The following is a 70,642-nucleotide window of genomic DNA, read 5'->3' on the forward strand; positions in this document are numbered from 1 at the left end:
TTTCATTCCATACTTTTATTCTTTCTTGGGGGGGAGTAACTTACTGTGTAGCCCTGGCTGTCTGGAACTCATTTTGTAGACCAGGCTGGCCTTGAACTCAGAGATCCACCCAACTCTGCCTCCCAAATACTGGGATCAAAGGTGTGCACCACCACGCCTAGCTCACGTTCATCATTTCATAATGCTGTGGAATGTTTGCCCGGCCTCTTGGTAAATTATTGCTCAACGATGCTTCCACCTGAGGAATCAAAGTCTGTGAATCTCCCTGAATAAAAGTGTTTATTAGTTTTCTACCCATTGCTTAGTCATTTCCTGGAGAAATTTGAACGGTGGATCTGAGGCAGTCCACACTTCTTCCCTTAGGGATGTCGTAATTGTGATTCTGTTCTAGGTCACATACCACATAGTATAACAGATAATTTTATGCAGATGCCACAAACATTTCAAGATACCACTTCTCATTATGTCCGCTGTGGTGTTTCTAGAAAAGCTTAGCATCTGATTTAGTAGAGAAGATAGTGCTCACTTGGGAGATGGTACCTGTCAATCTCTCGGGGCCTGAAAAATTCCAACACAGAAGGGTGAATTTCCTCCCTCATTTTGACCAGGACACTTTCTCCTGGCTGGAACATCTCTTAAGGTTCTCTACCTTAAAACTTGGCAGTATTTCTGGAAAAGCTTAGCATTTGATTTAGTAGAGAAGACGCAACCATATTGAAGGGTAGAGGTTGCAGGGTCCCTAGCAGTCCTCAGCTGAACCAGTGTTGGACATTCAGTGGCCCAACCCTGGAAGGTCCCCTGGTAGGTGGAGACAGACAGATAGGCCATAGAGAGAGCTGGGGTATGGAGTTTATTTAGTGGGTATTGGGAATGGTCTAAGAGTAAGGGGTTATGAAGGAGAGAGGATATGGGGAGAGAGAGAAGGGGGTCAGAGAAAGAGGAAAGAGAAGGTAGAGAGAAGAGAGAGAAGAGAGAAGGGGGGAAGGGAGAGAGGCAGTATTTACCTCTTTAGAAGAGGGAGAGAAAGAGAGAGTGAGGAGCAGAGAAGGCATGAGGTTAGCTTGCCTTGGGAAGAAGTGGGGTGGGGAGTGGGGGAGTGGGGGAGGTTTGGGATAATTGGGGGTATGTGGAGCTTGTCTCTTAAAGGGACAGGGTACCCAGGTATCAGGCAAAGTTAGCAAAATAATAACATTCTGGCCAATGCTGGTGGTTGTAAAGCCACAGGCAAACAGCATTTTTGTGAATTCATATCCTAAAAGTTGGTTGCCAGATGGAGCACAAATAATAATAATCCAGAGATAGATATTGGGGCTCCAGCTGAAGATCAGAAAAGCAAAGCAGCCAGCTATTAGCTCTTAGCTCTACCTCAGAACGAAATGGGCATCCTGCCTCTGCCCTGTCCTCCTACATATTGGCACCCACATGGCCAGCTAAATCCACTTAAAGCCTGAGAGAGTTTGAAAAGGAATTCTAGACACAAAAACACAGAGTTTAACACAGTGTCTTGCTGTTTACTGGTGGCATGCCACAGCTCAGGAAAATGAGAGATTTTCCTGATTCAGCCATAGCAGGAAAAAAGCCCTGGCCATTTTAAAATGCCTGCTTTCTGGGCTGTGCTGCCAGCGCAATCTGGCTCTTGCGGGAGCACAACCTGGCTCTTGCGGGAGACAGAAAATTTGGATGGGGTTTTTGAGTAGACTGTTGCAGCATGCTTAATGGCATCATAGACCTGCTGTGTGACTAAAACTGGGACAATGTGCATGGCTTGCAGAGGCATTGAATGGACTTTCACCATGTTGGATGGTGCAGGGTTAGCACACAGTACCATATATATGGTAGTAATGGTGCAGCTTAAGTTTTAGACTGGGCGCACAAGCAGGAAGTACCATATGGCACAACCGAAGTTTTTAAGAAGCCCTTAGCATTTTAAAAAGCGCTCCTGGACATTAAAGAATTACAGATATGCAATAAAGACAAAACCAGATGAGTCATAGTGGTAGATAAATGTACGTAGGCTTGGGAGAGAGAAGAAAAAGAGTATAGAGAGTTGAAAAAGAAGTAAATCATTTTTTAAAAAATGTCTTTAAAGAAACAGAGTACAGACAGTCATATATCAAAAGGAGTAAAGAAAAATAAGTCTTGTAAAAATGGAAAATTCACAGAGAGTCTGGATTATGTATATTATTGTGTTTTCTTTGAATTTATGACTGTGAAGGAGCTAAGTACAGAGAGATATTTCATTGTATGGACTGCTAAGCTAAACCAGCGTGTATATTATAAAGGTCTCCTGACTTCCAAATTTGAGTCTAAGGATATGTTGTTTTGGAATAGAGATTCTTCTCTTGTTTCCACAGAGGATGAGAACCTGTGGAATCCTTGCAGACCAATATGGTTTCATGGGACAAGACCCCCTGAAAGATTGTTATGAACACCCTTACAAAGAAAATACTTCACCCAACTGCTGACTGAGATGAACTGAGCACACAGGATACACCATAAAAGACCTGATTAACAGCACTCCCAAACAGCAGAAAGTAGTATGGACAGAACTACACCCATATTCCCAAATATTGTTTATAATTGTTTGCTTACATTTAAAGGGGGATATGCTATAGAGATTTGCATTGGTATGTATCTTGCTTTTTTGATACAAATTTAAGGTTAATTGTGTTATATGTATATGTATTTCTGATCTTGATTAAGGTATTGTGTTTGTGTAGCTCATTTAAAAATATATAATTAAGAAATATAAGTTAATAGATAATCATCTATAATAGTCAAGTTTATAGTCATGTTAGTTAGATTTTCTAGATGTGTGGAGATATATTTCACTTAGATATTTTTCAGATCTTTCAGAGACCTTCAGAATATGGCATTTAAAATGTCTTAATAACTTAAGACTTTTCATGACAATGAGACACATCTGCTCCTGGCAGCACCAATTACTTCAAGAGGAAGATGGACATCGAAGAGTCTCCTTATGGAGTTGGTTAGCCATTTGGGCAAAAAACTGCTTTTGCCTGGATTGCTTAACTGGACATGCAGGACCTACTGAGAAATGACTGCTGAACTTGCCTAAACGTGAGGTGATCCTTTGGGGTTCCTGCTTCGTGAAACAGTCTGCTAGGTATGCAGAACACAGAAGAAAATGACTGATAGACTGACAATGTAGGCGGTTTGAAATTTTCTGCTTTGTGGAAAAGTCTGATAGACACTATGGGCCTGTAGGCTGAAGATGGATGCCCCAATGGTACAGTAAAACTTTCGGTGACTCTCCAGGCAGTGAGATGTCTCTGTCATTTCTAGAGTTTAGGAAGTTGCTTATAATGCACTTACTGTTTACTTAGGTAATATTATATCTTTCTGAAGTCTTTGATGGAGTTGAAGACTAGATAGATAGTTATAGTTTTCCTTAGTTATGATAAAAGATAAAGTAAATAGAAATATTGTAGTTCTTGCTTGATACCTATTTTGTGATATGTAAATTTACTATGTTAAAGTTATAGCCTTCCTTTTTTATTTAAACAGAAAAGGGGAAATGGTGCGGGAGGTCCTTCTGTCTATGTGTTGCTTATATTGATTAATGAATAAAGAAACTGCCTTGGCCTGTTGATAGGGCAGAGCTAAGGTAGGCAGGGAAAACTGGAATGAATGCTAGGAGAAAGAAGGAGGAGAGAGATGCCATGGATCTGCAGAGATAGACGTGCTGAAACTTTGCTGGTAGGCCACAACCTCATGGTGATATACAGATTAATAGAAATGCATTAAATTAAGATGTAAGAGTTAGGCACTAAGAAGTTAGAGCTAATGGTCCAATCAGGGATTTAATTACTACAGTTCCTGTGTGATTATTTCAGTTCTGGGCAGCCAGGATGAACAAGCAGCCTCCTCCTACAGAGACAGAGCTGCAACTTGCCTCCTCTGTCTTATATTCCTCACTAGTACTGGAATTAAAGGTGTGCACCACCACTCCCTGGCTTGTAAGACTACTCGTGTAGCTGCTGGGGTAAAAGCTGTGTGCCACCGTTGCCAGGTCTGTATGGCTGACTAGTGTGGCTGCTTTGCATTCTGATCTTCAGGCAAGCTTTATTTATTAAAGCACAAATAATGTACTACTATAGGTTATGAGCTGCCATCTGGGTGCTGAGAACAGAACACAGGTCTCTGCAAGATCAGTAAGTGCTCCTAACTGCTGAACAATCTCTCCAGATGAGGATTTCTTAGGAGTTGTAAAAGAAATGTTTATTCTGGGACTGGAGAGATATCTCAGCTGTTACAAGTGAAGAACCAAAGTTCTTCCATTTTGTCTCCTGCCTCCATCTTGTGTCTTGTGTAAGCTATTTCCTGTAAAATGTTCAGTCCTCAGAAATGGCTAGGGGCAAAAGTAACAGGGTAGCCATCTGGAAAGTACAAATAACCGCAGATTTCCCACACCCAAAGGTCAGGAGATAAGAAAACTTGACAAACAACAGGTGAAGTTCGAATATATAATTTCTGAAAAGTCCCTAGACCCAAGCCAATCAGGATTGAACCCGTCACCCCACACCCTGCTAATGTAACTTTTCTGGGGTTTGCCTTTAAATAATGCTCCCTAGAAGGGTGGAGTACCTCCTTTTGTTGTGTCAATTGCTTTGATGAGGTACCTGCCGGCTTCTGTTGTGCGCACAGTAAACCATGCGTTTGCATTTTGGTGAGTCAGTCTCCCTAGTGGGCTTTTGGGGTCCTCACAGACTGGTCATAACATCAAGAACTGGCTGCTCTGCTAGATGACATGGGTTAAATTCCCAGCATCCACAACTCTCTGTAGCTTCACTTCCAGGGGATCTGACACCCTCACATAGACAGACATACAGGCAAAAGACCAATGCACATAAAATAAAGTAAAGCAAATAAAATAAGAGAAATGTTTATTCCTTACAAACGGAAAATCTACTTCCCTTTTTCCTGAGATGAAGTCTGATGCTACAGGGGCTTCCCCAGGGCAAGTCTGCTCTAGGTTCTCCCATGTGCCCTCAGTGGCTGCCCTGCTCTACCTCTCACTGGCCAGCATTTCTATTCTCCAGCTGTGGCTTTTGAGCCGTTTGTGGTTCATAGGCTCATAGACTAGGTAGGGCCCTCTCACCAGGCAGTAACTACACTGGGGCTGGGTGGCTCTTTATGTGGGGCTGTGCTGTGCCTTGTGAGCCGTTCATCAGTTTTCCTATCATCCACCCACTAGGTAGCCCAGCACTTGCCAGCGGTGACTGTTCGGAGAGTCTTTGCGTTTTGTCAGATGTGTCAGGAACTGTGAACTGCCGCCTGTGTGCACCAGTGCTGTACTGGATGGAGATTCCCACTTTTAAAAACTGAAAAACAACTTCAAGTGCAACTCATGCGACTATATAATGGACCCTGCTAGATAAAACTTTTATTCATTTAGCTATCGGACTGCGTTCCAGATCACATGGGGAGCATATTCCCTGTACTGGCTGGTTTTGTGCATCAACTTGACATAAGCTAGAGTCATCAGTGGAAGGAGCCTCAGTTGAAGAAACGCCTCCGTAAGATCCAGCTGTAAGGCGCTTTCTCATTTAGTGATCAATGGGGGAGAGCACAGCCCATGACGGGCGGTGCCATCTCTGGGCTGGTGGTCCTGGGTTCTATAAGAAGTTAGACTGATCATGCTAGGATAAGCAAGCCAGTAAGCAGCACCCTCCATGGCCTCTGCATTAGATCCTGCTCCAGGTTTCAGCCCTGTTTGAGCTCCTGTCCTGACTTCCTTCAACGACGAACAGCAATGCTGATGCTTAAGTCCAATAAACCCTTTCCTCTTGCTTTTGGTCAGGGCATTTTATCGCAGCAATAGAAACCCTAACTAAGACATTCCTGTTCTTATTTCTATTTTAAAAATGACTTAATTTTTAAATTCTGGTTCTGTGTTTGTGTGTCTGTGTCTGCGAATGGGCATGCAACCACAAGTGTATTCAGAGGCCAGAAGAGGGCTTCAGATCCTCTGGAACAGCTGGTACAGGCAGACTAGAAGTAAGCTGCCTGATGGGTGCTGGGATGTTCATTCCAGTGGCATATTGTTGAACAGTGAGCCAGCTCACCAACTATCACCCTCCCCCTTTCTGAGACACAGTTTCTCGGTATACCAACCTTGACTGTCCTGGAACCCACTCTGTAGACTAGGCTGGCCTCGAACTCACATAGATCCTCCTGCCTCTGTGTCCTGAGTGTTGGGATTAAAGGCATTCATCCCCACTGCCCGGCTTGTCCCCTCTTTTAGAACTGCATTCTGACAGAGTTGACATGGATTCTCAATGTAGCTCTCATTGCTTTTTCTTGATGACTAAAAGTGTCAGATATCTGAAGAACACAGTTATGGTTTATTTGGAGCATTTCCATTTTTTTAATCTTTTTTAAAATTGATTTTATTGAACTATACATTTTTCTCTACTTCCCTCCCTTCCTCTCCCCTCCCCTTAAACCATTTCTCATGGTCCCCATGCTCCCAGTTTACTCAGGAGATCTTGTCTTTTTCTACTTCTCATGTAGATTAGATCCATGTATGTCTCTCTTAGTGTCTTTATTGTTGTCTAGGTTCTCTGGGATTGAGATTAGTGGGCTGGTTTTTCTTTGTTTTATGTTTGAAAACCACGTATGTGTGTACATATGATAATTGTCTTTCTGGGTCTGGGTTACCTCACTCAATATGATGTTTTCTAGCTCCATTCATTTGACTGAAAATTTCAAGTTGTTGTTATTTTTTTCTGCTGTGTAGTACTCTGTTGAGTAAATGTACCACATTATTTTTATCCATTCTTCAGTCAAGGGGAATTTAAGTTGTTTCCAGGTTCTGGCTATGACACACAATGCTGCTATGCACATAGTTGAGCACACGTCCTTATGGTACAATTAAGCATCCTTTGAATATATACCCAAAAGTGGTATTACTGGGTCTTGAGGAAGGTTGTTTCCTAATTTTCTGAGAAATCGCCACACTAATATCCAAAGGGGTTATACCAGCTTGCACTTCCACCAGCAATACAGAAGTGTTCCCTTTACCCCAAAACCTCTCCAGCATAAGTTGGCACCAGTGGTTTTGATCTTGACCATTCTTACAGGTATAAGATGGAATCTCAGAGTTGTTTTGATTTGTATTCTCTGATGGCTAAAGATGTTGAGCATTTCCTTAGGTGTCTTTCAGCCATTTTAGATTCCTCCATTGAGAGTTTTCGGTTTAGGTCTGTACCCCATTTTTTAAATTGGATTATTTGTTCTTTTGATGACCAATTTCTTGAGTTCTTTGTATATTTTGGAGACCAAACCTCTGCTTATGTGGGACTGGTGAAGATCTTTTCCTATTCTGTAGGCTGCCATTTTGTCTTGTTGACCGTGTCCTTTCCTTTACAGAAAGTTTTCAGTTTCAGGAGGTCCCATTTATTAATTGTTTCTCTCAGTGTCTGTGCTACTGGGGTTATATTTAGGAAATGGTCTCCTGTGCCAATGCGTTCAAGTGTATTTCCCACTTCCTCTTCTATAAGGTTCAGTGTGGCTGGCTTTATGTTAAGGTCTTTGATTCATTTAGACTTGAGTTTTGTGCATGGTGATAGATATGGGTCTATTTTCATTCTTCTACATGTTGATATCCAGTTATGCCAGCACCATTTGTTAAAATATGCTGTCTTTTTTCCATTGTATATTTTTAGCTTCTTTGTCAAAAATAAGGTGTTTGTAGGTGTGTGGATTCATATCTGGGTCTTCAATTTGATTCCATTGGTTCTTTTGTCTGTTTTTATGCCAATACCAGGCTATTTTCCGTACTGTAGCTCTGTAGTAGAGTTTGAAGTCAGGGATTGTGATGCCTCCAGAAGTTCTTTTATTTGTACAGGATTGTTTTGACTATCCTGGGTTTTTTGCTTTTCCATATGAAGTTGTGATGGAGGAGGGTTATCTGTCTATTGTGTTATTTTCATTGGTCAATAAAGAGACTGCCTTGGCCCCTTGATAGGACAGAAAATTAGGTAGGTGGAGTAAACAGAATAGAATGCTGGGAAGAGGGCAAAGAGGCAGATGCCATGGAGCCAGCCACCAGGTCAGACATGCTGAATCTTTTCCTGTAAGCCACTACCTCGTGGTTCTACCACGAGATTATTAGAAATGGGTTAATATCAAGATATGAGAGTTAGTCAGTAACTAACTCTCTAGAGATAATGGGCCAGGCAGGGTTTAAATAAATATAACTTGTGTGTTATTATTTCTGGGGCTAAGCTAGCTGTGCGGGAGCTGGGCAGGATGAAAAACAGGCCTGCCCGCAGCCCCTCACTACAAAGTTGAGTACTGTTCTTTCGAGGTCTGTGAAGAATTTTGCTGGGATTTTGCTGGGCATTGTATTGAATCTGTAGATTGCTTTTGGTAAGATTGCCATTTTTACTATTCTGGCTACCGAAGAGCATGGGAGATCTTTCCACTTTCTGATGTCTTCTTCAATTTCTTTCTTCAAAGATTTAAAGTTCTTGTCATACAAGTCTTCCACTTATTTGATAAGAGTTACTCCAAAATATTTTATGCTATTTAGCTATTGTGAAGGGTGATATTTCTCTGATTTCTTTCTCAGCTCATTTATCATCTGTGTAAAGGAGGGCTACTGATTTTTTTGAGTTAATCTTGTATCCTGCTACATTACTGAAAGTGTTTATGAGTCATAGAAGTTCCTTGGTAGAATTTTTGGGGTCGTTTATATAAACTATCATATCATCAGCAAATAGTGAGAGTTTTACTTCTTTTCCAATTTGATCTCATTTTGTTGTCTTATTGTTCTACTAGGACCTCAAGAACTATATTGAATAGATATGGAGAAAGTGGACAACTTTGTCTTGTTTCCGACTTCAGTGGGATCGCTAGAAGTTTCTCTCCATTTAGTTTGATGTTGGCTGTTAGCTTGCTGTATATTGCCTTAATTATGTTTAGATATGTTCCTTGTATCCATGCTTTCTCCAAGACCTCTCTTCAACATCAAGAAGGGATGTTGTATTTTGTCAAAAGCTTTTTCAGCATCTAATGAGATAGTCATGTGGTTTTTATTTTTCAGTTTGTTTATATGATGGATTACATTGACAGATTTTCGTATGTTGAACCATCCCTAAATCTTTGGGATGAAGCCAACTTGATCATGGTAGATGATGTTTCTGATGTGTTCTTGGATTTGATTTGCCAGTATTTTATTGAGTATTTTTGCATCAGTGTTCATGAGTGATATTGGTCTGTAATTGTAACTGCATAAAAAAAGTTTGGCAATGTTCCTTCTGTTTCAATTGTGTAGAACAACTTTAGGAGTATTGGTACTAGTTCTTCTTTAAAAATATTGTAGAATTCTGAACTGAAACCATCTAGTCCTGGGCTTTTTTTTGGGGGGGGGTGACTTTTGATGACTGTGTCTACTTCTTTAGCAGTCATAGGTCTATTTAATTTGCTTATCTAGATTTGATTTACTTTTGATGATATTTATCCAGAAAGTTGTCCATTTCCTTTAAGTTTTCCAATTTTGTTGAGTACAGGTTTTTGAAATATGACCTAGTGATTCTCTGGATTTCCTCTGTGTTATGTCCCCCTTTACATTTCTGATTTTGTTAATTTGGATATTCTCTCTCTGCCTTATAGTTAGTTTGGATAAAATTTTCTCTATTTTGTTGATTTTCTCCATGAACTAACTCTTTGTCTTATTGATTCTTTTTCTTGTTTTCTTTGTTTCTCTTTTGTTGATTCCAGCTCTCAATTTGATTATTTCCTGCCATCTAGTTCTCCTGGGTGAGTTTGCTAGCGTGGGATTTTCCAGCTTCTTTATGTAGGCATTTAGTGCTATTAACTTTCCTCTTAACACTACTTTCATTGTGTCCCATAAATTTGGGTATGTTATATGATCATTTTTCATTGATTTTAGGAAGTTTTTAATTTCTCCCTCTATTTCTTCCTTGACCATCGATGCTTCAGGTGAGCATGGTTTAATTTCCATGTGTTTGTGTGCTTTCTGGAATGAGTGTTGCTGTTGGATTCTAATTTCAAGCCATGGTGATCTGTTAAGATACATGGGATTATTCCAATTTTTTATCCGCTGAGGTTTATTTTGTTACCTACTATGTGATCAGTTTTTGAGAAGGTTCCATGAGGTGCTGAGAAGAAGGTATATTCTTTTATGTTTGGATGGAATGTTCTATAGATGTCTGTTAAGTCCATTTGAGTCATAACATCTGTAGTTCCCTTATTTCTCTGTTAATTTTTTGTCTGACTGACCTGTCCAGTGGCAAGAGTGGAGAGTTGAAGTCTCCATTATTAGTGTGTAGGGTTTAATGTGAGATTTAAGATTTAGAAGTATTTCTTTTACATATGGGGTGTCCTTGTATTCAGGACATAGATGTTCAGTTGAGATTTCCTCTTGATGGATTTCTAATATGAAATGTCCTTTTGTCTCTTTTGATTGATTTTAGTTTGAAGTCTATTTTGTTAGATATTAAGATAGCTACACCAGGTTGTTTCTTAGGTCCATTTGATTGGAAAATTTTTTCCCAACTTTTTACTCTGAGGCGATGTCTGTCTTTGAGGTTGAGGTGTGTTTCTTGTATCCAGCAGAAGGATGGATTCTGTTTTGCTATCCAATCTGTTATTTTGTGTGTTTTTCCCTTCTTTGGGATTTGTGTGTGAGATCATCAATTGTCTGTGTTTTTGTTGATGTAGCCAACTTCCTTCGGTTGGAGTTTTCCTTCTAGTACTTTGTGTAGGGTTGGGTTTAACGTATTAGTTAAATCTGGTTTTGTCATGGAATATCTGGTTTTGTACTTCTATGGTGATTAAAAATTATGCTGTATAGTAGTCTGGGCTGGCATCTGTGGTCTCTTAATGTCTGCATGATGCTTGACCAGGACCTCTGGCTTTCATTGTCTCCAATGAGAAGTCAGTAATAATTCTGATATGTCTGCCTTTATATGGTTACTTGACCTTTTTCCTTTGCAGTTCTTAATATTCTTTCTTTATTCTATATGTTTAGTGTTTTGATTATTATGTGGCGAGAGGACATTTTTTTAGATCCAGTCTGTTTGATGTTCTATAAGCTTCTTGTATCTTCATAGGTATATATTTCTTTAGATTGGAAAAGTTATCTTCTATGAATTTGCTAAATATATTTTCTTTGCTTTTGAGTTGAACTTCTTCTTCTTCCATACCTATTATTCTTTGGTTTGGTCTTGTTATGGTGTCTCATATTTTCTGGATATTTTGTGTTTTGTGTTAAGCTTTGGTTAGATTCAATGTTTTGACTGATGAGTCTATTTCCTCTGTTGTATCTTCAGTGCTTGAGATTCTCTCTTCCATCTTTTGTATTCTGCTGTTCATGCTTGCGTTTGTGGTTCCTGATCGTTTTCTCCTGATTTCTGTTTCTGTAAGTCCCTTGACCTGTGTTTTCTTTATTGTCTCTATATCAGTTTTCAAGTCTTGAATAGTTTTTTTTCATATGTTTGATTTCTTTTTCATGGTTTTCTATTTATTTATTTATTTACTTACTTATTTTGGTTTTTCAAGACAGGGTTTCTCTGTAGCTTTGAAGCCTGTTCTGGAACTAGCTCTTGGAGACCAGACTGTCTCGAACTCACAGAGATCCACCTGCCTCTGCCTCCCGAGTGCTGGGATTAAAAGCATGCATCACTGTTTCCTTTAAGGCATTTGTTTATGTCTTCCATTTCTTTGTTTGTCTTTTCCTCCATTTCTTTGAGGGAATTTTTCATTGCCTCGTTAAGGGTCTTCTCCTAAAGTTATTTTTTAGGCCATTTTCTTCTGCTTCATCTATATTTGGTTGTTCGAGTCTTGCTGTTGTGGGGTCGCTACTTTTTCCTGGTGTCGTGTTGCTCTTTGTGGTGTTGTGTGTCCTTACCTTTTCTACCCATCTTTTCTTCTGATTGGTGTAGTTGAGGCTGTCTGTGACTCTAGTGATCAATCTTCCAGGTGCCAGCGGATCCAAGGTTCAGATGCTTGCTCCTTGTGGTGCAGTCAGGGCCAAGGTTTCAGTCACCCCATTGGTTAATCCCTGTTCCTTGTGGTTTCTCAGCACTCCCAGGATTTGCTCTGCATTACCAGGGGTCATTTAGGCCTGCTCCCACAGAGATTGCTTGTGCTCTTTCTGCTGAGGTTGCTGCCTTGGGCATTCTCTGGTAGAGGTCCTGGCTCAGGCCTACTCCCTTGGTGGTTCCGGATTCAGGCCCGAACCCGCAGAAGGCCCAACTCACTCCTGGATCCACAGAGGTCCCAGATTCACATATGCACAGACCAATTCCTGAGGCTGATTGCCAATGTCCAGCAATCAGAAACCCCCCCTTTTGTTCTCCTAATTAACATGCCCATTAAAATATACAGCCGCATCCTAGCCCATTCTAACACAGACCTTCCATTTTTCTCTTCTTAAAATTATACCTGCAAGATCATTTGCTGCTGTTTTTCTACCAGAGTCAAAAAGCAGCCACCTTAACATTTTTTCCCTGCTTAATAAAGAATCTCGCTGTGAAAACAGGTGTTTGTGTGTGGTTTGTGCCTAATCTGGGGTCTGGGAGGGAGCCCCCGCTGTGTGGGAGTTCCCCTCTGTCTGAGGATAATGACATTGTGCTGCAGAAGAAATGGAAGCCAGAATCCTTAGAGAGCATCCCAGAGAAGATAATGCTCTGCAAACTCATGGTTTGCAGGGGATGAGGTAAAGGTGAGAGAGGTGAGGCTGACGAGGTTTCCAGGTTTACCAATTTTCAGCGCCTGCATCCTCAGCTTTTTGAAGAGGACCTGTGTAGATTTCCTCACTTATAAGATCTTTGAGCAGCACTGTGTATTTGAGTGCCTGGATACATTCCCAAACGTGAAGGACTTCATGCCCGTTTTGAAACAGTCTCTCACTGACCCTCCTTCATTTTGAATAGTCTTTCCCTTCCCCCTTTCGGCGATGCCTTCCTTGGAATGAAAATGGAGAATTGTAGGCTTTTATAGAAGGCTGGGCCTGTGTTCAAGTCTTACATCTACTAAAAGAAGTTGGTTATTACAGCAATCTATATAGGGGACAGAATTGCCAGTGTCACTGGATAGGTATGGAGGGTGAATGCAGTCTCCAGTGGGGTTGGGTCCTGCAGCAAATCACAGTCACTACATTCTGTTTCTTCTTTTTCCCTTATTTATACAGCGGACATCCCGAGGGCAAGATCCTTTCTCAGCCCCTTCTCATCACACTGATCCAGGCTGCTCACCCAGTGATTATGTGAGCAATCTGTACGCACTGTACAAACTGTCTGCACAGTGCAGAGGGACAGTGTGGGAGGCTGCAATTCCAGGCCTCTTGGGGACAGGCAGCCCAGGAGCTATGATCTATTCCTAGCGTATCTGGGCACTCAACTGGAAAGATGGCACACATCACAGCGTCTCTCTGTAGGGTCTTCATTAACAGGGCTGGCAACAATAGGATCGACACAATGACTATACATTCATCCACTAGGTGTCAAAGTTTAGAACTTCTGCATCAGGAGAATGACCAAGGCCACTCCGTTATCTCCATGCTGCTTCCCCATCCCTATCCTCATTAGGTCAGGGTTTGCTGAGGTACTGGGTGAGCTCTTTGCTCTCTTCCAAAGTACGCTGGCCTGTTCCTGGTGCCTTTGCTCTGCTTGGTCCCTCCTCCATGGTAATACAGGCAAGAGTGAGTAGAAATTTCTTTCTGAGAGAGTGAACTGAGAGAGCCAGGAGGGAAGATCCGAGCTCTCCCTTGTAGGCAGGGGTATAAACTGCTGCCTGTCCTGCTGTGTGAGGAGGAGGGAGGCCCTTAGCCTCTGTCCAGCGGTGTGAGGAGGAGGGAGGCCCTTAGCCTCTGTCCAGCGGTGTGAGGAGGAGGGAGGCCCTTAGCCTCTGTCCAGCGGGTGAGGAGGAGGGAGGCCCTTAGCCTCTGTCCAGTGGTGTGAGGAGGAGGGAGGCCTTTAATCTCTGTGTGTGCTGCTCACACACAGAAAGAGCAGCTGCTTCCTTCCTAGACCAGACTTTGCAAAAACAACCTTTGGAACCCAAATCAGGACTGGGAAAGCCAAGACCTGGAGCCGTATTTGTGGCCACCCTGCTGGCTCTGGCCCTTAGGGACAGCCTGATCCTTTTCCCCAGACCGGTTCCCCTCCTTTCCATTTCCCTTTCCTCCATGTTTTCTCCCCAGGCTTCCCTCAGCCTAGACGTTCATTTCCCTGCTCACTTGGGTTCTCTGTTTCTTCATCATTTTCACCTTCTATTTCTTGTCTATGTCCTGTAATGAGACAGCCCTCTGCTTGGAGGAATTTATCTGACTCCAGAACCCACAGTATGTCCTGAGAAACCAGACCTGCCTGTGTGCTGGCCCTGGTCCTCAGAGTGAGGAACTGAGCCCTGTGTGAGTCCCAGTCAAGCCTGAACCACATTTGTTCTGTGTCTGGCTTCATTGGCCGTGATTCCTAGGACTGACTGTTGGGGTGATTTTCACTTTCTTCTCCACAGGATGGGTTGGGTGATTGGATGCAGGGAATGTGGGCCATTTAAGATCATTGATGTCCCTCATCCATGTCCCTATGCTCCTCCATCTGGATTCTTACAGAAGAGGTTTCTTTCTTTAAATTGTTCTATTTTTGGTGTGACTGGCAGGGCTCATCACGTGATTGATGTGGAATATGAATGGGTCATCTCCAGAAAATTCTGTCCAGTCCATACAACCAGTGGAAGGGCTTAGAGCTCTGGACAGAAACACCTTACCCAGAGGCATCACAGCAGCATGGCCCTGCAATGGTGCTGGAGTCCGAGTCAGAGTTCCCTCAGCTCAGCAGGCTCATTAAGAGGCTGCAGCGGCCTGTGGAAGAGCACGGCTGGGGAGGGGCCGGACTAGGGTGCTGGGCTCCAGTGCCACAGCAGACGGTCAGAAAGCTGTGGGCAGTCTGCATCAAGTCACCCATGAAGGACTTGGGCACATTGCAGGAGCACGTCCTGAGCAGGTTCCTATGCCGGTGGCTGCGTCATAGATCCTGGACTTCGTCAGGCAGTGCCCATGACCTCCCTGGACCAGGCAGCACCTCTGGATGAGAGCCCTGGCGGGTGGTGTCTTCATACACACTGCCTGCTGCAATTAAAAACCAGCAAGCACAGGATTGCAGGAAGAAAGGAGGAATCAAAAGATAAAGGTCGTAAGATAAAAGTTGATAACAGTGAAATGTTGGTGAATCTGGTGGCCAACATTTGTTAAACTGTAACTAAGAGACAAAGGAGAAAGGTGGCAAAGGATGGAATGAGGTCAGCAGTGGCTCTGATAAGGTTAAGCGGGGAGAATAAAGTGACTGCACTGCACTACAGTGACCATGGCCTAGAATAGCGGCTGGCAAACGCTCCCCAGGTGGTGCCAGGACTTAGGCCTTGCAGGCCATGGCCTCTCCAGTGTAGCTCTTAACGCTGCAGTTAGAATGGAGAAGCAACAATAAAGCCTTGTCCATGGAGGTGCAAGTCTTCAATCCTGGTGCTTCAGAGACAGAGGCAGGAGGGTCTTGGTGAGGTTGAGTCAGCATGGTCTACTGCTGTGGGATAATGCTTTGTACTGGAAAGATTTGTCACCAGTATTGGTTTATAATAAGACACTGATTAGCCGGTAGATAGATAGGAAGAATAGATGGGGCAACTAGACTAGGAGAATTCTGGGGAGAGGAAAAGCAGTGACACAGTCCTTACCCAGAAGCAGAGGAAGCAAGATGAGAATGCCTTCCTGAGGAAAGGTACCAAGCCATATGACTAAACATAGATAGGAATTATGGGTTCATTTGACTTGTAAGAGGTATTAGGTACTTGTTGAATTATACAATTAAAATGTTCCAGAGAACAGTTAGGTAAGAGATGATAATAATCCTGGCTAGAAGCTTTTAGGTTATGGAAATCCACATATCTAAGGCATGAAGGTGACTAGACAGAGTGTTCTAAGATTATATTAATCTCACCTGAACAAAGAAGTAAGTATCTATAAAAGTCAAACGAGAGTCTGCAATGAGGCAAACACCTGCCTGCAAACTGAACAACTCGTTTCGCTGCCACCGAGAGGGCTCGCTCTGCTGCGGGAGAACTTGGAGTCTCCTGAAGCTCATTCTAGGTGTGATTTTAAATCCCTTCAGGAGAACATCATGCAGATGAAGAATTGGTGAGTCACAAATCTGACACAAGTTCCAATTATTGCACAAATTCACCAACTGTCCTCACCCATTGGATGTGAGCCACTCTTCAGGGAATACGCTAGAATCTTGCAGGTTAGTCACTGTTCTGTTAACTAATAGTAGTCATGGTTCCACAGGCTAAGTGACTGGATGCCCACTTTGGGGAAATGCCTCTGTAAGGCTTAAGTCATTTTTGGAGATGAGTTTCTGATAGTTTTTTTTTTTAAACAAATCTTTGCTAACTAGCAATACTATCCTTTGGTGCTGATGGGACAATCACTTTGGAGAACCGTGACATCCACCAGCACTGAACAATTTGGTAAAGAGGCAGGGGTAAGTCCTCCTCCTATAGCCATGACTTCCCTAGTCAAAGGCAACAGACTAGGTTTCCTTTTCCAGGCATGCTTTTCGTCTTGTCGAGCAGGCCTTCAGTCCAATGAGAACACTGTTGGTTACCATCAAGGTATGTATGCAACTACTGCACCCTAAGGGTTGCCATAAATGACGGTCGTGTTTTGGTTCACAGGCATCATACCTGAAGGCTACTGGTCATCTCCCTCCTTTGGTAGCTTACATGGGACCTTCTGCCACCATAAAAGGGAATCCTCAGGGAGGATTGGTTTTAATCAGATCCATCTGAGGGCCTCTGGGCCCTGTGTCTGACGTGCGTAGTATCTTCAGCAATAGGAGAGGGCAACCAATGCCAGTGTTATAGCCTGTAATGTTCTGACAGTCTCTTGGACAGCCCTGACCAGCAACTCAAAAAGAGGGTTGCTCATGACTGGTGCGAGTTTGTTCAGCGGCCTTTGGCTCTTGGAGGAGGCACTGTCAGCCCAGAGAAACTTCATTTGAGATCTGAGTGGGAGAAGCCACAGCTAGGAAAGTTTGCAAAAGGGGGTGAAGAAGAACCAGACCGGGTATGGATCCCTACAAACACTATGATATGGAGATCTCAAGACAAAGGGGGTCATCTGGATTGTCCAAGTAGAGCATGTACAAATGACTCCTAGTCAGAAGGACTGGATTCTTCTTATCAGAAACACTCATTTCTGGGGGAGACGTGCTGGGGCACATCTGAAACCAAATTGTACATGCTACAGTTCTATGCCTATCCAAAGAATGCTCATATAAATGGTATGAAAAGACACCTGAAATTATGAAAGCATGAAGAAATTTATTTCCCAGGGGCTCACAGAGAGGTGGGATTAATCAGGTTGGTCCCCATCCCTGGTGACCCAGACAGGAAACTCCAGAGGCATCAGGGACAGAGGGGACAGGATCCTGGTGACACATAGATATTATTGTGACATACTAATGGGGGGGCAGAGAGGATTGCAGCTTACTGCTGGATACTCCCCCCAGCCTGGGTCCTCACCTCTGAAACCTGTATGAAGCCCAAGTAGTGCTAGAGTACAGGCGATCCCAAGTCCCAAAAGGCTCCCTTTGAGCTCCACAGAGCCTCCTGCAGCTGCTTGTTGAGAGGCTCTCAGATGGCCTCAGGAAGTCCAACCCCTGCTTATCCAACCAGAGTCCCTGCAAACTCTGCCAGGTCGAGAGGCAGTCTATGGAGGCAGCAGGAAAAGCTGGCAGTGCAACCCAGGGCCAGGGTGGATCAGGCCTAACAGTGGTACCCAACATAGCCCAGCAGAGACCTCAGACATCAAGCATCTCTAGACTACTAGCACCCTAGGAAGCCCAGGCTGAGCTCTGAGGGAAGAGTTGCAACTCTCATGACATCACAACTGATAGGCAAGACAGTCTGTCAAGTGGGTGCAGACAGCCACACTAGAAGGGCACTTTGCTGAATAAAACTTAAGACCCAGGCTTTAAAGGGCTTGAAAGGGCCGAGACTGGGTGAAAGAAAAGAGGACCCAAGACATTCTGGGGTCAGCAAGGGGACAGAAAGAAGGAAATGCCAGGGCTACAGGAAGTTCAACTGTTGTCAGAGCCCTAAGTCCCTCATTCCCACCTCCTTTTTGGAGGATGAGCTGCTTGTTAGTTCCTGGCCACCTGGCTAGCTTAGACCCAAAATAATCACACGGAAACTGTATTAATTAAATCACTGCTTGGCTCATTAGCTCTACCTTCCTATTGGCTAACTCTTATATTAATTTATCCCATTTCTATTAATCTGTATATTGCTATGTGACAGTGGCTTACTGGCAAAGTTTCGGCATGTCTGACTCTGGCAGAGGCTCCCTGGCATCTCTTTGACTCCGCCCTTTTTTCTCCCAGCATTCACCGTAGCTTTTCCTACCTACCTAAGTTCTGCCTTGCTATAGGTCCAAAGCAGTTTCTTTATTTATTAATGATAATCACAGTACACAGAGGGGACTCCCACATCGCCTCCTGCCCTGTCAAGACCCTACTTGTTCCCCCACGTGGCCCATCTTGAATACAGAGGTCTTGAGATGAAGCGGCTACTCTTCATGTAGGCAGAGATGTTCTTCAGTCCCTGAGAGTTAGAAAAGAAAAAGAAAACCAAGATTTATGTTTGCTCAGGGCCAGAGAGGGCAATCAACTTCCTCTTCCTCATACTGTTAGTAATTTAGCACACATTTGGGATCAGCCTGGCTTCTGTCTCTCCAATGATGTACTCACTCCTGGCATTCCCTTCCTGCCCTCACTAAGAGGCCTTATCACCCCATCTATTCAGACATGCTCCTCTTGCACACATAAACTCCACATTTCCTGAATAGGAATCTGGACAGAAAGGGGCATGGCTGGCAGACAACCCCTATCTTATCCAGTGACTTGGTAAAACTGGGGTCAAAGGTTATAGATTATAGTAGACCAGAAAAGAAAAGCTAGGCTTGCCCTAATCATTCGCTAAGGAGAAAGCCAACTTATGCACCTGGTACTAAGCCTCAACCAATCCTGTCTCCAGTCCTGATAAAGGGGCCAGGCTCAATAACAGTTACATGTGCTACTGGCCCTCTAGCAAGAGAGCAAGCCTCCAGAAATCTCTAGAGTTCAGATGTCCGGAGCTGCCTATGATCAAGAGGCCAAGTTCACATTTAGCCTAAAGCTGCAGCCTTCAACTCTCCCCGGCCTCTTCCTTCTCAGAGTCACCCAGTTCAGACCAAATGATGAGAACTGGCTGAGAAATCACCTCACTTGGTAAGGAATGAGTTCCAGACTGAAAAGCCCATTGGACCTAGGACTCCAACCCCCAAATTCTAATACAGAAGATGGCGTGGATATCAAACAAGTAGTCTCCAGCGAAACAAGGATCCCCAGCACCCAGGTGGTAACACACACACACACACACACACACACACACACACACACACCTCCCTTTCTGTTTTGCCTGATATTATTTGATACACTTGGTCCCCAGGTGGGTCTAAGAACCACCTTTTCCTTTCTTACTGGGCATAACATATGCCTCACACAGAAATCAGGAAACAGAACAATTAGTATGTGGTGAATACTAACAAAAGGTGTATCTCACAAAAGGAACAGCTGGACACTCAATAGGAAAAAAATGAAAGGTGTGAGGGAGGAGAGCCCATGACACATACATCAGGATTAAATTCTCTAATAGGAGCCCCACAAGGTCTCAGCAAAGCATTCTGCAGACCAAGCAAAAGTATCCTTTACATCCTGGCACCTCTCATAACCCAGGCTGCAGTCGCCACCGGCTGCCCTGAGGAGCAGGAAGCCAACAGCAACCCCAGCCCAGTTCTACTGCTGCTGAAATCTTGAGCGGGTAAGGAATCCTCGAGAGTTTCACATTTCCTGATCTGAGCAGTGGGACAGACACCTTCCCCGACCCTGGAGGAACGCTGTACTGATGAACCTGATCAACAGACAGCAGGTGCTGAGCGCAGACTCTGGGAGGAAGCGAGCGCTGAACATGCTGCCTGCTCTTCTCTTCATCTCCAAGCCCAAGAAAACAGTAGGGAAAAGTTGACAGCCAAGAGGAAGGAGGATCAGGGCATCACCTCAAAGCGGGCCACGAAGTCCTTCAGGTTTGGGAATGCGTCCAGGCACTTGGGTTCAAATATACGGTGTATGTCCAGGATATCATAAGCAAGGAAATCCACAAAAGTTATCTGCAAAAGGCCAAGAACTAGGGGGCATGAAATTCTGTGCCCCCGAAAAAAATGACAACCCCCAACTTCTTCTCTTTTACCTTTTCACCGACAAACCATGTCTGCTTCCCCAGGAACTGTGAGAAGAGCTTCATCATCCCTGGGAGCTGCTCCAAGTATTCTCCCTTCAGTTTCTCCTGAAGCAGAAGCAGCTATCACCACAGAGTTCCCTGGCAGAGTGACCAGGTCAGCAGTACCATGCATGGTCCTACACGGCCAGCGGTGGGAAGCCATCTCCACTAAGAGGGAGTCCAGGCTTTGATTTCACATATCAACACTTATTTCCTAGATTGCATCATCACCCTTCAAATGCAACTGAAAAGCCAGAGAAGAAAAAGACTGTCCACAATGGGACATCCTCATTGCTGATGCCTAAACCCATGAGTGCCGGATCACTGGCAGGCACTAGGGCAGGCAACACCAAAAGCAAGAACTGAAAGTACTTGGAGAAGATGGGGGTTCCATATAATAGGTTCCAGAAAAATGAAATATACTTGAGTTTCCCCCATAAACTGAGAGGATTTGAGGCTGAAGGAAAGGAAAGAAAGACCTTCAGGCTCTTTCTGGGTCACCTATAGGAAAACACGCTGCCTCCCGTGGGTGTGAAGGAGGCACTTGGAGAGGCTGGGAAGGATTTCCTGAGTCCTCATCCTGGACTACCTTTTCTGATCCATTGAGTGTACTTGTATTTCATGGACAGCAATGATATGAACTACCTGGTGAGGGCCTAAGCAGAGGGCACAGGTGCAGAAAACTTGGGAAACATGACATCACTATCTAGGGTTTGGTTGTATCCTCCAGCTTGGCCTGAATGATGAGGAAGCCCATTCCCCCCCCCCTTTCTTTCTCTCTCTCTCTCCAAGCCCTGCCCAGAGTCTCTGAATTAAAAAAAAAAGGTGCAAAAAAGCCCAGTTCCATCCACATTTCTGGTGACTATTGCAGCTTCCTCTCCTGTTGCTGCCAGCAGCCCAAATCCCTGTCTAAGCATTCAGCTCTTGACCATTTTTTGGCACAAACCCAGCTAGTGGTGGATACATCATCACCCAGCACCTATAATCTATATAATCTCCTTGCTTTATTTTTGGCACATGACTCCTCTGACCTCAGTCGCTGGACTGGAGAACCCACCCAGGAGTTGCTTTGCTCAAACAAACCTATTCTAGGACTTTTTCAATTCAGCTTGATCTGGCTTACTGTGTTGGCAGGGAAACCTACCTGTGTTGGGGTACAGAAGACCTATTATTGAGGAAGTTATTGTCTGCTCTGGGAAGTCTGGACTAAGACATGTAGAGCCTAAGTAAGCATGTTCATTTGATAGTTCAGTGTTCTGAGGACTGCTGGTGATAACACAGAACACATCCTGGGGGGTAAGTGGCTAAGAAAATCAAAAGGTAAATAAGACCTGTGCCGGTGGGAATCTGAAAGAGCTGACTCCTGACCCTAACACTGCCTGGTCCAGCCCAGCATGGGAGCAGGATGAGACTCACAAAGTCTGGGCTGTAACAGATTCTAGCCAGCTCGTTGGAGACATCCGTAACCTGGTTCACCAAAATGTCCACACGAATCTTTTCTTCCTCTGTCTCTCCACCTGCAGTACACACAGCACAGACTCACCTTAGCATCTCACCCCAGTTCAGTCAAAGAGATTGTCCTCCATGCCCCACCCTGCAGCCAGCCCCACTCACACAGGTTGTGCTTGCGGGCAATGTAGCGCAGGATAGCGTTGCTCTGGGTGATCTTGTGGGGCCCGTCAATTAAGTAGGGCAGCTGGAAAGACAAGCAGGGATGGTCAGATGGGATATGAGGTCCCAGCCTCACTTCCCTGGGTTAGGACAGACATGTGGCCATGTGACCTGGCATTCAGCGTGGTTAGCATGGGAAGTCCTCCACGAATACACTGCACACTGAATGGAAGAGTTGGATCACAGCCCATCACAGACACACTGTGCAGCCACCAGGAACGGGAGGAGGAGAGCAAAACCATTGACTCCAAACTGCCTTGGAGAGGTGAGGAGATGAGGTGGGAATCCCAGACCCTCCTCAAACCTCCCCTTCCCTGCACCTACATTGGGAAAGTCCAGGCCCAGCTTGAACTTCTCACTCAGCCATTGGCTTCTATCATAGTCAGGAGCTGTGGTTGATAAGGTTACATAAAAAGAAATCAGCCTAGTGTCCAATATGCCTATTCCAGGGACCAACCCCCTAAAGCAGGAAATTGCAACCTCACACGCTGAATCTCACAACATAAGGTTCCAGGGATGAAGAGTGCTTGGGGCTATGGGCCTAAATCTCTAAAACTTACAAACGGTTCGGTCAAGTCTTCATGAGGAATGTGATTTAATTTTAACAGCAGTGGGGGGACCTCCAGGGTTCCGTATTGAAAGATCAAGCCCACCCTCTGGAGGTTTCTGGAAGAGGCAGATTCTAAGTCCACATGGAGGAGCCCTGTCATGTAATTAGGTCTGAAACGGGTTGATAAGCACCAATGGACAGGGGTAGGGAAGACGTTTGACCAGAAGAATGTCATTACCGCCACCCATGAGGTATCTCTTCTCCTCATAGCTTGAGTCTGTGTATTCCAGGAGCAGGCGAATAGCATGAGCCAGCTGCAGAGATAGGTCAGGAAATGGGCCCTGGGATTTCCATGTGACCTCACCTCCCGCCAAGTAAGTACACACAGGCGCACATAGCAGCAACCATGTGTGCAGGATTCTGAGCCAGACAAGCAAAGGAATTCCTCTAGGGCCCGCCCCCTCAACGCTTCCCTTGTGCTAGCCCCGCGATTCTTTTCACCGTCAGGTGGGCACTCACCCCACGGATGTCCCAGTAACCCAGTGTCATAGGCATGGTGCTGGTGCTGGTGCCAGGGATTGAGTCCACTCACTTCCGGGATGAGCACCTTTGACTTTACCCTCCTGCTCTATGATAGCTGGGCGGGGCTGGCGCCTGGTGTGGTCCTGCCCCTACAGATTTTGCCCTGCCACACACACCCAGTTCTAGGGTTTACTTATGGATGCAAAGTTAATGAGCTCCACCTTCAAGAGACCAGGAAGCATCTGGGATTTCGCCTGAAGTCCCACCCCCTTCCTCCCGCCCAGTGCGCAGAAGCAGAGCACTGGCTGAGCCGCTGACGTGGCCAGACAGCTCTGGCTGCTTGCCTTGCTGCCCTGGGTGTGTGGCACGGTCAGGCCACAAGGGAGTCCCCAATCCGGGAGTGTTGATTAGGCACCTCATTCCTGTTGTCAAACAAGGCAGACCCCCGCAGGTTGTGCTGAGGACAGTTGTCCAGATGTGATGTTTCTCCGCCTGGCAGAGAGCAGTCTCTGTTCAGAAGTACATGTGAATTCAAAGAGATTATTTCTATCACAAACCTCTGGTCTAAAAAAAAGTGGGAAAATGAAAATTTGAAGGTTCATTCATGGTCAGGATGTCTGCTTATATTACTCAAGGACTTAAAACGAGTCACGTGTCCCTCTGTTTTGTGACCACCCGATTATTCTTACAGACCTAACAGCTCCTGAAAAGTCGGAGGGTGCACAGGACCAGCGCGTGAGGAGCTCAGGGTTAGCTTCTAGCAATTGCAATCAAGAAAGTGATGCCTGAGAAGTCTATCGCTGCTGTTCATAGCAGGGTGTACTGTTCACAACACTGGTTTTTGAATGTGTACAGACTGTGTCTGGAGGGCAGGGGAAGTGGGCTCTCCTTTTGTACAGCAGGGATCACTTAGTCACTTGCATTTTGTTATGGTTTTAAGACTTCTGCAGGGTCATCAAATAATAATTTTAAGCTCCACTGGAATTCTATGGGGCTTCTAAGTATATAGGGTCCATCTTTAACCAAAATGTGCTAAAGTGACAGGTGACTATACCTAAAATTCTTACTAATGTTAAGACTGTACTGTAGAAATGCATTCGATAGCAATATCTCATATTCTAAGAGTCTGAGACTTTTGCTGGGCCTCACAGTCAGTGGTAACAATATACCTTGAAGTCACTTAATCCTACTTAGCTTGTTTGTGAGCTGAGCTATGATCAGGATGTTGTTTGTTTGGTCAGTTTTTTGTTTTTTGTTTGTTGTTTTTGTTTTTAGATAGAGAGAGGGTCTCTCTACATAGTCCTTTTTCTCCTGGAACTCACTCTGTAGACCAGGCTGACCTCAAACTCACAGAATCTGTCTGCCTCTGCCTCCTGAGTGTTGAAGTTAAAGATATGTGCTACCAAACGAAAAAAAAAAGATAAGTGCCCCCATACCTGGCACTATAATCTTAAAGTATGCACTTGTCTTAGCCACTTTTCTACTGTGTGAAATGCACCATGACCAAGGCAATTTATAGAAGAAAGCGTCCTGCATGTTGGTTCACCACATTATTTAAGTGGTTGCTTTCTTTCCTTATCTTTTGCTTCCTACCTATTATCAAAGGTCGAACTGTTTCTCCACATCTCCCACTGTCTCTGACTATTTGATGTTTGTTTTTTGAGGCTTCACTATGTAGCCCTGGCCAGGCTGGAACTCAGTATGTAGTCTAGGGTGCCCTCAAGCTCAGAGATCTACCTTCTGCAAAGTTTTGCTGTATGTATTTTGTTCCAGTCTCACCATGGAAGTCGACCATAATAGAAAAGAAGCCATTATTCCTCCTGCGACTTCTGCCAAATTATCTGTGCTTGCCTCATTTTTGGAGGGTTTCTGGTTACCCTTACATAAGCCTGATTTCTTGGTAGATGATAGTGTAATTATCTAGAACATTCTAAGGACTGGTTGGAATCAGAATAAGTTAGTGTGCAGAAAAAGAGGTGGGCCTCATCTCCCATGGGAGCTAATAGAGCCCAGGGGACACTCTTTAAGAGTGAGTATCTTTGTTGTCATAAGAGTGGGTCACTTTGTGTCTCAATGGACAAAGCTCGGGGATTGGGTTTTTGTTTGGTCTTGTTGCTTCTTAAAAGTTTTTATTTTTGATTATTTAATACCTCTTTGCAAGACAGACATATTGAATGGAATTAAATGGTTCCTGCTAAACAGGTCCAGATAGCCCCGAGTAAAGCAAACAGCTGGGGCAGCCAGAGTAGCCCCAATATAAATTAAAATTGATTGGCCTTGTTGATAGGCTTATAATGATGACCTCAGGAGGAGCATAAAGTATTGTGAGACTGGAGATTGGAATCGATGATGTGAGAGAAAGTAAGTGCCCAGGGGCCTCTTAAAGGGAACTTTCCTTCTGAAGTTATTTAAAAGAAACAGTTGTGAGATTTTTGTTGTCAGGGTCAGGTGAGGGTCAGTAAGTCAGCAGCTGCAGAACTGCGGAGTGACCTGGGAGAAATGCAGGAAAGTGTGACGGTCTCTCTCTCTCTTTTTTTTTTAAAGTTTATTAGTTTATAAAAGTTCCATTTCCGCCCCTCCTCCCAACACCCTCCCACTCCCCCCACTCCCTCTCCTCCTCCCTCTCCATCCCTAAGAACAGTCAGGGTTTCCTGTCCTGTGGGAAGTTCCTCCCCCCTCCCTCCAGGTCCAGGAAGGTGGGTATCCAAACAGACTGGATCCCAAAAATCCAGTATATGCAGAGGAAACAAGTCCCAGTGTCATTGTCAATGGCTTTTCAGAAAGACTCCGGGCCAGCCACATTCGGAGAATCTGGCCACATTCAGAGAATCTGGTTGGATAACATGCTCGTTCAGACCCAGTCCAACTGGCCTTGGTGAACTCTCATTAGATCAGTCCCCTTGTATCAGTGGGTGAACGCACTCCTCATGGTCCTGCCTTTCTTGTTCATGTTCTCCCTCCTTCTGCTCCTCATTTAGACCTTGGGGGCTCAGTCCAGTGCTCCAGTGTGATGGTCTCTTAAGTGACAGGTATAGGGTACATATAGGGTCAGACACAGAGAAGTAAGCTAGGAGAAATAATGCTTTAGACTTTAGAGGGTTTCAGAGTGGAATGAAGACAAGACCTAATAGTTAGGAAAGAACCTTGAATTCATGTTAATCTTTATCAAAGAGGTGAGGGGGAAGAAGCTGTGACTTAGCATCTTTTGAAATGTCCCTGGGAACCTCATTCTAAGATTTCCATGGATGGCTGTGTGGTGGTTTGAAGAAAATGGCCTCCAAAAGGCATGGCTCTATTAGGAGGTGTGGCTTTCTTGGAGTAGGTATGGCCTTGTGGGAGGAAGTGTGTCACAGTGGAGGTGGGCCCTGAGGTCTCATATATGCTCAAGCATGCACAGTGTTTGAGACCACTGTTCCCTGCGAGATGTAGGACTCTCAGCTCCTTCTCCAGCACTGTGTCAGCCCGCATGCAGTCATGTCCCACCATGATGGTAATGGACCCACCTCTGAACTGTGGGTGAGCCAATTAAATGTTTTCCTTTCTAAGAGTTGCCATGGTCATGGTGTCTCTTCACAGCAGTAGAAACCCAAAGACAGCTAGAAAGATAACTCAGAAATGAAGAACACTTAGTTCTCTGGCTGAGGACCTGGGTTCAGTCTCCAGCATCTACATCAGGTAACTCACAACCTCCTGTTCGATGCCCCCTTCTGGCAGCCATTGGCACTTGCACATATGTGGTCCACACATACATACCTGTAAAATAATAAATAAGTCTTTAAAAAGTATTTGCAATACAATAGCTCGGTGATTTGGAGGGAATATGTCCTTTGATCTGACCAATACTAATCTACAGAGTAATACTTTGGAGGTTCATAAAATCCTTTGTATGTTGGCTCTAGGGAAACTTTTCTAGGCCCTTTTAGAACAGTTCTAGATGGCAGGTGATAGGGAGGTGGTTTCACAATGCTCTTAACCCTAGTCCATCTCTCCAGCCTCTGTCATAACATTTTAAAATATAAGAAAATAAAGTCAGGCCTGGGCTTTCCAGGTGACTCTCTAACAAAAAAAAAAAGTTTTAAGAGTGAAATAAAAGCACAGAGAATTAATGGAACAATTCCATGAAAAAAAAAAAAAAGCTCTAGGAACCCAGTATAAAATAACTAAGTCATCTAGCATGCAAAATCCAGATCCTAAGTCCATTCCTTTAGCATGGAAGTTTTGTGACAGGTTAGAGTTGATTTTCACAAGTAAATTTTTAAAAAAAATAGTGATATACTAAAGCTTACTGTCTCTGTGTTTGAGACAAGGTCTCTGTAGGTAGCCCAGGTTGGACTCCGAGTCTCCCTCTTTCTGCTAGAATTCTACAGTGTGCCACCATGGCTAGCTTAAAGCTTTAAATAAGTCTTCAAGTGCACGGTTTAGTTCTGCTGACTGCACGCACGATGTCCTACAGCAGATACATACAGCATGTTCACCCTGAGTGGCAGAGGGGCTGTGCCGCTCAGTGGCAGTTGACATGGTCTGCCCCCTTAACCTCAGGCAGACCCCATTTTTGTACTACTCTATGTTTGCCGTTGTTAGACGTCTCCGCGAAGTGGAACTATGCCATGTCTGTTTCCCTGTGAATGATTAATTTCACCTCCCTGATTTATCCATGTTGCTGTATGTTGCAAAATTTCTTTCTTGGGCTGGAGAGGTGACTCAGCATTTAAGAACACTGGCTGCTTCCAGAAGACCTGGGTTCAATTCCCAGCACCCATATGGCAGCTCACAACTGTCTGTAATTCCAATTGGAGAGGATCTGACACCTTCACACCAATACACATAAAATAAAGGTTTTTAAAAATAATTTCTTTCTTTCTTTCTTTCTTTCTTTCTTTCTTTCTTTCTTTCCTTCCTTCCTTCCTTCTTCCTTTCTTTCTTTCTTTCTTTCTTTCTTTCTTTCTTTCTTTTTGTTTTTTGAGACAGGTTTTTTTCTGTGTAAAGAATTTCTTTGTTAATCCTAAACAAATATAACATGTTTTCTTTATCCATCAACCCACTGATGAGCACTTGGGTTGTTTTTCATACTTGGGCTGTGGTTAGTTGTGCTGCAATAGACAGAAGAATGGCCATATCCCTGGATGTGGGAGTATTGGGATCATGAGGTAGGGTCTTCTTTTAACTCCCTCCTGACTCTTACACCATTTTCTATCCTGCCAACAGTACACAGGCACTCCAGTCTCTACGCTTGTTTAGTGGGGGTGGCGGCTCTGTCCAGCTCTGTTCACTGTGCTCTTGATTGCCTCCCCCTCATGCCGTTACCATCTGTGTGTCTTCTTGGGAGAGATGGCAATCGTGGTCCTTGGCAAAGATGGCTCAACAAATGGAAGCCAGATGGACACGTTATGGTGACGGAATGCAAGATAGAAATCATATGTCCTTCTATAGATATAGAAGTAGCATCTTGTAAACTACGGCCACTCTTGTTGGAACGTGGTCAAAACACTGAGGGGTGGAGAAGAATGCCTTGGGGAGCTATGAGTGGGGCTCCAGGAAAAAAGGCAGAGCCTTTACCTCGGGTGCATCGTGTTCCCTGGATTGTTCTTGGATGTGAGCACGCCTCCTGTGTTAAACATTTACATTGCGTGTATAAGACTTGCTTATTGGATGTTGGATGTCAGAACATGGCTACAGAACCCAGTCTGGTGAAAGGATTGCTGAGTGCTGTCCGCAGTGTCTTCCCTGGATCTGCATATGGGCTCTGCCTTGCTTTCTTGCTTTCTCAGATATAATCTATAGAATGTGCCAGGCAGTGGTGCTTAAACTGGTGTGTCCTGAGGATGTTCTGGGAAACGGCTGCTCTTTTAATATTTAGTATGTGATTACTGGCATTTATGTACACTTTTTATCATGTTCTTTTGTACTCCGGCACCCTTCCTTGGATCATCGCTGTCTTTGTTTCATTCTGGATAAAGGCACACTGGCATTGACGGAAGGCTGTCTGCAGCAGTGGACTGTATGTAGTCTGTTCCATTCATCAGACCCTCAGGTCCCAGGTCTCTAAACAGATCTATATAGGAAGGTGAAAGTCAACAACTCTCATGATTCAAAAACTCAAAACCTAGTAGAAAAGGTTTTGAGTTTTTCGTGTTAAGTCGACTAGATGTGTCAACATAATAAAAGCATATGTAAGAAACCTCCACCATAATTAGCTGTAAAAACTGGAACTTGCCAGGAGGTGGTAACGCATGCCTTTAATCCCAGCACTCAGGAGGGAGAGGCATGTGGATCCCTGTGAGTTCGAGGCCAGCCTGGTCTACAAGTGCTAGTTCCAGGACAACCTCCAAAGCTACAGAGAAACCCTGTCATGAAAAACAAACAAACAAAAAAAAAACCAAAAATACGGGAACTTTTTTTTCCTCAAAGATTATACATATGGGTGCTTTACCTGCATATGTTTTTGTGCACATCATGTTCTTGGTACCCAAGAAGGTCAAGAGAGGCCACTAGATCCCCTGGAACTGGAGCTGTGGCCAGTTGTTAGCCGCCATGAGGGCCCTAGAAATCAAACCTGGGTCTTCTTGCAAGAGCAGCCACTGTTCTTAACCACTATGTCACCTCTCCAGCCCCTACCCCAAAGCGCATAACCAAGACAAACAATGATAACTCTCATGGTCTCTGTTCAACACGGCACTAAAAGTTGTGGCACAGCAACCAGGCAAGCAGAAGGAATAAAGGCGCCCACATTGCAAAGAAGGAAGAAAGTTTACCTTGATTTGCAAACTTCATAATCTCACACACAGAAAACCTTGGTGTGTGCTTTAGTGGCAGAGCACATTCCTAGCATGTGCAGGGCCCTGAGTTCAATCCCTAACACCAATAAAAATAAATAATCAAGGTGTAGAAGCCCATATGTGACTCAGCTTCCATCTGGAGTCAATTCTGACTTAAAAGTCATTTGAGGTCAATCTTGCCTGCTCCGCCTGCATCCTTGAGGACTATGAGAAAGTTCTGATTGAGCTCATGGGAAAGAGCATTTTGTCCATGAGAAAGAACACATTATCTATTAAGACACGGGCTGGTGAATGCCAGCTGAGGGCACATCCAGATAGAAGGAGAAACTGCTTGTTCAAGGAGAGGAAAGGTCTTGTGGTTGGATACTGACTGACTGTCTCTGCGGTGCTTTGTACTACTTTCGCATGTAAGCAGGCTCTGAAATAAACTCTGGACTGGTTGGTCTTTTACCAACAGACCTCACGAATCTACCCTGTGTTTTCTGTCTCAGCTTCTTTCATCTGACATTTCCTAAGCCTTAGCGCCCCCCCTCCACCTCCAGGTATCCTGGCTGACTGTGTTGGAGCAGGCTCCATCATGAAGGTCTGGAGGAATTGCTCTGCAGTTAAGAGCACAGACTGTTCCTGCAGATGACCCATGTTTGGTTCCCAGCACCTAGGTTGGTTGCTTCACAAGTGTTTGCAACCCCAGCCCTGAAAGATGCAATGCCCTCTTGTGTCTTCCCACACTCACATATACATACCCACAGACAGGCACACAAAATTTTTAAAATTTTGGGCAAGTTAAAAGCAAATATTCTTCCAGAGGACCTGAATTCAGTTCCCAGCATGCATATCAAGGGGTTCATGATCATTTTCTTTCTTTTTTGTTTTGTAGTGTGGGTGACTACTTCAAGGTAAAATTAGTTTAGTACTTTGTAAGAGATTAGCTTTCTCTCTTCCAGTAGAATCATTTAATCTGTTGGTGACAACAGTAAACAATGTTCACCTCTGTCTCAATTACACAGGCACCTGGGGGCCAGCACAGCAGTTTCACTTCATTCTTTTATTCTTGTTTGTTTGTTCTACAGTGTAGCCCTGGCTGTCCTGGAACTCACTTTGTAGACCAGGTTGGCCTTGAACTCAGAGATCCACCCACCTCTGCCTCCCAAATACTGAAAGAACTGAGAGAGAAGGGAACAAGCCATAGCCAACTCTTATCTTGCTAACTCTTATCTTGCTAACTCTTCAGCCAAGTGACTGTCTGCTCCTGCCTTATATTCCTCTCTCCACCCAACCACATCATTTCCTGTCTGTCTGTACAGACCTCCAGACCTCTATGATTAATTAGTGGCAAGCTCTACCCTCTGATCTTCAGGCAAATTTTTATTTGTTAGAGTACAAACAAGATATCACTACATTTCCCCATTTTTGTCTAAAATTTAAAGAAGTTATAAAATAAGAAAAACTGTATACAGTAAGTGCAATAACTATATATATAATATATAGGCAATAAATACATCAACAACATCTAGTCCACTAGCAATTGACAAATTCAAAGGAAGTATTCAATATCCATCCTATCTTGATAAGTCCAAAAGGTTTACCTAATTCACTTTCTATTCTAATTTGCTTTACCAAAATTATCTTTTCACGTCTTCCAATCTTATACACGTCACACCTCTTTAGTGAATTTCGCTTCTGAATCTGGTAACAAGGAAGACTATAACTATAAAAAGTCTTCAACTCTATCAGAGACCTGAGAAGGAAATAATATTACCCGAGTAAGCAGGAAGTAAGTAAGTAAGAATCAAGCAACTTCCAAAAAAAACAAAAAAAAAAAACGTGAGAAATGACAGAAATAGCTGGCTTCCTGGACAGTGACCCAAGGTTCCTCTCCAATTTTGGGGCATCCATATTCAGCCTATAGGCTTAGCATATGTGATAGGCTTTCCTGTGAAGCAGGGTATTCTGAAGGGCTGTCCTGCCTTGTCCATACAAAGTTTGGCAGTCCTTTCTTTTGTGTCCTGCTTGTCCAATTTGTACAGCATACAGTCAGCAGTTGAGACAAGAACACTTTCTTGCCCAGTGGCTAACTTTGGTCACAGAAAAAGTAAACTCCGAATGGAGTTTCTTCAATACTCCATATGGAGTTTTTTCTCCAAAGTAGATGAGTGCTGCAGAAGCAGGCAGGTCTCATTGTCATAAAAAAAAAAAAAGAACGTACTTTTTTTTTTTTTTAAAAAAAAAAAAACATCTTAAATGCTATATTCTGCAGGTCTCTGAAGTATTTGAGGATGACCTGTCTATCTAAAGTATATCTCTAACCTTAAAAACATACCTAATATGACTACAAGTAATAGGTGACTAATTGCTAACCTGCATTTTCCTATTATCCTAAATAGTTGATAATAATAACTTTTAAGAATTAAAAATTGCATTACATTGTTAAATGAGTTGCATAGGTATAATACCTTGAAAAGGATTAGAAATGTATATATGGCATGTTCTAACAAAAATAATCTTAAATTTGTATCAATATACAAAAATCTATATTGATGTAAAATATTTAAAACTAGTAGGTTTTTTTTGTTTAAAAATAGATTCAATATTCTACCTTCTTATCCTATTTATATGTGTCTCCTTTTTCTTTTCAGAGTAGAGTTAATAATCTACTCATACAGTCTATCCCTTTTTTCCTTTCTTTTTCAAAACAAGAACCCTGAAACTCATTTCCTTTGTTCAGCTTTTTTTCCTGATCATTACCAATAACAACTTGTAACTAACCACCTTAAACAATAACAAATATCCAAAATCCACTGAATGACCAAAAATTACCCACCCTACCTCTTGGGAATGTGGGCATTGTGTTCTTAAATTTACTTCCTGCTATCTGGGAGTAAAGGCATCTTTAGGGGATTCTGAAAAGAAAAGATTGGATTAATTGTCAAATTCTGGGAGAGGTAGCTGTATCATTTGTTGTCCAGTCTCTGTGTAATGGGAAAGTGCAGGGTTTGTGTCTGGCTAGAGCAGTCCGTGAGGCTGGATCATCTCAGCTAGCCACCTTGAAACTGTTCTGAGCAGTTTGTAGTCAAAAGCTGATCTTTAGGTGGTGTTTTTCAACTTAGTGGTGTCCTGGAGGAATTGTCGTTGTGGGGCCCGATCCTCCTTTTGGAGACTTCATGGGTTGCTGTTAGATATGGTCATGGTTCACTGCAGAAAACTGATAGAGACTCAAACCAAAAATCATGTACAGGAAGGTAAATGAAACCTTTTTCTAGAATTAGTACTCTATATGACCATTACTATCATGACAAAAAGCTTAAAATGTTAATCTTATAAATTTGAGATAATATTTATACCTTAAGAAAAATTTTAAAGAGTCAAAATAAAACCAAATTAGTGGCAATAAAATAGTCCTTTAATTTTTGTTTTTCTTCTGTCCCATATCAGATTGTCTTCTGAACAACCTTGACATTGGACATTGTCCTTACGGCCTCAGGTTATTTTCTGAGCCTGGGTATCACAGGAACCTGAAGTGCGTAGGTGGACATGTTCTAATGTTAAAGCAGCATTTGCCACGGGCACTGCCAGCTCCAGGGATGTGGTCTCTGAGCCTGCATCCTCACTGAGACCCGCAAAGCCTCTAATTTCACAGACTGAAGCCAGCCTCTGACTGTCCCCTGTGCCCTCACTGCACACCCGCCCTCCCAAGGGCAAACCTTCATGGATGTGTTGACTTCTTATCCTGGACCTAGTAAAGGGTGACTTAATCCCAAAATGCACTTCGTGCAGAGCAATGGCCTTGTCCTTTGACTTGCAAACCAATTTTAATCTCCATTCTGTCTGTAAACAAAGTGATGTTACCCTCTGGTCCACTAAAAGCAATCCTCTGGCTAGAGAGGGAGAAAGCAGACAGGTGGAACCCTGCTGTTGGTAGGACATTGTCCTTATGAAGGTTACCCCAGGATCCTTACAGACCCTAGGGTAACTTGAAAGGCCATTTGAGCTACCCTGTCCTATTCAGAACTCATGTGTCAGGAGCCTGGGCAAGGCCCAGAACCCAGGGATCCGCACAAATGAGGGTCTAGCTTTGGACTTCTAGTGTCCTGTGCAGAGTGTTCCAGGCTCCTGAGTGGACAGCATCCTGTTGTCCCTTGACAGCAAGCTTCTTGGAACACTCCATGCTCTCCCACTCCATCACCCCCCACCTGTGAGCTCTTTGCTCCTTTGCACTGGGCTGGTTCTGTTAACTGACTGCTGTCCATGGCTGTGTCTTCCCTCAGATTTCTGATTCTGTGTTTGGTTCTTGAATTTGGATTCATAAACACAGCCTAAACATTGGTTAATTTATGATTGATGACCAAGAGGACTGAGTTCCCAAATCTCCTAAAGGAAAACACAGAGACCATTTACTCTTCTGTTTGTCCCTGCCCTGGGGTGGTTTCCGGGTCACCAACTGTTCCTGTCACTGGAATCTGTGTGCACAGTTGGTAGCGGTGCAACCAACCGGCAGAGCCCTTTCTTCAAGGATATGTACTAGATTAAGGTTTCAAGCTGGGGGCGCGTCTTTTTCTCCTTAAGCCGAGAGTCTCCCAGAATGATAGATTCCCACAGTCTGAGTTTGAAAACTGAGCTCTGCAAAGCAAAGGAAAACATCCCTGTTCTTTAGTTATCTGGCCAGTCTCCAGGGAAAGTGCCAGTTTCCGGAGCATCCAGCAGGTGGCGATGGCGGCAGTTGCTAAGAGGGTTTGAAGCAGAAGAACAGATTTTGCTTCAGGGTACACAGAACAGAATCTGGGGCAGAGGCTGCTAAGGGTCTCAATCCTTTCTCTCTCAGATAGGATGTGGCTTTCTTGCCTTCCGGGTCAGAATCTGTAGCTCCTGCCACACAAGGGAGGGAGGAGAATGCCGAATTGGGATTGGTGTAGAGTGGGGCGGGACCCGCTCCTTTGTCCCTCCTCCTCCTCTTTGGGAGTCTGCGTGATCTCACAGTTTGTCCAAAGGCCCCCGATCAACCCTATTAAAGCTAGTTTGAGAAGGCTACCACCAGCACTATGCCTATGATCCTGGGATACTGGAATGTCCGTGGTGTAAGCGAGGGGACTGGGATGTGAAGCAGGAAGTTCGTAACAGCGGGGCCTTTCTAGCTGCGAGGGGCTCCTCAGCACTCCTCCTCCCTCTAGAGTCTTCTGCCTGTAGTTCTCAGAGCTCAGGAGCATACACGCTAGGGAGGCTGTGTGTGTGTGTGTGTGTGTGTGTGTGTGTGTGTGTAGGGGTGCACATGTGCGTGTATACGCACATTGCATGGTGGCTGTATTTGTGCAGTGTGTGGTCTCTATTGGAGAAGATGAAGTCATACAGTAAGGCCCCCACAATTTCTCACCTCTGTTTCTGATCTTCTCTCTCAGCTGACACAATCCATCCGCATGCTCCTGGAATACACAGACTCAAACTATGAGGAGAAGAAATACAAAATGGGGGATGGTAATGACACTTTCCTGGTCAGTCTCCTGTTTCCCTCTTGCCCGGTGATGCCCACCAACTCATGCCTCCTAGCCCCTTATTCCTCAGACCTGCAGCCCTTCTACCATTGTAGTTTGAGCCTGTTGCTTTCAAAAACCTCTTTGAGGACTGAGTTTGGCTTTTCATGTAGATCGCCAAGAATGGAGCATCTGGTCCATCTCTATTTATAACCTGACTGGATGCAGAATTGGGTCCTATTGGGTCCAGGCTCCTCTTATTATCACCTGTTTATATCCCTCTCCTCCATCTTGGGCAGTGACTCTGTGGGAGGTTGCAGACACCCCCACCTGCCCACCTCAGTGGCTCTTGCTCCTGGTCCAATAGCAGGAGTAGGGTGGGCGCTGGGCTGACTGCTTTTCTCATCCTCATTACAGCTCCTGATTGTGACCAGAGCCAATGGCTGAGTGACAAGTTCAAGCTGGGCCTGGACTTTCCCAATGTAGGTGCAGGGAAGGGAGGTTTGGGGAAGGCGTGGCGTCCTCACCTCATCTCCTTGCCTGGCTGAGGGGGTTTGGGGTCAGAGCTTCAGCTCTCCTGCTCCCATTCCTGGTGGCTGTGCAGTGTGTCTGTGATGGGCTGTGTCCCGGCTCTTCCATTTGGTGTACAGTGTGTTCACAGAGGGCTCACTGAGCCAGGCACACTGAATATCAGGTCCCCTGTCTATCTTCATCCAGCCCCTACATCCTGTCTCACTGTCCCTGCTTTTCTTTCCAGCTGCCCTACTTAATTGACGGGTCCCACAAGATCACTCAGAGCAACGCCATCCTGCGCTACATTGCCCGCAAGCACAACCTGTGTGAGTGGGGCTGGCTGCAGGGTGGGGCATGGGTGACAATCTCCTTGTCTGGACTGGGGTGAGAGGCTAAGGGTGACTCTGTACTGTGTGTGCTGCAGGTGGGGAGACAGAGGAAGAGAGGATTCGTGCCGACATTGTGGAGAACCAGGTCATGGACCACCGCATGGAGCTCATTAGGCTATGTTACAACCCTGACTTTGTGAGTTGCCCATGGTGGAGCAGACAGGGTTGGCAGCAGGATTTAAAGGCTTGCATTCAGACCTGCAGCCTCTTCCTTCAGTGAACGAACTGTTACTGATTCTCCAAGCTCTCCTCTCTTACCAGCAAAATGACCCTCACAACCCAGCGAGATAGCACATCGACACTGTGAACAGTGGATCTAAGTCCATTATGTAGTTATAAATCTCTGCCATTGTCTGTCCTTCAATCAGTTCCATGTGTCCTCTTATCCAGTGTTCATAAAGCCTTCAGGATAAATTAGAGGATGTGGGGATGGCCTAGCGGTTAAAATTACTTGCTGTGTATCATGAGGGCTTATTATGGATCCTTAGCACCACATAAAAACCATAACCGTAATAAAATCATAATCATAGTGGTTTGGGGGAGAAACAGGAGGATTTCTGGGGGGTTTGCTGGTCAATGAGTCCAGTCAGTCTGTGAGCTCTAGATTCAATGAGAGGCCCCATATCCCCCCCCCCAAAAAGAAGGTGGACAGTGATTGAGAAAAACCCTTAACATCAATAAGCCCCCCCTCAACAAGCAGCAGTGTACTCCCCAAATGATGCAAGTAGGTCATATATGCACAGTGGTCTCACACATCTCCCCATAGTTCTGCCTTAGGTATCAATAGAAGTCAGAACATCTTCCTAGTGTCTGCTCAGGGTCAGCCGGAGGACCGTTTAACCTTCTTCCTTTCAGTATTGGTCACTGCTCAACACTGATGCAAGCTTCTCACACGTGTGATCTGTTCTCATGACCTCCCAAACCCCAGCCTAGTATAACTGTCTTCTCTTTATGGCCTTTGTATCTGTGGTTCCACTGGATCTCTGAGCCAGAATATGCAAGATACTCAGGAGGTCCTGGGTGTCAAACAGCACCTGGTTTGAACTACTGATTTCAGGGACAGTGAAATTCCTGTCTGACTTTCCATCACCTCTGACGTGAATTCTGCCACCAATAAAATAGTGATGTCTTAACTGGAAGCCCAGGCACAGACCTGGCCCGTTGTTGAGAAGGTGGCTCTTCTCTTGCACTGTTCTGGGAGCCCAAGCTCCCTGCTGGGAGCCTGAGCCTAAGGATGGTGATGGCTGTTTTCTGTCTCAGGAGAAGCAGAAGCCAGAGTTCTTGAAGACCATCCCTGAGAAGATGAAGCTCTATTCGGAGTTTCTGGGCAAACGGCCATGGTGTGCAGGGGACAAGGTAAAGAGAGGGAGGGAGGAGGGAAGGAGGAGGGAAGGAGGAGTTATTGTTCTTCCCAGGCATCAAATTCCAGTGCACTCACCCTTGGCTTTCTGCAGATCACCTATGTGGATTTCCTCTTCTATGATATTCTTGACCAGCACCGTATATTTGAGCCGCACTCCCTGGATGCCTTCCCCAACCTGAACGACTACATGGCCCGCTTTGAGGTGATGCTCTGATCTCGCTTCCCATTCGATGTCCTATTTCCCTTCCTCTTTCCTGGATGCTTTTTGTCTTAGTTAGGATTTGTATTGCTGTGAAGAGACACTGTGACTATGGCAACTCTTGTAAGAACAACATTTGTTAGTGGCTTATAGTTTTAGAGGTTTAGACCAGTATCATCATGGCGGGGGGGCATAATGGCTGGGAGTACGGTGGCCTTCATGCAGACATTGTGCTGAAGAAGTAGTTGGTAATTCTCATCTTGATCTGAAGGCAGCCAGAAGTGGTCTGATACACTGGGCAGTGTCTTGAGCAAAAGAAAACCTCAAAACCTACACACACAGTGACACACTGCCTCCAACACCACCTCACCTACTCCAAGCAGGCACACTTTCTAAAAGTGCCACTGCCTTTTGGAGCTATTTTTTTTTTCAAACCGCTACTTTTCACTTCCTGGCCCCCAAAGGCTAGTAGCCATATATCATAATGCAAAAAAATACCTTCAGTCTGACTTCAAAAGTCCTCATTTAAAAGTCTAAAATTTAGAGTCTTTTCTGAGAGGCATACAATCTCTTAGCTGTAATCCCCTATAAAATCAAAATCATGTTGTGCCCAGATCATGACCCCCAGAGAGAGACCAACAGAGAGGCCTAGACTGTAATAAGCAAGGTTTAATTAGCACAATGCAAACATGTTTGGAACTCATCTCCATCCCCGTTACAACAAGGTAGAGAGGAGTTGTATCTCCTCTGTGGGGTAAGCTTTTAAAGGCATAACTACAAAAAGAGTCTTTGAAGATGCTTTGGCACGGGTGCAAGGACTTTTGCTCCCTCCCATTCTGTTAAGTCAGCTTTTTCCTTGTTTTGAGAGCAAGGCCACTGTTCTTGAGTTAGGCCATCTTTATCAGTCTGTACCAGGTGGCTGGCTGGGCTGAGCTAAGTGACCTTGTGCTCAGAATATCCTGGGTGGGAGAGGGGAAGGCCACTATCTTCCTGGGAAAACATTCTGCTAGAAAATTTCTTCTTGCCCCTTTGAGAATAAGGGATGAGGGTCCCACAATCAGAAAACAGATCACATGTTTCCAATGTGTAATGGCAGAGGATATATATTATCATTCCAAAACACAGGGAAGGGAGCATAGTGAGGAAATACTGGACCAAAGCAAGACCGAAAACCATCTGGGTAAACTCAAAACTCTGCCTCTCCATGTCTGATATCAAAGCGCTCTTCAGATTTCCAACAAGACCACACCTGCTCCAAAAAGGCCACACTTCCTAATAGTGCCACTCCCTTTTGGGGCCATTTTCTTTCACACCACCATACCTTTCCACTCCTTAGAATGGAAATGAAGAATAGTTGGCATTTGTTGAGCACTGAACTGTGTTGAGTGCTTAGATCTGCTGTGTGAAATTTATTATCACAACCTACATGTTGTGTAGAAATATCAGCTCCACTGCACTGTTAAGAAGGCTAAAAGTAGAGACTGTCTTTTCTCAGGGAGCCAGGCCCATTGGAGGAGGATGTGTTTGTTTCCGTGTGTGTGCGTGTCTAACTTCCAAGGACAGAGGACGATAGATCTCCCTGATGCCAAAGGAAAAAAGTCATGGTTGCCATGGAGCCTGAATTTTCCAGCCTTGAGGCCTATGGCGTTTCAGGACATGTCAGTGTATAGCAAATGCTGTTCACAGTGGGAAATACGGCAGGACATGCGGTGCCAAGATGCGGTGTGCATGTCTGGCCTGTCCAACTCTGCCCGATCAGATCCCTGACTGGGGAAGCCCTGGAATCCAGGGCTACAGCTGGTACCAGGCTGCGTGGACAGGTCGCTGCTGTTGGAGGCTGTTATCGTGAATTGTTCAGTGTTTAGGTATCCCGTTTCCTTCTCTTCATCTTTCTTCTCAGCAACAGCTTGATGCTTTACTGTAAAAGGGAATTTTGCTGTCATTTTTATTCACCTTCTCTGGTGTCTCTATATGTGGCACTGTTTTTATCTCCGTGGTACTTGGAAGGATGCATCTCCACCAGCAATGCAGAGTGGCAGGTGCCCCTGACTATGAGGTACATGTGATAGCCACAAACCCCACTTTATTAGAGATTTGGGGCATCTAGGCTGTAGTCCACTGGGAATCTTAGCATGGGATCTTTTTTTCTGTCCTCACTGCCAACAAGCGATGTGTTTTGTTAGTGTCCATGAGCTTCACTCTGGTCCAGGCTGCTCAGCTCTGGAGACTGGAAGAACTGTCTGTCCAGCACAGTGGGAGAATGTGGAATGCTGCAGTTCAAGGCCAGCGAAGCCTGGTCACTTGGGTACAGGCAGCCTGGCACTTTGAATTCTTCACAGCTTATGTAGGCTGTGTGCTGGAAAGATGTCCTTCTCTAGTGGGGCTGGGGACAATAGATGGACACACTGAGTATGCATTTTGCTGCCAGGTTTAGATTTTTCTACTTCAAGAGAGTGACCAAGGTCACCTCATTCTCTCCTTACGGGTTCACCCATCCCTGACCTCTTTAAGTTAGGATTTGCTGAAGTACTTACTAGGTCTTTGTTCTCTTCCAAACTACACTGGCATGTTACTGGTGCCTTTGCCTTTCTTGGTCTTTCTTCCATGTGGAATAACAGGCAAGAAAGAGCCTGCTAGTAAAAAAAAAAAAAAAGAAAGAAAGAAAGAAAGAAAGAAAGAAAGAAAGAAAGAAAAGAAAAGAAAAGAGGCGGGGGGGGGGGGGCGGGGGGCGGGGGGAGAGGAGTGTTTATGTAAACAGAGACTGATGAGGGATTTCCTGCTTGGGGAGCGAGCCATGAGAGCTGGAATGGAAGGTGCAGGGAAGATGCAGAGGTCCTCCTGTTCAGACAGGGTTACAGACCGCTGTCTTTCCAGCCCTGTGAGCTGGAGGGAAGCACTTGACCTCTGTGTGTGTCGGCCTCCCTGCTGTTGAAGGCAGAGCAGATGCTGTTCTGCAGGATTTTGTGGAGCTCCCGCTATGTCTGTCCCACAACTGCAGATGGACACACAGCTGGCAGCGGTGTTCTGTGTTCCGTTTCTCCTTCACTGGTGGAAGTCAAAGCTTTCCCTTACCAGCGCTGGGCACCTGGGCAGCTCGTGCTATGTTTGGGTTTTTAGAGTAAAACCTGTGCACCCAGTGGGGCCACAGATTCTGAATTTCTGCCTTCTCCTCCCCTACAGGGCCTGAAAAAGATATCTGACTACATGAAAAGCAGCCGCTTTATCTACAAACCATTCTATGTATCGCTGGCCTTTTGGAACCCAAAATAGGACTGCAAAACCCAGACCTCTGGGAATATTCATGACCACCCTGTTGGCTCTGCTCTTGGCCAAGGCAGTGTGTCCCCACCAAATATTGTTTCCTACTCCTTTCTACTCCTGATTCCTCCATTTTTTCTTATAAGCCCTTCAGTCTCCTGCTCCTATTCCTTTGCCCTGCCCTGCATCCAGCCCTTCCTCCTTGCTGCTTGGAGGAATGTTACCAGACCCTAGAATCCCCAGAAAGGCCTGAGAGATCAGATCTTCCTGTGTGCTGGCCCTGGTCCTCAGAGTGAGCAACTGAGCCCTGTCTCATCCCCAGTAAAGTTTGAATAACATTTGTTCTGTGTCTTGTTTTGCTGACTGTGACTGACTCTCAGAACCAACTGTGTTGACTTTTGGGTGGTCTCTGTTTCTGTTCTGTTCATCAGCCTTTCTAAGCTGAACACACAACACTCGTTTGTGTTCTTAGCATTCCTGTCCATAAACATCCCCGACTGCCTGCAACTGATGTAGGAGTCTTTCCCTCAACCCAAGCCAAAGGGAACTGAAGAATTACTCTTAGGCTATTGATTGGCAGTGCTTACTCTGGAGTGCATTCCCACTGTTTAACCTGTACTGAAATTTACATGGTAGAAGCAGCAGGATAGTCACACCTTTGTGCCCAGTGCAGCTGATTGCAAGGGGCTGTAGGAATGTACAACAGTGACTAGTACTTAGCAAGTCGACCCACCAGACGTAAAACTCCCTGTTGGGAAGCCCCATTTGGCAAAGCTGTGAACATAAGTGCCTAGCTGAGAAGAGGATTCTCATAAATCAGGCATGGAAAAATGAGCCCCTGAGGAGGAAGACGGGTTGGCAGAGGAGGCAATAGACTATCATATTCCCGAACGCCTTCCCCTTCAGTGCTTAATCATGCATCCCAAATGGACCCCTGAGAAACGTAAAGAGTACCAAAGGGGACCTCTGAGTTTCGCTGACGTTGTAGGTCGGAATCAAGGACAGACCACAGCAGGCAGATTTTACTCGTTCCTTTCACAGGAAAACTCCACCGCTACTTCATTCAGGTTCTGTGAAAAAGGCTGCACAATACTGTAATCTTAGTTGGCTTCATCTGCTCTGCCTACTTGTAAATAACTCTATACAACCCCTGGAGAACGTAAATAGAAATTAATGGAATTTGCTATGCTCTCACAGCCCCTGGCGGCTCTGATCGCTCGGCAAACAGAGTTTTCATTGTAATGATTCACTAGACACGAAAGAGTTAACTTCCAAACTGCTGTGAAGCTCAGAGCGGGAAGAGTGGTTTATTTTCCTAACAGAGCTTGCTTGCACTGAAGAGTTCCTCTCGCTAAATTACAACACCATTCCAGACTTGTTTCTCCAACTGCCTTCTCCCTTATTACTCTAAAAACGTCTCTTTCTCTTTCTCTCTCTTTCTGAGTAAACGTAGCTAACGGAGCTTTCTGTTTATAAAAAGTCATGAGTAGGTGAGAAAGCTCCTATCTGGTCTCTGCGTCTCTGCGGTTTCTCCCCGCTTCGGTTTGCTGTCTCCCGCGCCAGCGTCTCCGCCCCACCCCTCGTTCTCTGCTCTTGTGGTTTCTTTCCCTGGCTGTCCCAGCTCGCTCTGATCCCAGCAGCCTGCCAAAACTGTCTGCTCTATATCCCTGATACCATGCTGAAATTTTACCCATCCACAACAGGCTGTTTCATTTGAAAGTTTATTTTTCTTCTTAAAATGTCCGTCTACTCCGTAGGTATGGATGAAAATGTGGTCACAGTGCTAGTCTAGTCTTCTGACGGGTTTTGAATGTCTGAATTTGAGTGTTCTGTGTGTTTCGCTGGCAGCTCAGATGTACACACCGTTGACTGTCTCCTGTGTCGGCACGTTCCAATTCTCATTTATCCCTGAGAATCTTTCCTCTTATTATTTTGGTTTCTTTACAATGTTTATTTTATTTCACGATGCACTCGCTATAAAAAGATTTATAAGATTGCCGGTCTCCCTATATATTGTTTTTTTGACTAAAAGCTTTTATTTCAATGCTAAAAGAACTTCAGTTCAAAATTATTATTTTTAGGCTAAATCTAACAGGGACAAACGAAAGTCTAAAGTCATAAAGCACTAGCTTATATTATAAACTGCTAAAAATAAATTTACTTTAATTGTGAACTGTTGAGGATGATTAGGAATGTAGGGTGATGAGTGGTCACCCTGCTACTAGTTTAAACTATAGACTGTAACAGATAACTTTTACTTAAATTATATACGGTTAAAAGATATATATATATATATCTTTTATATATAAGAATATAAATGAATGGTTGATCATCTTATATTGATCGAATTCACTATACATTCAAAACTATATTTCTAAACATGTTAAGTAATATAAACAATTCCTTACTTAACTCCCCTGGAATTTGAAATATTTAAGTTTCTCACTATAGACAAAACTGTGCCATGCCTCTTGCTTGCTGCCAGGGCTTTGGTTTTACACTTTCGGGTCCTTTAGATTATATTTCCAATTTCCAGGCCTAAAAATAATTTGCCTTACTACCACATTCCAAATAGAGGACACCTCAACAAACAGGTTTCAGAGTAGCTTTTTACTGAAAGAATGAAACATGTTTCAGGCTTCTTTCTCTTGCTATTTTGCTGTTACACCGAGACTCCAGAGGTTCATAGTTTTGACATCAATAAAATCCACTAATCTGGCTCTGATAAATACCACCACTATTATAATAACCACAAATAGTAATAATTATTGTCTCTTTAAGAAGGTACTTATAAGCTCCGAAGATCGAATTGAATTCACCAATGCTCACAGGTGGAGACAGATTTGAGAAAAGTACCACAGTTTGTTTCCCCACCAACCTATTTCTTTAAAGGGGTCTCTCTCTCTCTCTCTCTCTCTCTCTCTCTCTCTCTTTCTCTCTCTCTCCCTCCTTCCCCGAGCCCCCACCCCGAATATTGGAACCTCTCTTTCTTATCTGCTAGGACCTTGCACTTAGAAATTCCAAAAGTAGGAGGTAGCCGGAAGTTGTCCAAGTTGTTGTGTGTGCAAACCCTTGGGTTCCATTTTGGAGAGAGCACAGGTCAGCTGGCAGCCCCTGGCAAGCAGTGTTTGAGGTCAGAGAGAGATTGCTGCTGTGGCCCACACCAGGTAAGGGGGGAGAGAGAGAGAGAGAGAGAGAGAGAGAGAGAGAGAGAGAGAGAGAGAGAAAGAGAAAGAGAGAGAGAGAGAGTGACTCTGGGAAAGAGCCCCTGTGTCCCAGCCAGTATCCAGTCCCATCCTTTGTATGAGATACCCACTGCCTCATTAGCGACCGCTGGAATCTGCAGACCCACCTGCACCTAGAGGAGCGATCACCAGAGCTGTGGATCCACCTATACCTGGAGGAGCAACCACCTGTGCCTTGGGCCCTTCTGTACCTGGTGGACTGACCACCAGAGGCTCTGCCCTACCTGCACAGGGAGGAGCAATCAATGAAGCCACAGCAACCATCTGCGCCTGCCAGTTGGAGGAAGAGGGACCCCCTGAAGCACAGGCTCCACTGATTGGAGGAAGAGATGGGTAGACAACAGTGCCAGAACACACTCAACAACATAAAGAGCAATATGGCACCACCAGAAACTAGTGGTCCTACAACAGCAAGATCTGAGCATCCCAATGCAGATAAAGCAGAAGAAAATGACCTAAAAAATAACTTTATGAAGATGATTGAGGCCCTTAAGGAGGAAATGAAAAATTCTCTTAAAGAAATGGAGGAAAAGACAAACAAAAAAATTGGAAGAAATCAACAAATTCTTAAAGGAAACCAAGAAAAAGCAATCAAACAGGTGGAGGAAATGGTTCAAGACTTGCAAACTGAAATAGAGGCAATAAAGAAAACACAAACTGAAGGAATTATGAAAATGGAAAATTTATATAAAAATCAGGAACTACAGATGCAAGCATAAACAATAGAACACAAGAGATGGAAGAGAGACTATTAGGCACTTAAGAAATGATAAAGGAAAGAGATTCATCAATCAAAGAAAATGTTAAATCCAACAAATTCTTAACCAAAATATCCAGGAAGTCTGGGACACCATGAAAAGACCAAACCTAAGAATCATAGGAATAGAAGAAGGAGAAGAATCCCAGTTCAAAGGAACAGAAAATATAATCAAGAAAATCATAGAAGAAAACTTTTCCAGCATAAAGAAGAACATGCCTATGAAAGTACAAGAACACCAAACAGACTGGACAAAAAAAGTCCTCTCTCCACATAATAATCAAAACACTAAACATACAGAATAAAGAAAGAGCATTAAGAACTGCAAAGGGGGAAAGGCCAAATAACATATGCAGGCAGACCTATCAGAATTACACCCAACTTCTCAATGGAAACAATAAAAGCCAGAAGGTCCTGGATGAGTGTTATGTAAATACTAAGAGACCATGGATGCCAGCCCAGACTACTGTACCCAGCAAAGCTTTCAATCGCTATTGATGAAGAAAACAAGATATTCCATGACAAAACCAGAATGAAGCAATACCTACTCATAATTCTATTCCTAAAGAAAATACTAGAAGGAAAACTGTAACCCAAGGAAGTCAGCTACTCCACAAAAACACAGGCAAAAGATAATCCCACACCAACAAATCCCAAAGAAGGGAAATGAGCACACAATACCATCACCACAACCAGCAAACAAAAATAACAGGCACTAGCAATAGCTGGCCATTAATATCCCTTAAAGCCAGTGGACTCAATTCACCTATAAAAAGACACAGGCTAACAAATTGAATATGAAAACAGAATCCATCCTTCTGCTTTCTACAAGAACCACACCTCAGTCGGGCAGTGGTGACACTCGGGAGGCAGAGACAGGCAGATCTCTGTGATTTTGAGACCAACCTGGTCTACAAGAGCTAGTTCCAGGACAGTCTCCAAAGCTCCAGAGGAACCCTGTCTCAAAAAACCAAAAACCAAAAAAAAAAAAAACCCAACAAACAACAACAACAACAACAAACCCACTTCTAAAGATTAAATCACACACTAATAGAGAGAGACTTCAACACCCGATTCTCACCACTGGACAGGTCTACCAGACAGAAACTTAACAGAGAAATAGAGGAACTAACAGATGTTATGACTCAAATGGGCATAACAGACATCTATAGAACATTCCACCCTTACACAAAAGAATATACCTTCGTCTCAGCACCTCATGGAACCTTCTCTAAAATTAACCACACACTCAGTAACAAACTTCAATAGTTATAAAAAAATTGAAATAACCCCCTGTGTCTTATTGGATCACCATGGCTTAGAGTTAGAATTCAACGACAACACTAATTGCAGAAAACCCACAAACTCATGGAAATTGAACAATGCTCAACTTTTTACACGTTCAGCTTCAAGTGGATCAATGGAATCCAAATGAAGACCCTGATATTAATCCACGCACCTATAAACATCTAGTTCTTGACAAAGAAGCTAAAAATATACAATGGAAATAAGAAAACATCTTCAGCAAAAGGTGCTGGCGTAACTGGAGGTCGACATGTAGAAAACTATAAATAGAAGATATAAATATCAACATGCACAACACTCAAGTCCAGATGGATTCAAGACCTCAACATAAATCCAACCACACCGAAGAGAAAGTAGGAAGGATCCTTGAACGTATCAGCACAGGAGACCACTTTCGAAATATAGCATCAGTAGCACAGACAGACCCTGAGAGCAGCAATTAATAAATGGGACCCACTGAAGCCAAAGGACACAGTCAATAACACAAAATGGCAGTCTACAGATTGGGAAAAGATCTTCACTAACTCCACATTTGACAGAGAGAGGGCTGGTCATCAAAATATACAAAGAACTCAAGAAACTGGACACCAAAATACAACTAATCCAACTTTTAGTAATCCAACTAAAAGATGGGGTACAGATCTACAAAGAATTCTCAACAGAAGAAACTCAAATGGCTGAAAGAAATTTAAGAAATTTCTCAAAATCCTTAGCTATCAGGGAAATACAAATCCAAATAACTCTGAGATTCCATCTTACACCTCTCAGAATGACTGAGCACAAAAACACTGATGACAGCCTATGCTGGAGAGGATGCAGGGTAAAGGGAACACTCCTGCATTGCTGGTGGGAGTGCAAGCTTGCACAGCACTTTGGAAATCAATACAGTGATTTCTCAGAAAATTGAGAATCAGTCTGTCTCAAGACCTAGCAATAACATTATTGGGCATATACCCAAAGGATACACACTCATACCACAAGGACATTTGCTCAACTGTGTTTATAGCAGCATTATTCATAATAACCAGAACCTGCAAATAACCTAGATGCCCCTCAACTGAAGAATGGATAAGGAAAATGTGGTACATTTACACAATGGAATATTACACAGCAGGGAAAAATAATGACATCTTGAAATTTGCAGGCAAATGGATGGAACTAGAAGAAAAACACCCTGAGTGAGGTAACCCAGACCCAGAAAGACAAATATGGTATGTACTCACTCGTAAGTGGATATTAGGCATAAAGCAAAGGATAACCAGACTACAGTACACAACCCCAGACAAGCTAGGAAACAAAGAGGACCCTTAGAGAAATATACGTGTATCTGCCTAGGAAGGGGGAATAGACAAGATCTCCTGAGTAAATTGGGAGTGTGGGAGGGAGGGTGGAAGATGGAAGGTGAGAGGGGTGAGGGAAGATGAGGGGGGATGAGGGAAGATGAGGGGGATGAGGGAAGAGAAGTGGGGATGAGGGAAGGGAAGTGGGAAGGAGAACATGAGGGATCGGGAAGGTCAAGTTGGGGGAAGAATAGAGAAGGAGGGCAAGGAAAGATCTTGGTAGAGGGAGCCATTATGGGATTAGAGAGAAACCTGACACTAAGGGTAGTTCCCAAGAATACACAAGGCTGACTCCAGATAAAACTCTAAGTAATAGTGGAGTGGGGGGACAGAACCGGCCTTCCGCTGTAATCAGATTGAGGACTACCATAATGGTCAAACCTTCATCCAGTAATTGATGGAAGCAGATGCAGAGATCCACAGCTAATCAGTAGGCCAAGCTCCTGGAGTTCAGTTGATAAGGAGAAGCGGTACTAGGAGCAAATGGATCAAGACCATGATGGGAAAGCCCACAGAGACAACTGACTGAGCTAGTGAGGTCTCACCTACTCCGGAGTGACAGCTGTGGCCTTTGTAGGACTGAACTAGACCCCCTGAATGCAGGTGACAGTGGGTGGATGGGCAGTTTATGAGGCAACCGTCAGTGGGTCCAGGATCTATGTCTAGTATAGGAACTGGCTTTTTGGAGTCCTTTTTTTTAATGGAGAGATACCTTGCTCGGCTTAGACACAAGGGGAGGGCCTTGGTCAGGCTTCAACATGGTGATGGGACAGACTTTGTTGATTTCCCATGGGAGGTCATACCCTCTATGAGGAGGGGGGGGTGGAGTGAGGGGAAGGTGCGGGGAGCAGGGTGAGGGGAGGGAAGGAGAACCAGGATGAATATGCAAAATTAAAAAATTAAATAAATGAAAAATTCCAAATATTCACCTAAGAAAACGTTTTCCACTCGAAAATTCCTTAACTTCATGTTCTGCCATTAATATATATTTGTTCCAGCAGATTGATAATTCATAAAAGAATATAAACTGCTCCAAAGCTGTCTACATGTCCTTGGCCCCAGCTCGTACCACAGAACCTGGATGACAAATTAAATAGCCTGCTTTTCCTGGGTTTCCACTGTGTTCCAGACTTCAGGACCCCAGCTTCGCCCCCATATCAGCAATCACAAGTGATTTTACACTCCTTTGTCACTAATCCCTTCTCTATATTGAACTCTCCAGCCCTGGAGTTGAACTGCCCTTAATATGTAATATGTTTGTTTGTCACACAGTCTTGTTATGTACTTCCGACAATTGCTCTATTATGTAAATCTGGGGAGGCCCAAAAATGTGATTTTATGAATACAATACTTAAAATAAAAAAGCAAGGATAACAAACAAGGGCGCAGCTCTACCCGCCTAAACTTGACTCACACGGCAATCTCAAAGCTGCTACAATGTCAGGCACCTGAGAACCGAGCTAAATTTGTCAACGCCCCTATTGCTGGTCTGTGTTGGGACCGCTAAACGTAGCCTATGCCCCACCCAGGCAGAGAAGGCAATGAGGGACTCGCTGCCTGGTCCCAAGTACCCAGGCAGGATGGCCAAGCGACAGAGGGAGCATGGCTTGCACACCACCGTGCTGCCCAGCTTCAGCTAGGAGCATAGCCTGACCAGACAGCCAGGCTGCATCAAACGTAGCCTCAGGGAACTGCAGCTTCAGGCCAGTCTGTGAAAATGTAAAGAAGCAGGTTAAATGTGCTTTCTTTATTCCACTTTATATTTTTTGCTTCTTTGTCAAAAATCAGGTGTTCACAGGTGTGTGGATTGATATCTGGGTCTTCCATTCAGTTCCATTGGTCCTCCTGTCTGTTTTTATGCCGATACCAGGCTGTTTTCAGTACTATAGCTCTGTAGGAGAGTTTGAAGTCAGGGATTGTGATGCCGCCCGGTTCCTTTATTGTACAGGATTGTTTTGGCCATCCTGTTTTTGTTTGTTTGTTTGTTTGTTTTTGTTTTTCTATATGAAGTTGAGTATTGTTCTTTCAAGATTTGTGAAGAATTTTTCTGGGATTTTGATGGGCATTGCATTGAATCTGTAGATTGCTTTTGGTAAGATTGCTTTTTGTAAGATTAATTTCTACCTACCCAAGAGTATGGGGGATCTTTCTATCTTCTGGTGTCTTCTTAAATTTCTTTCTTTAAAGATTTAAAGATCTTGTTCTTTTCTACTCCCCATGTAGATTAGATCCATGTATGTCTCTCTTAGTGTCCTCATTGTCTAGGTTCTCTGGGATTGTGATTTGTAGGCTGGTTTTCTTTGCTTTGTGTTTAAAAACCACTTATGAGTGAATACATATGACAATTGTCTTTCTGGGTCTGGGTTACCTCACTCAATATGATGTTTCCTAGTTCTATCCATTTGCCCACAAATTTCAAGACATCATTTTTTCTGCTGTATAGTACTCCATTGTGTAAATGTACCATATTTCCCTTATCTGTTCTTAGAGTGAGGGGCATTTAGGTTGTTTCCATATTTTGGCTATGACAAACAAAGTTGCTATGAACATAGTTGAACACATGTCCTTGTGGTATGATTGAGCATCCTTTGGGTATATACCCAAAAGTGGTATTGCTGGGTCTTGAGGAAAGGTTGTTTCCTAATTTTCTGAGAAATCACCACACTGACATCCAAAGGGGCTGTACCAGCTTGCATCCCCACCATCAATGCAGGAGTGTTCCCTTTACCCCATGTACATTGTTAATGGTGAAAAGGAATTGTGGAGCGTGCCCATGGCTCCTTGGAAAAAGCTTAAAAGAATAGAACAGGAGAATTAAGAATTGCCACACAATGCCTTAACTTATACACCTTTTATAGATGCCCGTGTGCAACCTGCCATGGACAGATTTTGGCATGATGGCACCAAAGAGACCTTAGCTAAGGCAAGATAAACAAAACCCTTGCTCTGGATTATGGAAAAGACCTGACCTGACTCTATGTTAATTTGAGGCTGAGGATGTGTCTGTGCTTTTTTTCACAAGAAGAAAAAATAAAGCTGAATGAGATGATTGCATATACAGCAGATGATGCCAGCCCTGATGACATCACAACCACTGATGACTCCATAGGAGAAGGGGAAAGAGGGTCCTGAACCTGTGATCCTGACTTCCTCATACCACCATGCTGCAGGCAGAGAAAAGGTGTATTGGAACCAATGACCCTGACAACAGCTTGCTGCAGTCTGACAAGGGAATGAAGATCTTGGTGAAGACCAGTGATTTCCAGCCTCTTGATGGACTTGCTCTGCAAACTTCCAGATCTAGTGAGTCCTGTTTGCCTTGGAGCCAGACCAGAAACACAGACTGAACATTTGACTGTTTATCTCTTTGGGACACAGAACTCATTTTGCCGGTATGGTATTCAATCTGCTGTTGATATACAGGACCTGAGAACTGAGACCTCAATTTCCCCTCAGGGAAAAAGGACTCAGTACAGGGAGTGACTGAAGCCCCTCTTCAAATATGAGGAGGGTAGCCTAAAGGCTTTTTTTTTTCTCTTTTTTTTGCTGTTGCTCAGAGACTGGGACAGTTACCGTAAAATGTTAAGAAAAGTTTGACATTTTCGATGAGTGCTTGGATTTGACATATTTGATAAGAAATTTAGATTTTGATACAGCTAAAAAGTGTTAAGAAACGTAGACCAATTGAAAAGGACATTCCCAACCCTGGTGATCCTCCTCTCCTTTAACTAGGAGCCGTTAGGAGCATGTTTATTCACACAACATTATCTCATTTCAGATAAACTCTCTTGACAAAAAGTTGGCTCAGTGACACAGAGCCCAGAGGTACTTTCTCTCTTAACCCTTTGCTTACGGAGGTCGGCGGTCATAGATGGGTTTGATGCTTTTTATTCCCAAGCGTCTAAGACATGGATGTGTGTGGTTGGAATACACGCACTGAAGATAAGTAAGTCTGGGAAATGGGATAGTGGTCACCTAAGGCAGATGTAATCATCTGTTCTGTTGTAGAAGCACAGGCTTTATTAAAATTAATAAAAAGGAAGAAATTGTGGAGGCCCAAAAAATGTGAGCCTATTTCCACCTTGTCTGACAGTCAGAGGGTTGGAGGTTGCTCAAAGTAGCTGACAATCTTAGTTGCATGTCCCAATGTGGGATGTCATTACTTGATTCTTTTGACATTAAGATAGCTCATACAAGTAGGTCCATTCAATCCTGACAGATGTTCAGGATATGCAAACATACCTCTGCTCCTTCTTTGTAACTATGGGGTCACTTGGGGAGTGTCTGCCTTCAGGATAAGTGGTTTAGGGCAGCTTCACTGCCTAAAACAACAGAATACTAATGATTTGATATCTCAAAGTGTTAAAGTGATTAACTGTTTAAGTTGTTCTTTGTATTATGTTAATAAAGTCTTTGTTACATTCTCCTCCCCCATTTGCATTTGGGTATGAAAACATATGGAAAAATAAATGCAGGCAATTTCAGTATTCATTGAAATGCCCTCCTGGTATTTTATATGGTTTCTGTTATTATTTTTCATGTGTTTATATTCTATACTTATATTTCCAAATTACCACACCCCCAACGTGGTAAGAGGTATTTTCGTCAAGGCTGATCCCTGACATAAATCTTGCTATGTAGGATTTGAAACAAGTTGGTGCTGCCCTTGTATAGCCAAATGGTTTGTTAATTGCTTTGATGACAAGTTTAAAGGTACTTGTCAGCTTCGGCCACAGCCTTGATTCAGCAAATACATACCTCCTTTCACCACTATTCAGGCAAACTCTTTATCTATAAATGTCTCACTGCCACTAGTCACTCAAAAAGAAATTAGCCCAAGATTATTAGATAGAGTTAGTGTTCTAGAAAAAGCCATTCTTTTACGATAACTCAGATTCAAAATATTTGGACATACTCAACAACAAGTCACACTATTATAGATTTCTATGTTACTTCTCTGATATTTTATGGATCATAAATATTCTGAGCTACACTTACAAGGTGTTTAGACTAGTCCTCATCTTGTCATCATACAGATTATTGATATAAATATTGATTATCGATTATATATTGATTAAATATCAATATAGATTAGTGATTCTTATTTTTAAAATTGTTACATATTTAGACTCTTAATTATCCATATAATTATACTCGCTGCTCTAAGAAAAGGGTTTACTTGCTTTCTTTTTTATTAAACAAAGAAGAGGGAGCTGCTGAGAGCTGCTGAGTGCAAAAGGATGTGGGAATGTACAACAGTGACAATTAGTATTTAACAAGTTGACCATCAGACTTATAACTCTCTGTTGGAAAGCCCCACTGGGCAAAGCCAAGAGGTTATTGACTATTAATGACGGGCTGTTTCTGTCCATAACTTTCTGGGGTGCTCCTACTATACCTCCCTAATAAGAACAGCTATGGGGTTCTTTCCACAGCCCTTTGGTAGTGTGTTTTACACTCATTGGGCACATATAGCTGTGGATGACCAGGAAGATGATTTCTGCTTAAACTGTATGGTTTTGATGACTAGAAATAATACTAGGATATTTTTTTATTTTTTTTAAATATTTATTTATTTATTTATTATGTATACAATATTCTGTCTGTGTATATGCCTGCAGGCCAGAAGATGGCACCAGACCCCATTACAGATGGTTGTGAGCCACCATGTGGTTGCTGGGAATTGAACTCAGTACCTTCGGAAGAGCAGGCAATGCTCTTAACCTCTGAGCCATCTCTCCAGCCCAATACTAGGATATTTTATATTACTCAGACTGACAGGATTCTCAATCACAGACAGCCTTTTACACAGACAGCTAACTTCAGACTCCAGAACAAATTCAAAGTAGGCTAGCTGCCCCTGGAGACGAATATCTGGTGCCCCTAGAGACAAATACACAAGGTCATTTTCTCAGGTGTTTTGTTGATTCAAGGTCAGATCTTGAAACAACTTTAGTAGACATAAACGGGCTTTATGCATGTACTCTGTACCACTCAAGGTCCACCTAATTAGTTATTATTATAAAATTTTTAATTCCAATGTCATTTTCTGTATGGGAACCTTATCCATTTAGGCTATGTGCATGGCCAGAAAAATGCTTAAGCTATTGGCCAACATTGCAAATAATATAGTTTCTGAGTGATTATTTCGGGTCTGGGTGGCTGGGAACGAACAAGCATCTTCGGCCAACAGAATGACACCTAACGTGGGGGAAAAATTTTCATGGAAAATCTAAGAAAACTTAAAACAAAACTTCTAGATCAACAAAAAGGGAGCCAAGTGCAGCTTCTTGTTAACAACATTTTTTCAGATAGGCTCTGTTTGCTGGTGGCAAGCAGAGACACAGCTCCTTTGAGGTTTCCTGACTCAGCTTTAGTGGTAAGAACTGCACAGTTTCTTTAGGAAAAGGCTTTCTGGAATAGCTCTGGCTGTTTTGGGGGGCTGATGGTCACCATCAACTTCAGGTCTGGGTGCTTGTGTACCCACTTGGAGTCTGGAGGAAAGTAGCTGAGACCACACCCACAGCTCAACGCCCCCTGCCCGGGCAGGTAGCAGGATCAGGTATGTTAGGAGTACACAGGCAGGAGAGCATGGTGGATTCCTGCTGCAATACACAGAGATATTTCCAGGCCTCACAATGCATGGCAGATTTAGCTTTTACTCAGATAAAAAGTGTTTATGTGCTGCATGCTCCTTCTCAGAGTTAAAGTGGTGAGCGTGGCTCCTACCCAGTGGTCTCAGAGCTGGTGTTAATGGTACCTCTGCTATATTGAAAGGCAGAGAGAGGTGGATCCAATATCCAGGGCTGCCACAATCACACTGTTTACCATTTTAAAGTGCTCCTGTTCAAAAAATAATTACAGATAGATTCAGATAAAAAGACCTCTAAATGGGTCACAACATTGGGCAAATGTACTTAGGCTTGGGAAAGAGAAAAATAGCTACAAAAATATAAATGGTTTAAAAAAAGGTGAAGTCTTTAAAGAGATACAATACAGATAGTGAAAGATTAAATGAGTAAAGAAAAATAAGCCATGAATGATGGGAAATACACAGAGTCTGGATTATATTATTATTGTGCTTTGTTTAATTTTTTGACTGTGAATGAGCTAAGTACAGAGGGACCTTTCGTTGTACAGGGTGCTAAACTAAACCAACATATATACTTTAAAGGTATCTTGACTTCAAAGTTTGGATCTAAGGATTTGTTGCTTTGGAAAAGAGGTTCTGCCTATGTTTCCATAGTGGATGAGAACCTGTGAATTCCTTCAAGACTAATGTGATTAGATGGAACAAGATCCCCTGAAAGGTCTCTGAAACCCCTAAAATTGCTTTGCCCAACAAAAATCAGGAAACAATTTGGAGAAAACTATGCCCAAATTTCCAATTGTTTATAAATGTTTATGTTTAAAGGGGGATACGATATAGAGACAAATATTTTGCATTTGCGGATCTTTGTTTATTGATACAAATTTAAGGTTAATTTTGTTATATGTATATTTCTGCTTTTGATTAAAGTATTGTGTTTGTACAGCTCATTTAAAAATGTAATGTATAATTAAGAAATATATATTAATAGATAATCATCTATAATAGTCAAACTTGTAGTCATGTTTCATATATTCATGAAATATATAGAGATATATTTCAGTTAGATAGATATTCCTCAAACCTTTCAAAGACCTTCAGAATAGCATTTAAAATGTTTTAAGATCTTAGGACTTTTCATGACAACGAGACACATCTGCTCCTGGCAGCACTAATCTACTTCAAGAAGATGATGGGCATTGAAGAGACTCCTTATGGAATTAGTTAGTCATTTGGGCAAGAAACTGCTCTTGCTTGGATGGCTTGATGCTATGCTGTATGGACTGGACATGCAGGACTCACAAAAAATGACTGCTGAACTTGCCTAAAGGTGAGGCGGTCCTTTGGGATTCCTGCTTCATAAAAGAGTCTGCCAGACATTCTGTAGGACACAGAAAAAAGTGACTGACAAACTGTCTTTGAAATTTTCTGCTTCATGAAAAAGTCTGCCTCTACTATGGACCTGTAGGCTGAAGATGGGTGCCCCAGTGTTACAGATGAACTTTGGGTGACTGTCCAGGCAGCAAGATATATCTGTCAATTCTAGAGTTTTGGAAGTTGCTTACAATATACTTCTTGTTTACTTTTGTAATATTATATCCTCTGGAGTCTTTAATGGCGTTGAAGGATAGATATTTATCATTATGTTTTTTTAAGTTATGATAAAAGATAAAGTAGATATAAGTATTGTGAATACTCTGAAATTTTAGAGTCATAATGTAACAGTAGTGTAACAAGAAAGAGAAATCTGCAACATGCTCCATTCTTTTATGCATCTCAAATCGCTTGTTTTTATCATCACTTAGCCCTTTTCATCCTCCACCCTTTGTAATTTGCATTTACACCTTCATCACTTGCATCTCCACTCCCCGAGTCATTTTCTTAGACCCTAAAATGTTCTCAGATCCTCACATCTTAAACTTTTATGTCTTCACACAAACTTTACACCTTAAAACAACTCTTTCCATCTAATCGCTTATTATGAGTCACAGGTGGCTGAGCCCCGAGGGGAGTCATTGTAGAGTGAGTTCCTCTCACTAATGGAATGGTAAAGTGTTAGACTGAGCTCTGTTCTGTGGGTTTCTCTCTTTTCTGAGTCTAATAACAAGGAAGATTGTGTCTAGACCTGGTAGTAGCTCTAGGAGAGAGAGACCTGTGGCCTGGATTTTACACAGAAGAGAACAGAGAAGGCAGCTGAAGCCTTGGTTGCTGCTGTTAAACTGACAAAGCTATTACTAGCCTCATCATCAATACCATTCAAGGTCTGAGAAAGATAAATTTTACCTGAGTCAGCAAACCAAGCAGCTTCTGAATCTATTACAAGTGACAGAGACTTATTGGCTACCTAGACAGCTACCTCAGGGTCCTCCATGGTCGGTGGGGACAGAGGTCTCAGGACAAAATCAGACTTTGGTTGCCAGGCCCAGAAGATCTGACAGATTTTCCTGTGTAGGAACTTGTAGGGGAGACAAGCCTATCTTGTCTTGGCAAAGTGGGGCAATTGATCCTCCAGTGTCCTGTTGTCCAGTCTGGTCAGCTGATGTGAAGGGCAGTGTTTTGCCCATTGGCTGGCATTGCCACATTTGAAGCAAGCTTCCAGGTTGGAGGTTCTTCTGTTCCCATCCATCTTTTTTGGAAGAGACAAAGTTGCTGCCACGAGCTGGCATGTCTCTCTATCACGAAATCTTTTAATCAACCCTTTTTAAATGCCATGTTCTGCAGATCTCTGAACATTTGAGGACCACCTATCTATTAGGTATATCTGAATAGACAAACTTTGTTTCTAGTTCCTTGTTTTAAGCTTAACTTTGAAAACATATACAGGGACTAAGTAAGGCTTATTCCTGTAATTAATTTATATTAATACTTAACATGACTACTAATAATTTATAAGATGACACTTAACTTGTGCTCCATAACAGTCTACAATATGTTAGCACTTTTTATAAGTCTAGGACTTTACATTACATTCCTGTCAGGTTTAACCTTAAAAATAAGGATTTTGAATTAAAGCTCTTCTAGTATCAAAATAAAACTTTTAACCATAGATAATGGGCTGAGTGAAGAAACCAAAATAGCCATTCTGTGGGTAAAAACAGAACAAGTTTGTACCAGACAAAGCTGACTCCTGAGAAGACAAGTAAAAGTGACAAGGGGAAGATCCCCAGGGGAAAATGGGAACAGGATAAAGGGGGCTCGTGAGTTGGAGTGTGGCCTGTGAGCACATCCAGGGACCAATGGAGGACAGAGGCCAGTATTGCCCTTGACAGGCCATGGGGACCTCTACCCAAATGCCCAACTCTGGTAAAAGGACCCTCTAGGAGGACCAGGCATTCCATTAGAGAACATATATCTTACTTATTAAACATTTTATCTATAAAACATATGTTCCTGCTTATCTAAATTCTCTAGAAGCTTGGTGTTGAACATTTGGCAAAGACATAAATACTTAGGTGTAGATTTTTGTTAATCTGAAAAAACCTTTATGGCCTTAAAATTTTAACATCATATAGAGTATATTCAAAACCGAAGTTGAATCTCATATACAGTGTGTTGCAACAAACCTAACTTTATATTTCTCTCATCATACAAAAGTCCATACCACCCCCAAAGTATTTGAGACTTGTTGCTTTCTTAGTCTAAAAGGAGATACAATTAACAGAGAGCTCGTTAGGACTAAGAAGGGTACTCTTTAGCTTTAATAAAAGATGGCTGCCTAGATGACAATGAGGTCACCAGCCAAGATGGAGGAGAGCCACATGATTGCTGTCTATAACATGTTTTCTGAAACAATAGTTGCACAAAGTTGAATCCAAGTTATAGCTAGTTTACATTCACACATATAGAGTTAAATACAAGTCACATATGTATACACACACACACACACACACACACACACACTAAACAGGAGTTGAATAAATAAAAAGAAAGGGAGAACTGGTGTGTGCTGTAAGATGAAGCTGGCTTCTCCATCTCTGCCTCCCACATTGCAGCAAACATAGACAAGACATTTAGAGAGGGGGAACAGACAGACACAAGCAGGTCTCGTAGCAAAGGGAAAGAGAGAAAGTGGAGAATCCTTTCTCAGTTCTCCGACTGCCTGGTCTAAGAAATGCGGGGGCCAGATTGGATTAGAAAGGAGTGGTCAGTGGGTCTCCTGAAGCCATTCCAAGGGCAGCAAGGAGATGTATGACGCAGTTCCCACGGACGAGGTAGAGGAAGACTGAGTGCAAAAGCAGATTTGTTGCAGGTAGAAGAGAACAAATCTGTTGCAGGTGGAGTAGGCGGGTAGGGGCCCAGCATGAAGTAGGTACCTTTTGGTGGGTCCTGCCGCTAAGCAAGTAAGCCACATGCAACAGAGTTAGTGCGAGAGGCTTATGGGGAGGCGGGAGAGCAGAAGAGTGAAAGGCTGTGTCTGAGTGGGGATTGGGAACTTAACAGAGGCAGAGAGACAAGGGGAAGAAGGAGGAGCGTGAGAAAGGGACAGGCAAGAGAGGAGAAAAGAGACAAAGAGGGGAGTAAGCGGCCAAGAGAGCAACTTGTGCCTGGTGGGCACCTCGAACGGGGGCACGCGTCTCATAGCGGATGGCGGAAAGGCACCTGGTGACAGGCGATTAAGAGGCCGCAGCGGCCTGTGAAAGAGCACGGCTGGGGAGGGGCCGGACTAGGGTGCTGGGCTCCAGTGCCACAGCAGATGGTCAGAAAGCTGTGGGCAGTCTGCATCAAGTCACCCATGAAGGACTTGGGCACATTGCAGGAGCACGTCCTGAGCAGGTTCCTATGCCAGTGGCTGCATCATAGATCCTGGCCTTCGTCAGGCAGTGCCCATGACCTCCCTGTACCAAGCAGCACCTCTGGATGAGAGCCCTGGGGGGTGGTGTCTTCATACACACTGCCTGCTGCAGTTAGAAAAAACCAGCAAGCACAGGATTGCAGGAAGGAAGGAGGAATCAAAAGATAAAGGTCGTAAGATAAAAGTTGATAACAGTGAAATGTTGGTGAATCTGGTGGCCAACATTTGTCAAACTGTAACTAAGAGACAAAGGAGAAAGGTGGCAAAGGATGGAATGAGGTCAGCAGTGGCTCTGATAAGGTTAAGCGGGGAGAATAAAGTGACTGCACTGCACTACAGTGACCATGGCCTAGAATAGCGGCTGGCAAACGCTCCCCAGGTGGGGCCAGGACTTAGGCCTTGCAGGCCATGGTCTCTCCAGTGTAGCTCTTAACGCTGCAGTTAGAATGGAGAAGCAACAATAAAGCCTTGTCCATGGAGGTGCAAATCTTCACTCCTGGTGCTCCAGAGGCAGAGGCAGGAGCGTCTCTGTGAGTTCGAGGTCAGCCTGGTCTACGAAGTACTCACTCTCAGTCTCAGGACAGTCATTGCTTGAGAGACCCTGTCTAAAACAAAACCAACCAACGAATCAACCAAAATACCACCACCATCACCACTACCACTACCACCAAAACAATAAAGCAAATCTTCTGAAGGAATTTTCTGAATTGAGAGTCCTTTTCTCAAGTGACTCTTGCTTGTATCAATTTGACAAAATACTAGCCAAATCACTCATTTCACTGTGTGTATGCTTGTGTGTGTGTGTGTGTGTGTGTGTGTGTGTGTGTGTGTGTGTGTACAAGGGCCATGGTGGTCATTGTTGGGGTCCTCCTCAGTGACTGTTCATCTTCTTTCCTTCAAACATTTCTGAATCCCCAGGGCTCTGACTGGAGTGAACCAGGTTGGATCAGGACCAGGACCCTGCGGTTCCTATGAACCCAGACCTGTTTCCCTTTTGATCTCATGTAGGTACTTACAATCCAGGTCATTCCCCATGTTGGTGCCACTGTCCTTCCAAACCCCAAATGTATCAAGTGAACACTCTTAGCAGGGCCCACCCACCTCAAGAGAGTGTCGCCCCCCACCCCCCTCAGTGGACCTTCAGTTCCCAGAAAGCAAACTCTGCCATGAACCCTCTGTCTTGTCCAAGGTAGCTCGGGCCTTAACTTGTGCCAAGGACTCTGGTCAAGTGGGCTTACACTATCTGAATTCCCAGATTGGACAGGTTCAATCAATGAAAACAAGAATTCCAGGACAAACGACCATGGAACCCTGGACTATGAACTCTGTGCAAGCCTCTCCCAGGGCAATCCCTCTTACACCCACATGCATCAGCATATTTTCCTAGCAGGTGGCTCAGACAACTGCGGCTTGCCTTGCAGTCTGCTGCTGTGTGTGATGCTGTTCTCAGGGTCAAAAGGATCCACCTTCCTCTCCATCCCCCCTTTAAGTCTCAATTATTTCTTTACTTTATAGAAATCTTCCCAAATGCCTATTTCATCCTCCTGAAATCTTACTTCATAAAACTCTTGATCTTTGAGGAGCAAGCTTGGTTCCTTGCTCTTTCAGTCTGTCCATAGCAGGATGCAATCATGTGTCCACACCTGTCAACCCGCAGGAGTTATACTGTTTTTCCTTTCTCAGATTGAAATATTGTTTCTATTTTTTTAAAAAAAATTTGTATTGTATGTGTGTCTGCGTGGGTGTGCATACATGTTTATGTGAACCCTAAGGGGCAAAAAGAGGTGGTCACCTCCTCTGGAGCTGCTGTTACAGGTGCCTGTGAACCATCCCAGGTGGGTGGAACCAAACTCTGGTTGTCTTCAATAGAGCAAGTGTCTTAATGACTGAGCCATCTCTTTGGTCATATTGTTTGTTCAAACACGCTATATCCCAGGCTGGTCTGGAGACCAATATGTAGCCCTGGCTGACTTCAAACTCACAGCAGTGTATCTAGCTTATGAGCCACCAGAGTACTGGAAAAGGTCATGGTCAGGCTCTAGGCTAGGGGTTACTACTTCCTTCTATGGGGAGTCGTGCCTCTAGACTAGAGGTTACTACTTCCCTACTTAGGGACTGGTCGGTTTTTCCTGCTCAGGGATTGGCTGATTTCATGTCAGGGGCAGAGATAGCTCTGATTTCTTTCTTTTTAGCTTTTTGGTTCCAATTTTAGGGCCAGGGTGAATTTCTTTAACAGGCCCTGATTCGAGGGGCTCTGGTTAGGGACTTGGGGTGTTTTTCCCTCTGGCTCTGGGTTCAGGGATAAAGTCTTTCTTTTGCTGGCTCGGGTCCCAGATCCAGGGTGTGTTTGTTTTGCTGGCTCTGGTCTCAGAACCCAGGATGCTCACGGATTGTGCTAAGGCAATGAATCACAGATCTGCTGGGTTCTGGGTCTTTTACAGGAACATGCCTAGGCATGTAGAGAGAGATTGATTGGGCCCCCTGCAGGAGGTCAGGACCTCCTTGAGCCCAGGGATCCCACAGAGAGCCACACACAGAGCCACTTCTACCTGACCCACTGCCTAGTTGTGTCAAAGAAGGAAGTTGATTAAGCTTTCTCGGATCTCAGGGTTCCCTCCTGATAAGAGGACACGGTCACACAGATTTTGCAGGATTCTTGAGTGGGGACCACGTCTGTATTCAGCTCTCTAGTGTGTGTTTGTCTACATGCCCTTCCTCTTCCTCCGAGTCCACCTTCTCACTGCTGACTCTCCCATGCTCTGTTTGAACAGTTTTTAGGAAGACACAGTACGCTTTCTTTGGGTGCCTAGGTGGGGGTTTAGGCACAGACGAGACAGTGATTGACAGCCATCCTCCTCTTGCTGCCTCCCAGGTGACTGTTCACACCAGACCTGAAAGAAGCTCATGACAACCGATGCGCCATGTAAGTTTTAGGCAGGCTTTGTAACTTCATACAGCCAGTTTCTGAAAAACAGTCCGTGCAAAAGAAAATGGCTATCTAGTATGCATTTTTGTCTCATTCAAGTGCTACTTTTTGAGATCCCTATTTTACTGTATTTGTTAGATGCAGTTGATTGTAGCATTAACATGCATCTATAAAAAGAAAACTGTATCCCCGATTTTGAGATTATTTGTTTAGATTTATACATCTTTTTCCCGTCTCCTGATATTTATTAACTTAGATTCTTCCCTGCCTCCACGGAGAGGCACGGTCGTATGTCCCAGCCTGACTCAGAGTTGCTGTGTAACTGAAGGTGACCTCGACCACCTTTCTGTTCCGGTCTCCTCCACCCCACGAGCATGAGGATTACGGGTGGGCATCACTATGCTTGTTCTAGGATTTGCTTGGGTTAGAACCCAGGGCATTGTGCTCTCTACCCTTGGGCCACTTCTTCAGCGCCTGGAATTCCCAGCTCTGTTTTTTTCTCTCTTGTTGGAGTTATGCTCTATCTATTTTGCTAACATTTTATGGTATGATTACTGGGTTCTTGTGAACATTGAAGAAAGTTTCAGTATTTTCCTTCTTTGTACAATTTTGTTTGTTTCCTACAGTTTTATTTTACTGTAAACTTGGCTGCTTTTCTGCTACTTTGAAACTTTAATGCATTCAAACGCAAGTTTTGTCTCTTCCTCTTTCATTTCTATCTGTCTCCTCTTTCCTCTCTCTCTTTCCTTTATCTCAACAGCCTCGCCCTCTCCCTCCGTCTTTCCCTGCCTTCCCTCCCTCCTTCCTATCTTCTTCACGGATCTGGGATTATACACAGGGACTCCTCCCTGTCTCAGTTGTCTCCCCCAACTACATCTAACGCTATAAAAACCCAATGGGTAGAGACAAGATGCCAAGATGGTTTCTGCTTTCCTAGGGTATTAATTTGTCATCATCTCAGATTGCCTGTTCTCTGATGAAAGCACACCATGAAGACTCGATTCCTGTCTCTGCTCAGTAGTGCTAGCAGCACGGGATCCCTTAGTCTGGTTTTACATCCCCAACCCTTTACCCATTCTTACTATCATAGAGATGGAGAACGTTCTTTGTCTCAACTCTGAGCTGCCCATGTCTGGGACACGGTGATGGTTGTTTCCTTATTTCCTACAGAAAAGAGAAAACATTACTTTCCTTTCCTGAGTTGTCTGGATAGTCAGCAAGTCAGAGATTTTCAGAAAGTTTCCACGAAGCAGAGACCCCTTAATTGGTCTACTGGTACCCATTTCTCCTTTGTCTTTAAAAATCCAGAAGCCAGTGTAGCAAGAATTTTGTGAATTTGCGTTGACAATGTTAGAATGTCACCCATGTGGCTTCCCTAATTTCACAGACTGAAGCCAGTCTCTGCCTGTCCCCTGCACCCTCACTACACTCTGCACCCTCCCGAGGGCAAACCTTCATGGATGTGTTGGCTTCATATCCTGTGGACCTAGTAAAGGGTGACTCAATCCCAAAATGCACTTCGTGCAGAGCAATGGCCTTGTCCTTTGATTTGCAAGCACATTTTAATCTCCACTTCTGTCATTTGTTTTTCATTGTTTCTGGAAACAAGGTGATGTCACCCTCTGGTCCACTAAAAGCAAGCCTCTTGATTTTGAAAAAGTCTCTCGCCTTCAAGGGAGAAAGCAGACAGGTGGAACCCTGCTGTTGGTAGGGCATTGTCCTTATGAAGGTTACCCCAGGACCCTTACTTACCCCAGGGTAACTTGAAAGGCCATTTGAGCTACCCTGTCATATCTCATGTGTCAGGAGCCTGGGCAAGGTCCAGAATCATGGATCTGCACAGAAGAGGGTCTAGCTTTGAACTTCTAGTGTCCTGTGCAGTGTTCCAAGCTCCTGTGTGGACAGCATCCTGTTGTCCCTTGACAGCGAGTTTCTTGGAACACATGCTCTCCCACTCCATCACCCCCCACCTGTGAGCTCTTTGCTCCTTTGCACTGTGCTGGTTCTGTTAACTGACTGCTGTCCAAGGCTGTGTCTTCCCTCAGATTTCTGATTCTGTGTTTGATTCTTGAGTTTGGATTCATAAACACAGCCTAAACATTGGTTAATTTATGATTGATGACCAGGAGGGCTGAAACCCCAAATTTCCTAAAGAAAAACACAGAGACCATTTACTTTTCTGTTTGTCCCTGCCCTGGGGTTGTTTCAAGGTCACCAACTGTTCCTGTCACTGGAATCTGTGTGCACAATTGGGAGCTGTACAACCAACTGGCAGAGCCCTTTCTTCAAGGATACGTGCTAGATTAAGGTTTCAAGCTGGGGGCGCGTCTTTTTCTCCTTAAGCCGAGAGCCTCCCAGAATGATAGATTCCCACAGTCTGAGTAAGAAAATCTAGCTCTGCCAAGCAAAAGAAAACATCCTTGTTCTTGAGCTATCTGGCCAATTTCCAGGGAAAGTGCCAGTTTTCCGAGCATCCAGCAGGTGGCGATGGCGGCAGTTGCTAAGAGGGTTTGGAGAGGAACAGATTTTGCTTTCAGGGTGCACAGGACAGAATCTTAGGGCAGAGGCTGCTGAGGCTCTCAATCCCTCCTCTCTCGGAGATGGTGTGACCTTCTTGCCTTCTGGGTCTGGATTTGTAGCTCTGGTTACACAAGGGAACAAGGGGAGTGCCGAACTGGGATTGGTGCAGAGTGGGGCGGGACCCGTTGATTTGTCGTCCTCAGTCTCCCTGTAAGTCTGCATAAAGTCACAGCTTGTCCGAAGACCCACGTCTACCATACTGAAGACAGTTTGAGAAGGCTACCACCAGCACTATGCCTATGATCCTGGGATACTGGAATGTCCGCGGTGTAAGAGAGGGGACTGGGATGTGAAGCAGGAAGTTCATAACAGCGGGGTCTTTCTAGCAGAGAGGTGCTCCTCGGTACTCTCTTTCTCCCCTAGAATCTTCTGCCAGTAGCTCTTGGCGCTCAGGAGTTTATGGGAGGCTGTGTGTGTGTGTGTGTGTGTGGCGGGGGTGGTGGTGCAGGCGCGCGTAGATATGCACGTTGCATGGAGGCTGTATTTGTGCAATGTGTGGTCTCAATTAGAGAAGACAAAGTAATACAGCAAGGTCCCCACTATTTCTCACCTCTGTTTCTGATCTTCTCTCCCAGCTGGTACTCCCCATCCGCCTGCTCCTGGAATACACAGACTCAAGCTATGAGGAGAAGAGATACACCATGGGGGACGGTAATGACACCTTCCTGGTCAGTCACCTGCTTCCCTTTGCCCAGTGATATCCATTAGCTCATGCCTAGCCTCTTATTCCTCAGACCTGCAGCCGTCCTACCGTTGAAGCTAGAGACTGCTGCTTACAGAAACTTATTTGGGGATACAGTTTGGTTTTCCAATATAGAACCCTGAGAATGGAACTCCTGGTCCATCTGTTTTCATATTTAGGCCGGGTGCAGTATTGGGGTCCTATTGGGTCCAGGCTCCTCTTATTACCAGTTGTTTGTAGCCCTCTCCTCCATCTTGGGCGGTGACTTGTGGTAGGTTGCGGATTCCCCTGCCTCAGGGGTTCTTGCTCCTGGTTTAACATTAGGAGTAGGGTAGGCACTGGGCTGACTTCTTTTCACATCCTCTTGTCTACAGCTCCGGACTTTGACCAAAGCCAGTGGCTGAATGAGAAGTTCAAACTGGGCCTGGATTTTCCCAATGTAGGTGCAGGGAAGGGAGGTTTAGGGAAGGCGTGGCGTCCTCACCTCATCTCCTTGTCTGGCTGAGGGGTTTTGGGGTCAGAGCTTCAGCTCTCCTGCTCCCGTTCCTGGTGGCTGCACAGTGTGTCTGTGATGAGCTGTGTCCCGGCTCTTCCATTCAGTGTGCACTGTGCTCGTGGAGGGTTTCCCATGTCAGACACACTGAGTGACAAGCCCCCTGTCTGTCCTCACCCAGAGAAGGATGCAGGGTCCCCATATTCCATCTGACCATCCCTGCTTGTCTTTCCAGCTGCCCTACTTAATTGACGGGTCCCACAAGATCACCCAGAGCAACGCCATCCTGCGCTACATTGCCCGCAAGCACAACCTGTGTGAGTGGGGCTGGCTACAGGGTGGGGCATGGGGGACAATCTCCTTGTCTGGACTGGGGTGAGAGGCTAAGGGTGACTCTGTACTGTGTGTGCTGCAGGCGGGGAGACAGAGCAGGAGAGAATTCGTGCCGACATTGTGGAGAACCAGGTCATGGACACCCGCATGCAGCTCGTCATGCTTTGTTACAGCCCTGACTTTGTGAGTTGCCCGTGGTGGAGCAGACAGGGTTGGCAGCAGGACTTAAAGGCTTGCATTCAGATCGGCAGCCTCCTCCTTCAGTGAATGAACTGTTACTGATTCTCCAAGCTCTCCTCTCTTATTAGCAGAATGACCCTCATAACCCAGCGAGACAGCACACCGACACTGTGAAACTATCACTACTAGAGTAACCTGTAAGATATGGTTGAGATTCTGCAGGTGAACAGTGGATCTAAGTCCATTATGTAGTTGTACATCTCTGCCGTGTCTGTCCTTCTGCCGATTCCATGTGTCATCTTACCCAGTGTTCGTAAGAGTCTTCAGGATAAAGTTGGAGGATATGAGGATGCCCTGGTGGTTAAAAGTACTTGCTGTGAGGGCTTTAGTATAGATCCTTAGCACCACAAAAAGTCTGTGTTTGCCAGCCTGTTCTTATAATCATAGCGTTCTGGGGGAGAAACAGGAGGGGCCTGCTGGCCAATGAATACAGCCAGTCTGTGAGCTCTAGATTCAATGAAAGGCCCTGTCTCTAAAAAAAGAAGGTGGTCAGTGATTGAGAAAGACCCTTAACATCAATAAGCCCCCCCCCCCAACAAGCAGCAGTGATTCACCAAATGATGCAAGTAGGTCATATATGCACACTGGTTTCACACATCTACCCATTGTTCTTCTGCCTTAGGTATCAATAGAAGTCAGGACATCTTCCTAATAGGCCACTCAGGGTCAGCCAGAGGACTGCTTAGCCTTCTTCCTTTCAGTATTAATCACTGCTCGACACTGATGCAAGCTCCTCACACGTGTGATCTGTTCTCATGCCCGCCCCCCCCCAACCCCCAGCCTAGTATAACTGCCTTCTCTTTATGGTCTTTGTATCTGTGGTTCCACTGGATCTCTGAGCCAGGACATGCAAGATCGTCAGGAGGCCCTGGGTGTCACTCACAGCACCTGGCTTGGACTTCAGATTTCAGGGACAGTGAAATTCCTGTCTGACTTTCCATCACATCTGACATGAATTCTGCCCCCAATAAAATAGTGGCGTGTTAACTGGAAGCCCAGGCACAGACCTGGCCCGTTGCTGGGAAGGTGTCTCTTCTCTTGCACTGTTCTGGGAGCCCAAGCTCCCTGCTGGGAGCCTGAGCCTAAGGGTGGTGATGTCTGTTTTCTGTCTCAGGAGAAGCAGAAGCCAGAGTTCTTGAAGACCATCCCCGAGAAGATGAAGCTCTACTCGGAGTTCTTGGGCAAGCGGCCATGGTTTGCTGGGGACAAGGAAAAGAGAGGGAGGTGGGGGGAAGGAGCCACCTTTCTTCCCAGGCTACCAGATCCTATCTCACTGACCCTCAATTCCTGCAGATCACCTATGTGGATTTCCTCGCTTATGATATTCTTGACCAGTACCGCTTACTTGAGCCCAAATGTCTGGATGCCTTCCCCAACCTGAAGGACTTCTTGGCCCGCTTTGAGGTGATGTCCTGATCCTGCTTCCTTTGAGCGGTCTTCTTCCTCTCTTCCACAATGCTTTTCTATTTCTGAGGCAAAAGGACAATAACTAGGGCTTTTTGAGCTTTCTTTCCGGACCCATATGGGGCAACATTTATCACTTCAAAATCCCCAAATGCTGATGCGATTCTGAGTCCCATCGGACAGATGAGGGATCTGACTCTGTAGAGGGTATTCATTTGTTCATGGTCTCAGTACCAGCAGACACTGTACTGGGCTCCATATCTCTCTCTGGGTCAGCATTCGGTCACTGTCCCTGTTCTGTGTCAAAAGAAAAAGCTTCAGCCCTGCTCACCCCCACCCATGCAGACTCAGTTTCCTGTTTAGGATCCTTGGCAGGGCAGAGCATGTCAATAGTATGTGGTTCTTGGCATTAGGAAAGTGAGACATGCAGGACTGAGGTGACACACCACCTGTGAGAGAGTCCAGACCTCATCTGCAGACCACTGAGAGCCCAGAGTCGCAGTTGGTGCCTCACTGAGTGGACACGTGTGTGCCCACCCTGTTGGGGACATTTATCGTGAGGGTGAGCTACTGCTGCTGCATTCTGGTTTCCTCCCTTCCAATCTCCTTCACATCACAGGTCCTGTCTGAAATGGGGTCAAATTCTTTCTCTCCACTATTATTCTCTGACAGCCTTCTCTATATGAGGTTCATGTTGGGCCTCAGAGGGCATGCAAAATACCTCCATCTGGGGACCGAGTAGGCAGAGAGCTGTAGAAAGCCAGGCTGTGAGATGCTCGCGATACTCCCCAGGGCTGCTGAACCCAGCTTGAACCACACCTAAGTCAGACTTGAATCGTTCAGACATCTGGGAATTGGAGACATTGATCCAAAGATTTTGTTTAACCTGCAATCTGTTGACCTTGTCCGTTCCTTATCAAGGGATGTACTTTCTCAGTTAACTTTTTCTCTTTCCCCTGAACTGAGGACTGAATGCAGGGCCTTGCTAGGCAAATGCCCTACCACTGAGCTAAATCTCCAATCTCTCTCAGCCAGCTCTCATAAGCTTTGGTTCTGGTCCAGGCTGGGTACCCTTGGGAACTGTGCAATAGTTGGCATGGCTCTAGGGCGGGCGAGTGGAAAAACACAAGGCCCCTTGGCCCAGCTTGTGTCTAGTTGGTTGTGGATCTCTTTACACCCCCTGGAATTGTCTGTGTATTCTCCAGCTTGGAGTATGGTTTACAGCACATTATACAGTCACACGGAGCGGTCCCTGCATTAGCAGGGGAGATGAGGACATTCAGGGTGCAGTAACACTGTACTGGGCACCAGATAGAGAGCTGTTAATTCTGCTCTCAGGACGCTGATTAGAATGCAGTTCAGCTTTCTCTGTGGGCTGTCATCTTGATGTTCCTTTTCTTGAATGATTTGCTGAAATCACTGGGTGCTTGGCTGTCTTCCTAAATACATACAGTCAAGTTTTTCAGTTCTTTTATCCTGTAGATCCCTCCCCCGTGTGCAAATACAGGTTAAAAAGAGTGACCGCAGGAGTAGGATCATGTTCATGCAGAGATTGGGACAGGGTCTCCTCTGGAGGGCAGCTGAGTAGAGAGGGGAGAGAGAGGGAGGAGGGAGAGAAGTAGGAGGGAGGGAAGGAGGGAAGTAGAGGATGAGGAGGAGGAGGAGGAGAGAGAGAGAGACAAAGAGAGAGAGACACAGAGACCAACAGAGACAGAGCAAGGGAGAAAGCAAGCAAGAGAGCAAGAGAGAGCACACAGGAGAGTTTTGTGGGGCAGCTTGAATCCAGCCCTGTTTCACTAGCTGTGTGAGCTAAGAAGCTGCTCACCCTCTCTGGACCTCAGGTTCCTCCCTGATAACTGATCATGCAGGATTGATGGGTGGGTTTTCTGAACCTACACTGTAATTTTTAGTGGTTATAAAACCACTTGCACAGGATCCAGTCTCCCCTTTAATAGTGGCTATGAAAGAGCCCTTTTGCCAGGGCTGGGAGCTAAGCAGTCTGCAGGGTGTTACAGCCTGAGGCCAAAACAAAGGTTGCTCCTGGCTTGGGACTGCTCCTCTCAGTGGGCTGCAGACTGAGCTCCTGCTGTGTCCTTCCCATTCTGCAGGGCCTGAAGAAGATCTCTGCCTACATGAAGACCAGTCGCTTCCTCCGGATACCTATATTCTTAAAAATAGCGCACTGGTGTAACAAGTAGACCCCCGCTATGCTGGCTGTTATAAGGGGGACCTGTCTATGCTAGGGGTCCTCCAGGCCCTGGAGACAGCTGTCCTTCTGCACTGCTGCCTCCCTGTTCCCACTTCCTTCTCCTTCCCAAACCCTTCTCCGGCTTTGTCTCCTCAGTTCTTAACCTAGTCAAGCCCTTGCAGTCTTCATCTCCCTGCTTCCTTTAGTCAACGCCCCATCTTCATTTGTGCCCCAACCAACCACACAGTCCTCTTCTGTGATTTGATGTCTGCCCTGCGCTCTGCTCCCTAGAATTACCCTATAGGTCAATACTGTTTCAAGTTCCCCAGTGGCCGGGCTCCCCCAGGCCTGTCTCATCTCCAATAAAGCCTGAAACATACTTGCTCTGAATAATAAATGAATAATAATAAATAATAAATATATAATAATAAATAATAAATAAAGCCTGAAACACACTTTTTCTTTTTGGACTTCCCAAGTGTCACAGCTGCTTCCAAGAGTCTGAGCTCTGAGCCTGTAGTGCCCGCCTCTGAGGAGTCTAATGAGACTGGAAGGAATTTGAAATATCTTGCTCGTAATCCAAGACCCTCACAGTGGGCACAAAGCTCGCTAGGCAGCTGTTCTCAACCTGTGTGTTGTGACTCCTTTGGGTACTTGAGGGACCCTTTCACAGGGTCACATATCAGATATCCTGAATATTA

General features: G+C 44.4%; 3 protein-coding genes across 4 annotated transcripts; 2 read left to right on the plus strand and 1 right to left on the minus strand.

Annotated features, from left to right (window-relative positions):
* Positions 1–18,246: 18,246 nt before the first annotated feature.
* Positions 18,247–23,352, minus strand: LOC148119380 (glutathione S-transferase Mu 4-like). Its single transcript, XM_087897639.1, has 8 exons — positions 23,105–23,352; positions 22,824–22,899; positions 22,360–22,424; positions 21,979–22,060; positions 21,781–21,881; positions 20,335–20,430; positions 20,144–20,254; positions 18,247–18,651 (listed from the first exon to the last, which is right to left on the minus strand). The coding sequence occupies exons 1-8, from the start codon at positions 23,138–23,140 to the stop codon at positions 18,562–18,564; spliced, it is 657 nt and encodes a 218-aa protein (XP_087753765.1). The 5' UTR covers positions 23,141–23,352; the 3' UTR covers positions 18,247–18,561.
* An 11,445-nt stretch (positions 23,353–34,797) lies between these two features.
* LOC125406455 (glutathione S-transferase Mu 1-like) lies at positions 34,798–41,405 on the plus strand. Its single transcript, XM_048443477.2, has 8 exons — positions 34,798–34,955; positions 35,274–35,349; positions 35,763–35,827; positions 36,103–36,184; positions 36,283–36,383; positions 37,508–37,603; positions 37,702–37,812; positions 40,990–41,405. The coding sequence occupies exons 1-8, from the start codon at positions 34,920–34,922 to the stop codon at positions 41,077–41,079; spliced, it is 657 nt and encodes a 218-aa protein (XP_048299434.1). The 5' UTR covers positions 34,798–34,919; the 3' UTR covers positions 41,080–41,405.
* Positions 41,406–64,543: 23,138 nt separating this feature from the next.
* On the plus strand, positions 64,544–70,396 carry LOC148119381 (glutathione S-transferase Mu 1-like). 2 transcript variants are annotated; one of them, XM_087897641.1, is made up of 8 exons: positions 64,544–64,934; positions 65,177–65,252; positions 65,658–65,722; positions 66,012–66,093; positions 66,192–66,292; positions 67,464–67,557; positions 67,641–67,753; positions 69,862–70,396. In XM_087897641.1, the coding sequence occupies exons 2-8, from the start codon at positions 65,243–65,245 to the stop codon at positions 69,949–69,951; spliced, it is 555 nt and encodes a 184-aa protein (XP_087753767.1). In that variant the 5' UTR covers positions 64,544–64,934; positions 65,177–65,242; the 3' UTR covers positions 69,952–70,396. The 2 variants fall into 2 exon arrangements, with proteins under 2 accessions (XP_087753767.1, XP_087753766.1); XM_087897640.1 differs by having other exon boundaries at positions 64,547–64,870.
* The last annotated feature ends 246 nt before the right edge of the window (positions 70,397–70,642 follow it).

Source organism: Myodes glareolus, chromosome 17, assembly GCF_982192425.1.
Source record: "Myodes glareolus chromosome 17, mMyoGla1.1, whole genome shotgun sequence".
Taxonomy (NCBI): Eukaryota; Metazoa; Chordata; class Mammalia; order Rodentia; family Cricetidae; genus Myodes; species Myodes glareolus.

Excerpts from the sequence above, each read along its gene's own strand:
- LOC148119380 (XM_087897639.1), bottom strand. The coding sequence starts at position 23,140 with ATGCCTATGACACTGGGTTACTGGGACATCCGTGGG. Across the intron at positions 22,425-22,823 it reads GAGATACCTCATGGGTGGCG|CTCCTGACTATGATAGAAGC; the intron begins GTAATGACATTC and ends TATCAACCACAG. Across the intron at positions 22,061-22,359 it reads TGGGCCTGGACTTTCCCAAT|CTGCCCTACTTAATTGACGG; the intron begins GTAGGTGCAGGG and ends TTGTCTTTCCAG.
- LOC148119381 (XM_087897640.1), top strand. The coding sequence starts at position 64,835 with ATGCCTATGATCCTGGGATACTGGAATGTCCGCGGT. Across the intron at positions 65,723-66,011 it reads TGGGCCTGGATTTTCCCAAT|CTGCCCTACTTAATTGACGG; the intron begins GTAGGTGCAGGG and ends TTGTCTTTCCAG. Across the intron at positions 66,293-67,463 it reads TTTGTTACAGCCCTGACTTT|GAGAAGCAGAAGCCAGAGTT; the intron begins GTGAGTTGCCCG and ends TTTCTGTCTCAG.
- LOC125406455 (XM_048443477.2), top strand. The coding sequence starts at position 34,920 with ATGCCTATGATCCTGGGATACTGGAATGTCCGTGGT. Across the intron at positions 36,185-36,282 it reads TGCCCGCAAGCACAACCTGT|GTGGGGAGACAGAGGAAGAG; the intron begins GTGAGTGGGGCT and ends TGTGTGCTGCAG. Across the intron at positions 37,813-40,989 it reads ACTACATGGCCCGCTTTGAG|GGCCTGAAAAAGATATCTGA; the intron begins GTGATGCTCTGA and ends CCTCCCCTACAG.